Here is a 70,937-nt window from a genome sequence, read left to right as displayed (position 1 = left end):
GTAAACATGGACAAATATCAATATGCAGGCTTTAGGTGGGTGAGCCATTAGTACATTTTTGCCCATAAAGAACCTGCGTTACATTACATTACATTAAAGGTTTCAATAAGTTCATTAAACAAATTTACAAATGAAAGATTGTAAATTTAGTGAAGAATGCATTTGTTTCGATCTTGGTTTAAAGTTTTTATGACATAGGATTGCATGCAGTGCTGATATTTTCCTTTGGAGCAAATTGAGTTCTTTTTGGCTTTCTACAATAAATAGACTATGTTTCTAGCATTACTGTTTTATTTTTCAAAGAGTTGTATATTGCCTTTGGGTCCATGATTTGATTCCTTTTTTTATGTGTTCTTACTAATATAAATTTTCTATTTCTGTTTGTAATTTTCTGGGGGGTTTGTGGTTTGAAGTTCATGAGCATGTTTTGTATAAACATGAACAGCTGTTGCAATGTATGGAGGTTGTTCTTGTCTTTTTTAAATGATGATCCTGAGGAATCATGTTTGTAAACATATTATCTTGTCAAGGTTATAAATAGTTATTTCAAATTCCCAATAGATTTGGTTAATTTTGCTTTTTAATTTGATGTGCCCGTTTTTAGAACATTGCTTTGTTATCTGATATATCTTTTATGGAAGGTATCTTGATTCTTACACATTGCTTCCTTTGGAGTGAAGGAGCTGTCATTCTAATAATCGTCAAATACTAATACAGATTATTGTAGTTCTTCTATAAGAATGATTATGGTTGGAAAAATTTCTGAGACTGTCATGTTTAGACTTTTGTCAACTCCTAATTCAGTTTCGTTTTGTTAGTTCATTGGTAGTTGGTTAGATAGTAATGGTTGGGTTATTCGCTCGAAGTTGCTTGTTCACTTCTTGGTATCATTTCACCCTTTGGGTTGTTTCTTGTATTGTGGTTGGTTGCAGCAGTTGATTCACTCCTTCCTCTGAATTTCTCGATTAGTGGTATGGAAGGGGACATTTGATCATGGGGAAAGATGTTGATACTCTGTTATGCAAGTTATGGAAAATACTATTATATGATGCTTAACCCAAAATCGATCGGGTTTTGGGTGTCTCCTTCCTTCAAAAGGTCCATTCAAGTGCCTTAACCTTTTATCTTTACATGAATTACCCCTTGTGTACTGAAACTATTCTATGCTCAACTTGTGCCAAAAAGGGGTGATTTTCAGACATGGGGATTGAAACTTGTTTGTTACCTATCTCCCTCATTGCCTTGTGTTTTTTGAGTGAAATCAGTGTTTTCTTGAATGTGAGTAATATATGTGTTTTTAGTTGTCCTAATTCTTGGCAGAGCACTCAAGTTTGTGTAGCTGCTGTAAACATGGACAAATATCGATATGCAGGCTTTAGGTGGGTGAGCCATTAGTACAGTGACACCCATAAAGAACCTGCATCACATTACATTACAGGTTTCAATTAGTTCATAAAACAATGACTTGCCATATATGGTCCATTCCCCAAACACTTTTTTCACAGTATTTTGCTCATTTGCCTTGTAATTCATATCACATATTCTCATATCTAAGTCTTTTGGAATGAAGGATACCTTATCTAGAATAGTATCTCATTTCATGTGCTATGTTCAGGATTTCATCGTACATCACGACTGTTGTTGTTTTCCATTGTACGGTATATTGAACAAAATGCCGTAAAGGCTTCAATTTTGGAATTTATTTGATCACGTTGTTTATCTCAATGGAATGGCAGGCGACATGTGCACTAATGAAGCCGATCTTGCTGCCTGAAAAATATGTCCCGTCCACATCATGCAAGCTGTGTCGTTGAAGCAAGTACAGTTATATGTTTGTGGTGAATTTGGTTCATTGCGTTGTTTGTTATCCCATGTTTGTATGTGGTGGAGGAGCTTTTGGGGCCATATGTTGGTGTTCAATCACTTTGGAAATTCGTAGGGTCGTAGTTTATCTCATTTGTATCTATGGAAAAGTCCAATTGATATAGTTTTTAAATCTTAGGGAGATTAACAATTCAAAGATAAGTTGAATTTATTATGGTGTACTTACTACCAGAGGTTTTATTATTAAAATATGCTTAATTTGGTGTTGAGTTAGGAACACCATAAGCCTGAGGAGGCTGAAACACCTTTGATGAAGGCAGCCGGCAAAGGTCCTAATTTGTAAACGGTCAAACCGGCCGGAATACAAACTTATGTTTATTAAGCAGAAAACGAAAACACATTTTTATTTTTATTGATAAAGCAGAATTATTCCAACAGATGCAAGACTTTCCGGAAAATATTGTGGTATTTGTTCCATCTACTTGTACATTCTATTCATAATACAATTCGTATGCAAGGTACTGACCGTAATAACTTTGCACCTATGCTGGCATATTTTACATTGATGACAAAAACCAGTATGTTTTAGTAAAAGATGAAAACAATTATTCTTAGAACCTTTTTAGATGAACAATACGTTTATTTTACATTTAGTGTGAAAATAATAATAATAAAATTAAATATTATAATATAAAATAAAAAAAAATTAAACACATCGCACTCGATCTCGATTCCCCCCATTCCGAAGAAAGGAGACTATGTTTGTTGCCCTTTACTTGGACAATCAATTAGACTGATTCCTGACTTGCACACTCATCAACTTGTTCACCAAAAACCAAAATTTGTGGGCTCCACTTCTAATTCAATATCGAACAACCACTTTCAACCTTTATATAATTTCATATAAATTAATTAAATATCTATTTTATTTTATTTTTGAAACCGAACTAATAAAAATTTAAATTACTTTAAATATACCAAAAATCTTGATAGTTATAAAAAAAAGGTAAAATAATTTGCTTAACCCTCGACGATTATAATTTTTATAAATTTAATCACTACTCTTTAAAATATTAATAGAATAAGAAAAATTGAAATGTTTTCATATTTTCAATAAAAACCCATAAAATTTGCAAAAATTATGGGAAAAAATTAAAATCTCTTTAAAATTCGTAGAAAAAGGGGATTAGGAGGGGTTACTATCAAGAAAACTGCAGAAGCAGGGCCAATAGTCGACCAACCAGACTTCCATATTCAATGCCTTAATTTACATTCATTTTCTTTTTATGTTTTGGATTCCAAGCAATTTGCGTCTTCTTCCACTGAAAACTATACAGGGTTCATAAGATTGTTTGATTCGGAAAAAAAAACATTTTAATAAATTTTAAAAACTATTAAAATATGAAAAGTTACAAAAATTTAAAAAATGTGTTATTTACTATTTGAATAATAATAAAATTTCAAAAGTTTGAATTATTATTGAAAGTATTTTTATTTAAATTTAATTATAAAATATATCAAAAAAATTAAATTTAAATTATAAATTTAAAAATGTGTAAATTATGACTTTTCTAATTACTTATTATTTGATTGCCTATGAGATATTTTTCTCTAATAATTTTTAAAAAACTGTGTATAATTATTACATAAACAGAAATATGATCACAATTTATTATGTTGGGAGAGCCATCATCACATCAACACTAAAAGACATTTACATCATAAATTTGGAATAATTCTTACTATGTTCAATCTATAATTATTTGAAAATAATTGGCAATAAAAACAACATTCATAATAATATATAATAATGCATATTTTTCTTCACATCAACAATAATAATATATTTAATATAAAATTATTAAATGGGATAAATTTTAAAATTATACATAAATAGGCATGGTTATATATGAATTTTGAATTTATGTTAATATATACTTTTCAAGTTTCTATAATTTTCATACAATTTAAAATTTAATCATTTTAATTTTATTTTTAAAAATTTATTCTCTTTACTTTTTGAAATTTTAAAATTCAATTTTAAAATTCAACTTTAAAATTAATTTTTTTTGTATTATATTTTGAAATTTAAAAAAAATTCACATATCTAACAAAAAAAACATTATTATTAATGATATTAAAAAATACTTATTAAGGAATAAATAATAATAAATTTCTTAAAATAAAAATCAATTTACTAATTTAAAGTATAAAAATTAGGAAAATATATTTTAACCTACAATTTGTTATAACGTTATAATGTTTTGAATAAATTATTCAACTCTTTATAATATAAATTGTTTTAAGTTCATTTTAAGGATTTTTTAAAAAAGAATTCTCCATTCATTATAAGATAAAAACATATTTAGAGATTCAATTTATAAAATAATTAATTTAATATATCATATAATTATTTTTTAAAAATTAATATTTTTTAACGAGTGGTAACGATACTCTTCAATAATATAAAGAGATATTATATAATCTTGTATCTCTTATCAATTATTTAATGTCATTTCAACATCATTTTTTATGTTATTGCCACATCATATTGGTAATTTTTGTAACTTAAATCCTAAACTATGGACATTAGATCTTGGACTGTGGACTCATAATCTTGTGTTCAGGTTCAGTATCTAATATTTAAAGTTCAGGATTTAAAATTTAAATTAAAAAATATCAAAATAATATATCAATTACATAAAAAAATTAAAATGACATTAAATAATTAATAAAAGATACATAAATTTCATCCCATCCTCGAGTATATATATATATAATATCTATTCTAATAAAATTAGATAAAAATCTAATATTTAGATTTCAATTTAATACAGCTAACAGTAACATTCTTACATATTTGAAGTACATATGTTTTTCCAACAATAGTCGCTGCCACGCCATTGCTTGCTTTCCTAACAAATAAAATTAATCATTTTTATTCAATCCAAAGTAAGAAAATTTAATAAAGCTCTTTGATTTTCTTCTTTTTTTCATCCTCTTCATCTTCCTTCGCTTGTTTATTTATTTGTCCTCTTTCTTTGAATGTTTCAGTTCCTGTCTGTTTCACCTCATAATCCCTCGTTTTTCCTTTCAGTTTCCATGAAATTTCTGTAGGGTTTTCCTTAGCTGGGCATGTAAGGATATTACTAACAACTCTTTAACAAAGCATCACTTTTTTTTTCTGTAAATTTTTATTCTTTTTCTCGCTTGAATCTTGCGTTATTTCATCTTTTGCATCAAATTAGCATCTGGGTTTCTCTTGTTTTGTTATGTAAGACCTTAATTTGATCTTACCAAAGTTAGTGACTATTTAGTTTGTTGCCTAGCTTTCCAAGTGTAACTTTTATGGTTTTTTTTTTGTCTTAGCATTTAATCTAGCTTCATGTTCTTGCCTGCTCTTACTTTTTTCTTTTCTTTCAACATTCATTTTTTTATTACTATTCAAGATTAAGTTTTGATTTAGCTTAAGAATTTCTGTTGTGTAGTTATTAATTTCACTCTAAATTTTCTTTAGCTACAAAAAATGGGGATCTAGTACGCCAATTGAATTTAAAAGCTGTTAAATTTTAACATGATTCATTCAACTGCAGAAAAAAGATGGGTATATATCTCAGCACCCCCAAAACTGAAAAATTCTCTGAAGATGGCGAGAATGACAGGGTTAGATATGGTTTATCATCTATGCAAGGATGGCGTGCTACTATGGAAGATGCTGTGAGTGACAAATTAAACCTTTAGACCCAATAAGAACAAAAAAAAACTCTAGCTTTCAAATGTTTTGATAATTTGGATCCTTGTTGCTACATTCTATTACCTGGTTGAAAATTTTTCTTTTTGGGAGGAAAAATTTTGGTAAATATGTTTAGTCTGTTATAAAAGGTCTTCCAAAACATTGAATTGAAGTTCTTTGTCATTTACTATTTGTAATGTGGGTCAATTTGTCATCTGTATTCCATATGTTATATATATTGGACCTTACATTTTATATATTTCTTTCAAATTACCAAATTCTGTTTATATGGATATGTTAGTTACCTTTTATTATTTGTTTTCATAGCATGCTGCATATCCTGATCTTGATGCTTCTACTTCGTTCTTTGGTGTTTATGATGGTCATGGAGGTAAGACTTGGATGGTTCAGGTACTTATGATTGTTTTCAGTTACATATACAGGTTATGAAGGAGCTTGAACCTATTCTCTTTTCAAATGAACTTTGATTCTTAGCTACTTTTCAACTTTTTGTCTACAAAGGGTCCTCATCAGGGTTGAACCTATGAATTATGTGAATTTTTTTTTTTTGGGGGGGGGGCAAGATACTTTTTTTTTTTACTTTGGGGCCAAAGCTAGAAATTTTGTATTAAAATGGCTTCAATTGAATTTTTAACTTTTGAGAGGGGCCAAAAATGCAATTTTTCTGTTTAACAAAGAGGCTAAAAGGGATTAGATTGAATTATTAACATTTCGGAGGGACTAAAGTTGAATTGTACCATTTAACCAGGGGGACCGAGGCCCCTGCCTGCCCCCTGGCCTGGTTGTCACAGTTGCTGGGGCTTAACTTTGATGCTGAGGTGAATACTTTTATAGACCGCTTTGAGAATAACATCCTGATTTTTACAAATACGGTCACAAGTCTTAGTAGTTGCCAACGTTCATGGTAAACTTATCCAAATTCATAACTTGCAGGCAAGGTGGTTGCAAAGTTCTGTGCCAAATATGTTCATCAGCAGGTTCTCAAGCATGAAGCATATGCAGCTGGGGACATAGGAACATCACTTCAGGAAGCATTTTTCAGGTTATGTAATTTGATTATGTTTGTTCTTCACTATGTTCTCATTGTTAGGGAGGTCAACAAAGCAGCTCTGGTGCCTCGATAATTTGAGGGATTTCAGTGTTTAGTACCTGCTACTAACAATGTGTGTTGATCAATTCTTTGATACTTGAAGTGTGAGAGTGAATTTTTCTTTTTGTTCCACTTTTTACTCCTGCTAACATCTCATCGTGAATTTCACAAGGCTTAAGTCCTTCTAGCAGAAACATACGCATGCATGTTCCATGCATATTGAAATAGCAATAACAAGGTTTATTGAAATGCCTTTCCATATATTTTTTGTTTTATATGTTTCTAACTTGAGTTACATTTAATGCAGAATGGATGAGATGATGCGTGGACAAAGAGGATGGAGAGAATTAGCCATTTTGGGCGATAAGTTAAATAAGTTTACTGGCATGATAGAAGGATTGATATGGTCTCCAAGGGGTGGGGATAGTAATGACCAAGTTGATAATTGGGCCTTTGAGGAGGTACTTACGTAAACAAAAAGAATATACCCGGGTTGTTGTCCTTAACTATTATGCTAAATAGAAAGTTGACGATAGCCACTAACTATGATGGAAACTTAGATCAAAGAAGAAAAATCGAACATCATTACTACTTGTTTACTTTTAGTTTGAGCTGATTTGGTGTGTCTATGCAGATTATATTATGGAGAGTTTATTTCCATCTTGAACATTAATATCTTACTATGCATTTTACCTTTTCAGTTGAGGCAGGTATCATAAATGTACAATCAGGGTTTGTCTGTGATTGCATGATAATATGGTTCATCCATGATTTTCATGAATTAATTTGTTTGTACAATTAAGGCACAAGAACTTGTGTGTTTAGTTTATATTTCTTTTTTATAATTGTAATCAGGGCCCTCATTCTGACTTTCCTGGACCTACTTCCGGTAGCACAGCCTGTGTTGCAGTTATTAGAAATAACCAACTTATCGTTGCTAATGCCGGCGACTCACGTTGTGTGATATCTAGAAAGGGTCAGGTAATATTCTATTAATATAATTTCTTCTCAGCCAGATTCTAAAAATCGAGATTATCCTTGTTAATCAATTTAATTGTTAGTGGATCGATAGGCTTTTGTACTTTTAATTACGAGACATCGAACATGAGTGTTGTTGTAGGGAATGCACTTTTCTGTCTGAATTAATGGTCTATTTTATTTGTGTTCTTAAATGGCTTCCTTTTGTCTAGGCATACAATCTCTCTAAAGATCACAAACCTGATCTTGAGGTCGAGAAAGAAAGGATCTTAAAAGCTGGGGGGTTTATACATGCAGGACGTGTCAATGGCAGTTTGAATCTTGCAAGAGCGATAGGTAATTACTTTACCTCTTCCTATGCAAATGAATGCTTCCATGCATCAATAAGGGAAGTAAAGAGAGAAAAGAGATTTAGATATGTAGTTTTAATCCATCAATTCTTTTTTGCTGCAGGTGACATGGAATTCAAGCAGAATAAATTTTTGTCTGCTGAAAAGCAAATTGTAACTGCAAATCCAGATATAAACACCGTAAGTATATCTCTTTAAGCATGGTGGCCAGATCACTATACTATAAATTTTTTTTCCTACTTTTGCTATATATGTTCATATCAGTCCTAAAAATATTTGGAGCTTGTAGTCGCTAACTTCTACATCTTACTAATTTTCTATTAGGTTGAGCTTTGTGATGATGATGAGTTCATGGTTCTGGCATGTGACGGAATCTGGTATCCAGTGCATTTTCCTTATATTTTATAGAAATAGAATTAATATGTCTCATTTAGTTGATTACTCGTACTCTTCATGGCTCATTACCTAAGGCCTTTTGAATTATGGATTTTACGTTTCAGGGACTGCATGTCAAGTCAGACACTAGTTGATTTCATTCATGAACAACTAAAATCGGTATGTATATAAGCATCTCCAACTTTCGTCAAACTGTAATGTTTGAATACTCTGGTTTGAATACTTAGTATAAACTATTGAATGCAACGCAGGAAAGCAAGCTTTCTGTTGTTTGTGAGAGGGTACTTGACAAGTGCTTAGCACCATCAACAGCCACCGGTGAGGGTTGTGATAATATGACCATGATCTTGGTGCAGTTCAAGAAACCAATCAAATCCACCTCATCCGCTGAGGAGCAATCCTCGAATTCTGAATCCACTGAAACTGAACCAAAGCTAGAGGGAAATGCAGAAAAGTAGTTGCTGCAACTGTTGGGGGAGCCTTGGAGGTGTCAGATCCTCTGGTTTAAGATTTGACGACCCTTTGGTTCCTCAGATATTGTGGTATGCATTTGTAGATGGGTTAGAGAAGGAATGAATTGACACATATATTATATGCACCACCACATTATGACAAAATAGCATGTACAGAATGTTTTCTGGGTCATGGATCTTGTGTTAAAAGAATCTTTATGTTAACCTTTTAGATGAAGGACCACTTTAAAAGACTTCCAAAAGCATCTTAAATTACCTTGAAATGAGACCCTTGTTAGTTTAAATTATGACAAATTCATGAATGAATGGTATTTATGGACTTGATTATGCATTTTTTTTATGTGGATAAAATGTATTTTTTTTGAGCAAACATCATTAGAACCCGATGTGGATGGAAATACTATTAGGTCAAATAAAAGATTGAAAATGCAAAAACTCCGGTTTAAATTTTGGTTTTTTGGTATCTTCTTTGATTGAGTAACTGGTAACATTATTGACAGAAAATTTTAGTTTTTTATCTCACATGTTTCCTCCTGGTTTTATGGTATATCTACCATAACCATAACTTGTTAAGAGGATTGAGGATTGATTAACCCCAGCTTGGTCGTAGATGTGTAAAGAAACATATGCAAAAAAATATAGAATAATCAAACTAATACATAAAACTGAATTTGCTATTTCTATAGCAACTCAACTACATATAAAATAATCTAATGGATATCAAACTCAAAACAACCCCAAAACCAAAACCCCCCCTGTCACCAACAAACCAGCCTTTAACCCTGAAACACCGCTTGTTGGAGCAACGGCCGGACCTTCAAAATCAACCGGCGAAGGTGCTGGAGAGATTCCAATGTACCTATGCTTTTGAGACATCACAACCACAATCATCTTCTGGCCTTGCTCGCAGTGACCCTTTGCTCCACTCACGAAGAAATATGGTCCTGACTTGTCAAGCTTGACCTTGGTGTTCCCATCTTTGTACTCTGCAATCGGGTTCGACGTATTGCAACTTGTATAATCCTCCTTACTCACTTGAAGCACCGAGTCTTTACCACCATCATATTTCCACACTGTAACAATACACCAAACAGGAATTGTTAAACAATGCCCACAAAAGTGAAACAGCAGACATAAGTAGCTTTACATACCGAGAGAGTCGCCGATTTGGAAACGAGCTTTTTCAGCCCATTTGTTGAGAGATTCTGATTCAGAAGAAGGTATCTTCCAAGCGCCTGTTTTGCCACCAACCATGATTTCTTTACCTTGTGCAAAGCTTAAAAATATGAACAAAAGCACCAAAGAAGGAGTTATACTTCTTGAAAAAGCTTTAGCAGCCATGGGGAAAGAAAAAGCTTGAAAAAGCTGAGCTCAAAAAGAGAAAGCAGAGGACTGAGTGCTTAGATAAAAGAAGAGAGGTGAGTTGGGTTGGTGAGTGAGTGAGTGTATTTATATATATAGGTGAGAATGCGTGGAAAGTAGCCGTTACAGGGATGGGTTTTAATGGCGGGGCACATGGCATTTTCTGGAGCACTGAGTCTCTGACTCGTTGTCCCTTCGCCGTTGTAACGGTTAATAAATAGCATGAAAAAGAGAGAAATGGATCTAACAGTCAAATATAGATAATCCAAGGGGGAGTAGACGATGGTCTTTTCAACGTTAGCCGTTCTTTCGTGCGTGTCATGACTGGGGGTATTGTTCATTTTATTTCCCAGAGGTTTTTTTTAAAAATCTCTTATCAGTTACTTTTCACATAATTTTTAAAATTATTCCTAGATTTTCTTAAATTCTGATTATTAATAATATTAATACTAATCAAATTAATACTTCATTTACATGAATTTGTCAAAGGATTTTATGTTTGTATAAATTAATATATGGAAAATAAATAATCACTTGTATTTATTTTTAAATTGAGTCAATTTTTTTTATAAAATTTGTTGCTAATGTAAATTTGATGAGCTTTTACTTGTTCTTTTTCCTCTTCTGGGATAATTAGTGAGGGTTTTGCTTAAGTTAAATTTTATTATTAGTCCTTGTATTTTATAAAAATTTTAATTTAGTCCCTATACTTTAATTTAGTCAATTGTAGTCCTTGTGCTTTTCAAAATTTGCAATTTTCGTTCAGACCTAAACCGTAGTGATTAAATTTATTTGGTTAAATTTAATTACTAATCTCATATTATGCGTGTAATTGTAGATTTAGTCCATATTCTTCAATTGAATCATTTTAGTCCCTATACTTTTTAAAATTTGAAAAATATATATTTTAATATGTGAAAATAACAAGTTGACATGACATTGCATATATAATAATATGTTTACTGCATCAAATTTTTTGAAATAACATAACTTAATTTTAACAATTATCGTTTGATTAAGATTAAAATTTTTAAAATTTAAAAAGTATAAAAACTAAACTATAGAAACTTAGAACATAATTTAACCTAAATGAATAAGTGTGTGAGCCTTTTAGTTTTTCTTTTCTTTTTTCTTTTTGAGATAACAAATGAGCGTTTTGCTTATCTTTGTTGCATTGCACTAGTTTGTAGTGTGAATATGTATAATATATAAAATTTATAATTACGATAAATATATTCATATAATTATGATAATTAAATTGATAATCAAAATATATTTAAATTTAAATTATAATACATTTGATCAAATCTCGCACATGATAAATTAATTCAAATCAAAATAAAATCTCAACATTAAATTCATACAGACGTAAATACATGAAAAGACTCCTACTTCAATATTTGGAGTTCTTTTAGCCTTTTTATCAACACTGTTAGTGCTTCGTTGAGAATCTAAACTTAATTTATAAAATAAATAAATTTAGATTGTATCAGCCTTATTCACGTTGGATTCCAAACCCCTCCTCCTTCTTGCGTTACAAACCAAAAAAGAAAAAAAAGAAAAAACACCCTAAAATTCTTCTTCAACTACACTGCTAAGTCTTGACCTTTTTTAGCATATATTTTTGTGCGTTATGGTGGAGTAATTAAAGTATATACTGTACAATTAAAATTTTTAAAATGAAAAATATTTAACTCTTAATCAAAAATAAATTGTAATGAAAAGTATTTATTATAGCTTGTTGGTTTAATGCGCACAAATACTTTTGCATGCTAAATTCTTATGTTGTAATAAATAATTTTGTTCTCATAAGCAATGACCTAGCTATTAATTGGAGACGTTTGATAAATGATTTAACTAAATAATTTTGTGTATGAATATGAGTTACATGATGTTCAACTTTTATCTTAATTGACATACAATAATCATTTAAAACTTGGGATGTAAACTCATTAGAATTATCAAGACGAGCTTGATTGCATAATCTGGAATTTGTGCTCTTAATCGAATTATTTGAGCAAGTAGTCTCAAAAAAGTTAAGTTGCGAGTCGATAATAAACACACGTGTGACCACCTAGTAGATGTATCTATCAAAACTAGACATGTTTATGGTCGGGCAAGGTTACACGCCCAAAAAAGTGGGAGGATTTGGGTAAAAATATACGCCCGAAAAATGAACTTGGGCAAAAAAAATAAGGCCTAGAAAACGTGACAGCCCTTGGGTAAAGCTTTTTTGGATCAAGCCTGGCCCGACCAAAATTTGCAAAAAAAAAAGAAGCTATTTTTTTGCTATTTCTTACTATTTTGTTGCTATTTTCTTGTTGTTTTCACTATTATGTTGCTACTATTTTGTTATTATTATTTGGATATTTACAACTCTTGTTTTATTGTTAATTTTGTTACTATTTTAGAGACATTTGCTTGTTAAGTTGTACCTATTTTAGTGTTATTCAAGTATACATATTTTTTTAAAATTTATTTTCAATTTGTTTGAAAACATTTATTTTAATATTTTTAGTATTTTTGATGTATTATATTTGTAACAGCCCGATTTTGGGGCTAGTCGGAATAGTGATTTTAGAACCACTAAACCAAGGTCAAGAAAATTATTTTAAATATCATTTTATGTATTGTAGCATGGTTAGATAAGTACATGAAAATTTGGTGAATTAATTTTAGCGATTGCTTGCTTAATTGTGAAAAAGGACTAAATCGCATAAAGTGCAAAAGTCCTATTTTGTTAGATAAGAGTCTCAATTAGCTAAAGAACCTAAATTGGGGGCCCTAAAGAGCAATTAGACCTTTAAAAAATAGGGTGGCGCCATAGGGGACAAATTGATGGGAAAGTCAAGATTAGGTGGTGTTTTGGTCACTAATTTTGACTAGTTTTAAATAAAATAAAACAAAAAGGCTTCATCTTTTTATTTCTTCTTCTTCAGCTTATTTTCATCTTCTAAAGGGGGATTTTGAGAGCTCAAAATATCATCCATTAACATCTCTTACAAATCAAGAGAAACGTGATTCGGGTCTTGATCAGGGTAAGAACAAAGTTTACGAGGATTAAGCTCGTCTTCATCATTTTGTATCGAGGTAATTACAAATGTAAATAATGTGTTATTGAAGCTTACTTTGGTATATTTTAATAATATATATGTGTAATTAGCTTATTGTTGTTATGTATCTAAATTTTAATTGTTGCCATGAATGTATAAGTGACATGTTATGCGAGTAAATTACAATGTGAACAAATGCGATGCTATTCGATCAGATATGAAGTCCTGTTGAACCTTAGACATAGCATAGGATACAAAGGAGCATGTTATGAAAGAAAAATTATGGTCTGAACTCATGAGTTGAGTCTGAGTTCATGAGATAAATGCTATAGGTAACGTGGGTCCGGGTACTGACTTTGTGTATAGACCCATGAGTGGCTCAATGAACAAATCTTACATGATAGCTATGGGGTCCGAGTCTTGACTTGATAAAAAGGCCCGTGAGTAGCTCAGATGTGAGTGTTTCATAGCACGAGGTAGCCTTGATTTCTTATATGGTATTAGATGCAAATTCCCCACGTATCCATATGTATTTCGAGAGTTCAACGGGTAACCCGAAGATTTAGTTGGTGAATACTTTGATGAGGTATGCATACTGAACTCATGGTTAGGACCTGAGTAAGGAATAAGATGTATTAAGTATACATGAATGAAAGGGAGAGTAAGATAGAGACGTTAAGTGATTTATATCTTTTAAGCATGACAAGCTACCGTTGGATGAATATGATTTTCTTATAATTACACTTTATTTGCATATATGTACGTACTAAGCTCCCACACTTACCCTCCTTTCTTTTCTTTCCTGATAGTGTCGCCAAGCTAGCATCGAGGATCCAGTGACATCAAAAGCTTCGATCACACTATCACTCAAGACCTTGGTATAGCTAGTTTCGTTGTTTTGCTTTTTGGCATGTATAGGGACTCGAGTCTTTGTTTAGTGTTTTGTTAGTTAGCCATAATGTGTTGACTCATATGATGAATATGATACTCATTTTGTATAAGGTCATGGATGATGGTCGGGCCGGGTGACACGCTCGAAAAGTGAGAGGATTTGGGTAAAAATATAGGCCCGAAAAATAGACTTGGGCAATAAAATAAGGCCTATTTAGAAAACGTGACAACCCTTGGGTAAAGCTTTTTTGGATCAAGCTTGGCCCAACCTAAATTTGTAAAAAAAAAAGCTATTTTTTTCCTATTTTCTTACTATTTTTTACTGTTTTGTTGCTATTTTCTTGTTGTTTTCTCGCTACTTTCTTGTTGTTTTCACTATTATGTTGCTACTATTTTGTTGTTATTATTTGGATATTTATAACTCTTATTTTATTATTAATTTTGTTACTATTTTAGAGATATTTGCTTGTTAAGTTGCACCTATTTTAGTGTTATTCAAGTATACATATTTTTTAAATTTATTTTCAATTTGTTGATAAACATTTATTTTAATATTTTTAGTATTTTTGATGTATTATATTTTTTAATATATATATAAAAGATTTAATACAAGTGGGCCGGACCATGCCCGAGTTTTAGCATTTTTATCCCGATCGGGCTTGGGTAAAATTTTAGTCTCATTTTCAAGCTAGGCCAAGCCCGGGCTTAAGATTTTGGTTGGGCCCGACCCGATCCATGGACACCTCTAATCAAAACCATAAAATATCTGAATGATCCACATGGTGGATGAATGAGTCCACATATATCACCTTGAATATGCTTCAAAATTGTGAGTGATTCAATCCTTTTTTTTTGTGGTGGTCTAATAATAAACTTTCCTTGAGAACATGCATCACATGAGAATTCTTTAAATTCAAGAATCTTTTGATTCTTAGTGGGTGTCCAATTGAATTCTCGATTTCTCTTTGCATCATAATAGATCCAAGATGGCCTAATCGATCATGTCAAAGACTAAAACTATGTGATTCTATAAACTTCTGGTTGGTAATAACATATGCTTCAATTGTAGTAATGTGCATAGTATAAACCAGATGAAAAAGCAAGTAGTCTTTCCAAAACACATTTTTTTTCACATTTAACAATTATGATATATAAATATTTAGTATTTTTCTTATTTATAATCTCAACATGATATCTATTTATCAATGAAATTTACAACATTTAATATATAATTTTTATATATTAACTTAAAATAATATTAATTATATACATTCAATAATATAATAATAAATGTATTAATTGCTAACTTTATACATACAAATACTTGGATATTAAATATGACACAAGTAGTTGAGATAAATATTTTAGAGCGATGAAAGCATGCTTATAGCACATCATATTTCTTCACCAATTATTTTTTTTAAAAAATTTATAATTTAAAACGCTATATTTAAAATAATTTGGACAAAAAAAGCATACTTAAATCTAGATTCATTTAAACTTAAATTTTTTATTTTTTTATTTTTGTTGATTTTGCAGTGCCACGTTATTAATGTCACCAAAATTTTTAAAATTTTTAAAATTATATTTAAAATGAATTTGGATAAATATATGAGGTTACATGAACTTATTTATTACGTACTTAAATTTTTAATTAATTTTTTTTTAAATTTTTTTATTTTTACTGATGTGAATCACTATGTCAACGTCACAAGGTAGATTTAATGTCCATTAATATTACATCAATGATTTCATTAGTTTTTAACATCAACTTCAATCAAATTAGGAGGTACTTAATTTAATCTTGATCGAGTTATGTGCATGTAAGTTTTATTCTAAACGAAGGATTTAACCATACAACAAAATTACTTTTATTCTTACCAACAATATGCTCAAAGCATCCTAAGAGTGTTTAGAGAATATTCGGCCATTAAGAGCTTGGAAGCTTCACTGTCTTTAGAAATTTCAGTTTGAATGTAAGAAAAAAAAATCACAAATTTCCTACTTTTCAACCCAACATGAATTTATATCAACGTATATAAAATGAAAAAAAGATGAAGTCACGTGAACTAAAAGCGTGAAAGCAGCAACACCATGTTTGGTTGCTTTCTTGATGGAGGCTACTCAGGAATGCCTGAAAATGGAATAAACCATTTGCATTTAACAATTAACAGTATGTTCATTTTTAGCTATGCTTCTTTTACATTTATGATACGACAAACTTTCAGCATTTGACAACACAAAACTCGAGTACTACGCCCAATTTCATCCATGCTTATTAGGGTTTTACCCGTAAGTTCATCTATATGATAATACACTGTGTGCATCTATGGATGTGAGAGTTTGAACTGGTATTGTATAAAAAAAAGGTATTTGACAACACAACAATCATGTACAAAAAAGGTAAGTTACCTTTAAGCCGAGTCGAATCATGTAATTTGTGTTTTATTTCAGATTGATTTATACGTATTTACTTAGTCAACAAATGTAAAATAAGTACGTCTCAACGATAAATAATGATAGTTTAAGTTATGTTTTTAGTCACTATATCATATATAAATGATGGATTTAGTCTTCATATTTTAATTTGGTAAATTTTAATCTTCATATTTTTTTAAATTGGTCAATTGTAATCCTTATACTTTCTGACTTTTTAAATTTTTGTCTTAACTAAAATAGTAGCGGTTTAATCTGTTTGGTCGAATCTATTAATCATGCACTATGCATAAGTTGAGAATTTAGTCTATGTTTTTCAATTTAATAATTTTTCGTTTCTCTTTATATTTTTAAAATTTAAAATTTCAGTACTGACAAAAATGATAGCCATTAAATTCATTAGCTAAAATGACATGTTTTTTTAGTATTATATGAAGTAGAAAGTTGACATGACATTTCACATATAATAATATATTTGTTACATAAGATTTTTAAAAATAACATAATTTAACTTGACAAATTTAATAATTATTGTGTGGTTATGACAAAAATATAAAAACTTAAAATAACCAAATTAGAATATATGAACTCAATCCGCGCAGTATTAAACCAAAGCCTCTATAAAAAAAACTATTCCTACGTGGATGGCCTAGAATGTTGACATTTAAACAACTTAAAATTCCAGTGATGTGTAATGTAATTAATTTTATTTAAAATTTATATTATTTAATATAATATGTTATATTTAGTTCCTTTAATTTATTCGAATTAACTTATTTATATTTGACTGAAGCTTTTGCTATTAGGGAGGTTTTGTCGTGGCTATAATTGATTTGTTGTTGAGTTAACTATATAAGAGCGATTAATTCTTTGAATACTCAAGATACTGATGTTTTTTAAGTTTGGATTATTGATTTGGGATTGTCAAAATATTTCATTTCAATTTTAATCCATTTTTTGGTTGGACATGTCAGAAAGCTAATAAAGTCGTTCATTCTCTTCTAAAGGTAGTTTTATTCTATACTAAACACATCGAGTTGAATAGGTCTTTTGTGGGTCTTTCTAATATCTTAGATTCTAATGTTATATAGAGGTGGCAATTGGGTAGGTTTGGGTCATGTTATTTCAAGTTTAAGATTTTTTAAGATTAAGTTTTTTTTAGTTCAATCTTATTATTTCGATTTCAAGTTCGGACATGTAATTTATAAAAGTAAATATGTAATTATAACTCAATAAAAATTATTATTTTAAAATCTTAATATATGATACTTTTTTAATTTTATAAAAGTAAAACATTATAATCAAACATTTAGTAACTATGTAATATAACTATTACGGAATTACCTAAGTCAATATTGAAGAGAAAATAAATATTTGATCAATAAACCAAAGTTTAGAGTTTTATTTCAATTCCTTTTACTTACTAAATTTCATATTGGCATTTTTTAATGCTTTAACAATTTTAACATTAATGTGTGATGCCTTCGTCTTTAGACTTTGCACTTGCTTTTTATTTATATATTTATTTTATAGTGTCAATTATTTATTTCACAATTTAATTATTTATATTTTTCAACTGGATCTCAATAGTCATCAAGAATCTATGAATGCAAATGCAACAGTTTCTACTACTTAAAAAAAAATCCGTCTCAAGTTTAGAAAGAGTTTGTTATGCTTGAACCTATGAACAAAGGAGATATCAGGAGGAACATCGCGATTCAAAAGATAGAGCTCAGTGGGTACATTGTCGGAAGGTTTTAATTGGGGATTCCCATTAAAATTCTAGTTCTTTAAAATGTCATTTGAACATGTGTTGTAAATGTTTGCGTGAATCTGAAGTAGGTGGGGAGACATCAAGTATGATCGAATTAGATATTTATCTAATAATTAGTGACTTGTATAGATTTAATAATAAGTAATACCCAATTAATTTTTTTTAAATTATATATATTACATATAAAGGAGTGGATAGTGGCACAATAGAGCTGGAAGCATGATTTAGATAAATACTCATTTTTATATTATTAAAATATTCATATTATTATTTAAAATTAAAATTATTATTAATGCTAAATTTTATTATTAAAATCAAATTTTAATATTAAAAAATTTCATTAACATAAAAATAATTATATTAATTATATTAATAATTTATTTTATTATTAAATATGATTATGCATGTTTGATATATTAAAAATTATAATATTAATGATATTGAAAATTATAAAATTGATATTAATATTTTTAAATATTTTAAAAAATTAAAAAAATTATTAATATGATAATATTATGCTTGATATAAGTTAATTTTTATCTAAAAATCAAGTTATTTATAAGAGACTAATTTCTAGAAAATGATTTCTACTTTTGAAAAGCGAAAGTCAATTTTTATAAATAATGACTTATTTTATGTTGAACAGTAAATTATGTTATGTTATTCAAACTATTTCCATGAAACAAACACTAAATAATAATAATAATAATAATAAAACATCTTTTGATTATTATTTTCCGTGAAATAAATACATCCTAAATAAATTGTTTAAGTTCAATTTTAATCTTTAAAGCCAAACATATGATTTTGATTAAATTTTATTAAGTGAAATATCTCACATCTAAATAAAATTGATAGAGAAATTTATGTTTATATTGTTATTAAACTTAAAATTGATTAAAATTTAATAGAATCCCGCTGTTTTAAAACTAATATATAAATATAAATATAAATGTAAAAGTTTAAATTAAGTAATGTAGGCATGGATGATGGTTTAAAACCGAAACCATATGATGATTTTGGGCCATGCTAGAAACTCACATATTAATGCAACAAAAGGTTTAGTATTTTTTTTATTATATTGTTTTACAGTTTATGATGATTTAATTTTCTTTCTAAAAATGTAACATGTGTTACCACTGGATCCATTTTTCAATTATCATCTATATATTAACATGTAAATCTTACCGTATATGGTGGCAAAGTGCCCCAACATCCATTTACTTTCCCATTGGATGGCATCCATGTGATGTGCTTCCCCCATTCACAATAATCTTTCACTTCAGTGTATTCCACGTTTTCAAATACAATTGTTTGGACAGAGAGAGAGAGAGAGAAGGAAAAAGATATAGGGAGTGAAAGGGGCAATGTATGGGTAAGTAGTTAGTACAATCATGTCGAGCTTTAACAGCATAAAACCTGGAGAGAATATATCACAAAGAGCACCAATCACTTAAAAAAAATTAGTAGGCAACTTTTACATGGAAAAAGAGGCTGGCCACAAAGGGGGCTGCATGGTCCTGGTCCCCCACATGTCTCGCTTCATTGCCAATGAAAAGCTCATCCACACCGCTCCCATTATTAACCATCATTTGTTTATGATGGCTTATGCTCACGCCTCCATTTGCCTCTACTATTATTTATAGTATTATTATAATATTGTCTTCGAGCTACGTTTGGCTAATCTTTTGACTAATTTGTGGCTTTTTTTTGCCCCCCATGTGCTAATCGCTAAAAGTTAGTGTGAATAGTCCTCATTTTTCTAAAGGTGGCTGATGGTTTCGATGGTAATCCCAATCACCACAAACAACGAAACTTCAAAACTATGTTCATCTCTCAAGTAGGGTCCATTGATAGAAAGATGATAATCTCAATTATTATGAACTAAGTTACACGTCTCTTATTCTTTAACCACCAACTTTTTCTTTCACCTAAATATCTTTCTTTTACCATATTGGTTTGGTAGTTCGAATATATTCAATTAGCTTCTTATTATTGTTCATCATATGTGAGTTTGGTAACTTTATTCATCTTGTCTAATCATATACTGCTTTGTTAGTTTGCTCTATTTTTATTTTTTCAGAAGCTACGATGATAATAAACATTTAGATTTTGATGCCAAAGAGTTGTTAGTGGATTAGTAATTAGGGGAAATTTATAAAGCGGTGGTGCTGTCAGTCACTAATAAGGGTTCTTATGAGTTTGAGGAGCTCTGAGAGAGATTGACAAAGTTTTGATATATGTCTTGGAGCGTCCCTCTTCAATGATGACAATGGCCTTATATAGAGGAGTGATGCATTTACATGAGTCCAAGACAAGAGTTCAAGTCTTCCTTTTTTGGAAAGACCCATTACAAGATTAAAATCCAAACAACTTAAAGCAAAGATGAACATCTATGGGCATGATTTTGTCTTTAAGAATGTTTAAAATTAACATCAAAATTTGAAGGCTTGGAAGTCCCTCGCACAAGTGCAAGGTTCAAATAATTGAGTTTGGAGAGTTCGTGTTTATTTATTTTCTTGAATTTAGGTTGACTTTGTGTTTCTTGCATTTAGGTAATGAATTACTTAATTGAATTATGTCTTTTTATTACAACTAGAAAGATGTTTTAAAACTCCTTTGTTGTTTTAATTGGACATTATAATTAAATTAGTTAATTCTTCACTACTATGTCAAGTAGGACTCTTATTTAATAAATTGTAAAAGGTTTCGACCTTGGATAATGTATTCGGTCGGTTCTTAGGAGTTATTTTAGAGGTTCCTTGCTATTCAAGAAATCTGAGAGAATTTTGTAACAAGTTTGAACACCACCCCTAATAAAAGGCATAGTCATGGCTGAAACTTGCATTCCAAGTAAGCTTATTTATTTTTATTATTTATTTCTTAAGGATCAAGTTATTTGATTTCTTTGTAAGTAAGTGCTGAAGTATGCCTAAAGACCAATCATATGATAATTGTAATAACATACTTTTACCTAATTTATTAAAAAATGCATTGTCATTATTGTTTTCAGTCTTTATCTCTATGTTAAATAAGTTGTATAATGATGAAGTCCTATCATTCTTAAATGTATTTAGTCAAGTATTATTGTGGGCTTGGACAACAATAATGTATTGAGACTAATAAGTGCGTGATTGATGGCAAGTGTTGTTATGGATATGTAATATTAGGTCAACACATAAGTATATGTTAGAGAACAATATATTGGACTGACCCACAATGAGAATGCTCCTTAAATTATTTTATAATAATCACATCATTTCTCATAGTAGTAATTGTATGCATGATCCTTAGACTTGATATCATCATTGTTTCAACATCTTGAATCACATGCTTTGACACAGTCAAACGTCTTTCATAAATGGTTGTACTATAAAGAAAGATGTTGGGTATGCCCCAATCTGTGCAATGAATGTGAGTGATTTAGGATTTGTCCATCCTAAATAATGAGAGCAATATCTCAAGCCTCTTGATTCAGTGAGATTAAAAATGTATGGCCATGCTCAAATGAGTTGACATAAGATATCACATTGATTTGTTTATTTTAGTCTACTTGGGAATCAAGAAACAAGTGATTGGATTATACAAGTGTGACTATTTCATGACTTGTGTTTAATCTAGATATTAAGGATAAAGGGATATACTATATAATAATATAATAGAAGGTTATGTCGAACCACAACTTCCTACAACTTGGGTAGTAGTGATGTATTGCTAGATGTCACTCACTATTTCTGACATTATAATTGTTTTAATGTTATTGCCAACGTTATAGGATCCTATAGGGCCACAGCCTTTAGTTTGGATGATCAGAATGCAATTAAAGTTAGGATTATATTTAACATGTTACAAAATTTAAATTGATTATAGAAACAATATCTAATAATTAATTTAATTTGACAATGTTAAAATTAAACATGATATATATACATACTTGATGCACATATATAGAGAGTTTGATTGAAATAATGTGAATATGATAAATATGTCTTATTGGATTTATTAAATATAGTATTTAATGAAATTCAGTAAATAAGGATTGGGTTTGAATTTGAAATAAACTGATATTTCTTTATAAAAAGGAGCTTATCACAATTTGGCAAAACTCATAACTTTCCTCTTAATGTTTAATTACCATTCAAAAGAGTTTTGAATAAAAGGAAGGTCGAATCCCAATTTTTAATTTACTTGAAATAACACTTTGACTAATTTTTCTATGAAAAAGTTTTGGAATTTAGCTGATTGTTCTTTTCTGGGTGAATCATGTAGAGGTCAAGAATTTTTTCCGTTGTGACTAAGGTTTGTAACATCGATAGAGGCTTCAACCCTATACTAGTGATGATTTTATAGATCGTACTAGGTATATTTTCAACCTTTTGACCCAAATTTATTCCTTGTATATGGATCCATGGGTTGTGATCACCGATTTTTTTTTCATTATGGCACAAGGCGTACCGATGTTCCAACAATGAGTGGTTGGTACAATTAGTAAAATTGTTGCCCATATTTGCCTACCTTAAAGAGGTTTAGAGTTTCTTGACTTTCAAGTTATTTAACTGGGTCTTAAAAGGTTTAGACTTTCTTTCCTTGCAAGGTTATTAATACATGCCTATAAATACAAGGCATGACTAGCCATTAAGATGTATGATTATTTTTATTTTCAATAAATCCAAAGGGAACTTTTTTATTATAAATTTTCTTGATAACAATTTCAACTCAATTCTTTTCTACAATTATTTGGTGGAATTCTTCATAACTTTAACTTGCCTAGTACTTAATTAGAAGGGTTTATTAAATATTGCTTGAAGTTTTTTGTTGATGTTTTAACTCAAACATCAAAAGGGAATTAAATCATCTATTCATTCACCTATCACCATTCATCCGTCTTCAACAAATTTATTTTACTCCTCCTTGAAGTCCCTAGTGCCATAAGCTTCCTTATGCTCCAATAAAGACCTATTTTGCTCTCAAGATTTAAGGATTCTTTCTTCCATCTTTTAATCTTTGTTCTTAGATTATTTTTCATACGAGTATCTTCATCTAATTCAAGTTATTTTTTGTAGGAATTTCAAATTTTATTTAAAGTTTGCACATCAAATCATTAGAGAGCCACTCATCTGAATCACTTTGAGTTCATTATTCGGACTTCAATCTTGATCCAAGGTTTCTGCATGAAGAAGGATATTAAGGTGGGTCCCTTTGAAATTATGCCTTGATACATAAGGTAGTAATAGATGTATGGAGGGTTTCACTATGACGTGATAGATGAGACCTCCGAGTGGGTTTTAGTGGGACTCGTAATGGCATTAAGTATGGAGAGATTTATTAGGATGTGATAGATGAGACCTACAAGTGGGTCTTGTTGGGACTTATGGTAGCATAAAGGTATGAAGGATTCATTAGAATGTGATAAATAGAACTTTCGAGTGGGTCCTATTGGGAATTAGGGTGCTAGTGAAGGTATAACAATTCCTTTATCCTCTAGTCGAGGGAAATGTGATACCTCAAATAAGACTTTAAATTACAAACAAAGGTGAACCACTAAAAATAAATTTTTTTGAAGTAATGAATGCCTCAAAAGGTGATTCAAGACAAGCCTAATAGGCTGAATCTTAGCAAGCTTGTAGAGGCAAAATATACACTGGTAGAAGCAAATTTTGCGAAGTGGGCCTGAATAGTCAAAACTAGATGCCTTGAAAGTGAATTTGGCAAAACAGGCTTAAAGAGTTAAAATAAAATGCCTTGAAGGCGAATTTGGAGAAGCGAGCCTTGATAGGAAAAAAAAAAGACACTTAAGGTGAATTTGGCGAAACAAACCTAAAGAGGCAAAATAATATGTATGTAGTTGCAAGCCTGAAGGAACAGAGGTTAATGCTAAGCAATAGTTAATATCTTTTAAGTTTTTCAATGGCTTACCTTTGAATCATAATATCATATTTCCCTATTATTTGTAGGTTGTTTTCACATGATTTCCAGTTAATCTTTCATTTCTTTGAGCAAATTCTAGTTAGCTTTTAGGACATCATCTTTTCATTGAGGATAGCTTTTCTCACATATAATAGAGATGCTAGCCAACTTTTTCTCTAGCCAATAGGCTTAATAGTGGATAAACATTAATATAATAGATAATAAATAGAGGTTCAATACCCAGTAGTTGATACAAGATTAGGTAAGTGTGAGTCTCTTGGTAGAAGGCGCTTGGTGTTTGTAAGGTGTCTTTATTTTTTAGGACCTAATTTACAGGGGTGCCTCTAATGACGAGCACCTGGTTTTTGAGGGGCTCCTTTAATGGTGAACACCTAATGTGCGAGAATAGGCCCATTGATTGGGAAAAAATCGTTTTGGTGAGTGAGAGTGGCGTATTGGTTGGCGAAAATGGCATTTGGTAGAAGAGAGTGATCTCTTGGTAAGAGAGGGTGGCCCTCTTTATTTTGGGTGCTTGAGAAGGCGATATCTATAGGTATAAGGAATATTTCTTTACATAAAATCAAGTGAGATTTTTCAATTTTTCATTTTGATATAATTGAGAGGAACATCTTTATTGCCTCCATGTTGGGACACATTTAATGATGTTCTTTGTATTTTCTCTTATCTCTACCTTGTGGTATGGCTTCCTTTTCTAATTTTTACAAACAGCACTAATTGTTAATTCAAGATTTGGAGGTTAGTGGTTAAAGGTAGTTCACACTTTGGTGGTGTCAAAAATTACTAGTGGTTTGGTGATTAAGGGCAATTCATGCCATGGTGGTAATGAGAGACGCTAGTTGAATTCTTACGAGCTTAAGGAGCTCTAGGAGATATTGGACAGAGTCTTGGTATATGTCATGGAATCTCATTTTTTAGGATAAGGCCATATAAATAGAGGAAGAGAAGTTTAGTGTGTATTTCTCTATTATATATATACCCTATTACATAAGGTGGCTTCATTAGGGTGTGATGAATGTTATCTCCGAATGAATATCATTAGAAATTAGGGTGGTATAGGGTATCAAAGTCTTAAATAGGATGGAATAGATGAAACTTTTAACTGAGTCTCATTGGAACTTAAGGTTGGGATAGAGGTATAATAGAAATCTTACTTAATCTTTATAAAAACTAAATAATTCTTAATGAGTAATTATGACGTAAGCCATCTTCGACTAAAAAATATATAAGGTAAACTACCCAAATGGTTAACCAACTTTCATAAGTTTTTATTTTTGGGAACCAAAATTAAAAAAAATTGCAAATTGAGCACTTCCGTTAACAAATATTTTCATTTTAGTCTTCCAACTTTAATAAGTTTTCATTTTGGTCATCCTCGCTAATTTAATGTTATTGTACACTCATTTTAGTCACCCAACTTTCATAAGTTTTCATTTTGGTTACTCATTTACTTTTTAGAAACTTGAATTTTTACATGAAATTGATTTATTCATCTATTGAGAAGAAACCCAAGTTTTTCTTTGTAACTCAATTCTCTATAAAAACCTGGGTATTTCCCTGAGGAAACTTGGATTTTTTTCTTTTTAAGGAAAAAAAAGCTAAAAATCAACTTTTAAATAGGGAAAATAAAGGAAATTAAAAAAAATGGTTTTTCCTCGTAAAAACTTAAGTAATTTTCTATAACCCTAAGTTTTTCCCTAGAAAAAAATTTAATTCTTAAAAAATAAATATAAATAAAAAGATAATTTGGTTTTTCCTTATAAAAACTTAGATAATTCCATGTAAAATTTCATGTTTTTCTCTTTCGTTGAAAAAACTAAAATTAATTCTAAAAAGGAAAGAATAAAGGAAATTAAAAAGATAAAATGATTTTTCCTGTAAAAATGAAATTAATTTTTAAAAAGATAAGATTAGTGACCAAAATAAAAACTTATTAAAATTGGGTGACTAAAATGAGTGTACAATAATATTAAATTAACGACAGGTGACCAAAATGAAAATTTATTAAAGTCAGGTGATTAGAATAAAAACGTTTGTTAACGGTAATTCCTAATTATATATATATTTTTTATTTTCAATACCCAAAATGAAAAGACATGAGAACTTGATTAAATATGTCATAAAGCACCAATAATAAATTGTTTTCAATTAAGTAAAACAATACATTAAAGTTATTTTTTTAAATAGTGCCTAATGAATGATATATTATTTATAATAATGAATATTGTTAAAGAGATCGAAGGAAAAGTTTTCTAAGTATCGTCCATTGGGCAGTCGATACAGACCCAATAATTGTTGGTACTGTCTCAGGACCTCAGGTTTTATCTCCCAGCTTCGTAGAGAGCCATGCAGGTTCACGAGGTGGGAGTGCTGACCGCGCCCCAATGTGCGTGCACTAAAGCTATGACTCAACACTATTATACTTAAATATCTAGTGGCTTTAGTGTAAGTGTGATAGGTCAATTGTAATATTTGTAACGTTACAATAGAACACTAAGTATTCTAAGGATCGAATCCAACGGATTGTCAAATTAGTAAATTTGTTTATCAAGTTAATCACAAGTTAAGCAATTACTAATTTAATCAAGCCCGAAATTATTAGTGCAAATTCCAAAATAAATTGTTTATAAACTAAATTTAAATTATCAATTAAACAAAAAAAAATCTAATTTTTTTACCTATTATTTTAGATAATAGAAATGGTAAAACGATGGTCGATTGTTTCGTTGCTTGTTAAGTAAGTTAATAAACCTATATTGATTATATTGTTTGTCACTCTTAATTAAGAATCTCCTCTTGGTCTCATCCTAGACTAAAAGATATTACTTAAGTTCTCCTCTCGGTTTCACCTAGGCATATAGATCTCCTCTCGGTCTCACTATTCGACACAGTTATATTGAACTATCTAATGATAAACTCTCCTCTTGGTCTCATTTATCTAGATTTTCCACTAGGAGCGTCAATTCTAGCGTGTTAAGGATTTCAATATAATCAAACAATCAATTAATTAAGAATAAACATTAACTTAAACTAATAAATAACCAATCAACCAACCATCAACCAATTTATCATATAATCAAACTTAAATTTCAAACAAGCATTTTATCAAACACATGGTAAGTATAAAATAAAGGTAAAAGATTTAAGAAAATGTTCATTTAATTAATGGAAATCGATTGAAACCCAAGAATTTGATAATCTTTCTTTTGCAGTCTTCAACAATAAAAGAAAAAATATAGAAAACAACAAAAAATAAAATTTATTCTAAATCTAATTTAAAAATGAAAAGAAAAAAAAACTTAACTTAAAAACGATGAAAAATTAAGGAGAAATGTTCAACCAATAAAATTTAAAATCAAAAGCTTATAATGTAGTATTTATAGTTTATTAAAATTTTAATCTAACATTGGCCATTATGTCCTTAAATGAAAAAAAGATTTAAGCTTATTTGGACGCAAAATTGCCCCTGTAATTTTTCACTCGGCAGGTAGTGGTTCGCGACACCTAAGCTTTAGTGTCGTGATACCTAAAACAATAACTAAATTGGGGTCTTAGGGGTGTTCCTTGGTGTCACGATACCATTGGAAAAAGACTCAATTTCTTCACTTCATCACTTTTAGGGATATCACGACTTCCATGGTATTGGTGTCACGATACTCATTCTGAATGATGTCTCCTCGAGTTTGAGCCCTTATTGTCTCTCTACACTAACTCAATTACATTGTTAGGTCCCTCATAGCACATTTGGCCAATTTGGGTCTTAAAAGAGTGTAAAACAAAACAAAAATGTTCGTTAATGCTTAGAACTAAAAATCAACAAAAATATATAAAAGTCACTTAAATTATTTCAGAATAATCTCCTCAAATGTATTGGATAACCTAATTTGACAACAGATCAAACGCCTTAATTAGTGGAAAGGGTATATATCTAAAAGATATATAAATAATTAATCGATAAAAATACGCACAATATAAATTCAACCACCAATCAAAATATATGTAACTTAGAGGTGATACCACTACCAGTAAAACTTTGCTTTAAGATTAGAGTATTTGGGATAAATAGTCAAATGAATAATAATATTTTGAGAATAATGGGGACATACATTTATGTAAAGTTAAGATTAGTCTTTAGGGGGGAAAAGTCAAGTGAAGAGTAATATTTGAGAATAATGGGTAGATGCATTTATGTAACATTTAATCAGGCCTTGGGGGTGAATGTACTTGAAGTAGTTGAATGAGTAGCATAACAAATAAAGAGGAGGCAGGTGTAAGGCTGTAATGTAATAATAATGTGAAGGATGATGAAGAAGTGAAAGGGGCACTGGTCCATGTTATTTAATACCCTAATTAAGATTCAGCCATTACACTTTCAAATATTCGTACAAAAGCTAGGTAGGTCCCCTCCTCTACCCCTAATAGCCTAAAACTCAAGTCCTACCACATTTATTTTTAACGTTTCATATAACAAAAATGCTTCTTAATATATTTGTCCTCTCAAAATTTTTTAAGAAAAAAACAAAATAATCTTCAAATCTTCATAATTTTTATAAATATTTTAAATACATAAAATTAAAAGGTAAATAGACCTGTATAGTCCCGCTCTATTTCGAAATTGAGTAAATTGATCCCTTTAAAAAAATTGGAATAATGTAATTTTTATCAATTTTAAAAATGAGCAACTAAAGATAATTAATCATGATGTTAATGTATTATGTCAATTGTACTTAATTTTGATTGGTATAATAACAAATTTAGTATTTGATGTTTATTTATTTTTTTCATTTTGGCCTTAGTTGCAAAAGGTTTAACAAATTTAGCATCAACTTTTACACAAATATTACGGGATAAATTTGTTAAATTACGACCAAAATGATAGAATATGTAATCTTTGAGGGCTAAACTTGTTATTATACAAACCAAAATCATGTACAATTGATGAAAAACATTGACGCCACGATTAATTATCCTTAGTTGCTTAGTTTTGAAAATGATAAAAATTAACTTGTTTTGATTTTTTTAGAGGGATCAATTTGCTCAATTTCAAATTTGAGAGGGACTGAAAATGTCTTATTACTAAAAATGATTACAAATATTTAAAAAACATAATCCAATCGAATTAGGATAATAAAATAGGACTTACCAACTTGATTAACTTCAAATTTTTTTCATTCGATTCAATCGAATGCTCATCTCTAAACATAAAAATATTTATGGTAGTAAGCACAAACAATAACATTTTTTGTTAATTTTTTTAAAGAGATTATAAAACTAAATAAAAAGAAAATTAGGCTTGAATATTAGATAATTATTTAGGGTTTAGGGTTTATATTTTTAATTTTACATGTGAGGTTAAGAAACAAACCCATATTCTTATTTTTTTTAAATAATCAGAAGAAAATAATTTACGAGATAATGTCACATTTGGTATTGGTACTTTCACAAAATGTTAAGGTGATACTTATAATTTGAAAATGTCCAATATGGTGTTTGAACTATCAATAATTTATATCGATGTTAAATTACACATTCATTATAATTTAAATCATTCAATTTTTTGGTATAGTAATTTATTAATTTTAAATTATACTTTTACCGGTATTTATAATATAAAAGTAATATTTTATGGTTATAATTTTAAATTATTAATATATTTTATTTATATTTAATTATTTAAATAATATTACTTTAATTAATTACTTTATAATTATTTATTAAATTAAAAATTAAACACATAAAATTACATAAAATTACATAAAATCACATGCATTACATGGATATTAAAAATTAGTTATTGTTATAACACATTCTTTCAAGGGAAGGAATTCAGTTACACCGATGTAAAATTTATATATTTTTATACAATTAATATTTTAATGACCTAACTGTCATATTTAACGTAAATCATACATGTCAAATTCGAAATAAATTAAAATTTTCAAACTATTGTTTTATGTATAAAACTTTCAATAATTTAATAAATATTAGAATATAATATTTTAAATTAATCTGATATCATATCTGACAAATATAATTATATAGATAAAGTTAATAATTGAATCATATGAAAAACTTATGTTAAAATATAGTCTTCGTTAATTATTAAATTATATAAAATCACAAAAATAAAGTAAACTATTTAATATTAGAGAAGTCAACTCGAATTGTTTGTTAAATTTGTATTAAGTCAAGTTGAAATAATAATTTTTAAATTAATTTATCTAAATTAGTAGTATTTAGATAAGTTTGATTATAAATTTATATATAAGAATTAAATAAAAGCTTCTTCTGAGTCACTGTGAAACTGTCCCCTACTCCCTATACAAAGCCAGTACGCACGCTTTACATATTACAGAAGGTAAAATCCTATGAAAGGTCCCTGTATTTTATATTTTTGGCAGATTTAGTTTCTCAACTATAATTTTATCATTTATAATCCTCAATTTTTCAAAATATTTATTTTTTTAATCTCAAGGTTAATTTCATTAAATAATTCAATGTAACTTAGGAATTTTTTGATAATCAATTGAAATTAAATTCATTAAAAATTAACACTGAATAATTTATAGATTTGTCAATAAAAAACCCATTGAAAATATTAAGTAGATAAAAGGGTAATTTACCATGGAAAATATATTCAGACTTCCCATTTTACTTTTAAATTGCCTAATTTAAATAATTTTTATTATTATTTTGGATATTGTTAAAAATATTTATTTTAAAATTTTATGATAATTTCATACTAACACTTCAACTTTTACTACATATATTTATATTAAATTAAAATTAATGATGAAAATATAAGATGAAAATTTTCAGAATTTAAGATTTATATTTATCAAATAATATATTTATATCCAAGGTTTAATTTTTAATAACAGACTAAGCAGTTTTTAAATTCAAGTTTAATATTTATTAAGTTCAGCATTTAATTTTCAATATATTTTTTCCAGTTTATTAAATGGCACATTGATTTTTTTTTTTAAATATGCAGTGATATGGTATATAGATATTAGCTCTTTTATTCATATATATAAATTTCGAAAAATAGAGGACTAAAAAAAAGATTAAATTATAGTAGAGGGACTAAATTCATTAAAAACAAAAAACACAAGGACTTTGTATAGCATTTGACCTATATTACAAAATCCCAATATATATTTTCTGTCAAATTTTGCTATTAGTCCATGTGCTTTTCAAATTTTAAAAATTTAATATTGACCTAAATGATAGCTATTAAATTTGTTAAATCAAATTTCAAATTAGTCCCATACTATGCATTTGACATCAAATTAGCCTCTAATTTGATTTTTAATCCATATACTTTTTGAACTTTGAAATTTCAAGTCTAACTCAAAAGGGTAGCAGTTAAATTGATTAACTAAAACGATTTTTTTTTTGTGAATATTATGTGGAAATGCAAACTAATATGATATCAAGAATATGATAATATGTTTGTCACATAAAAAATTTTGAAACAATAAAATTTAACTTAATAAATTTTATCAAGACTGAATGTTCAAATTTAAGAAAAAACAAAGAAAGAGTGATCAAAATAAAATTTATAAATTAAATGTATAATTTACACATATTACAAGGATTAATATCAACATTTGACCCATATATTTTTAACAAAAATCCCGATATTAGTCCACTTATCTCATTTTATAAATCATTATTCCCCTGTTTTCAAATGAAAGAGAAAACAATGGGAAAATCTGAAAATGCTAGGAGAGGAAGGATTGAAGGATAGGATTGAGAACATAATTCATATTTGGCGTATATCAGAGTACAGATATATATATATATATGGTTACTAAATACTTACCATAGTATAGTCCATAGAGAGAGTGTGATTCAATTCATGGAGATTTGCGCCTTTGAGCAAAGGAGAGAGGAAGATCTTTCATTATATCAGCAAAATCAGGTTGATTTAAAAGCAAAGGCGGCGAGAATTTATTGATATGATGTATCTGATATAAACAGCAACCCCATATCATTCATACACATTACCCCTCTCACTCTCCCTTTTATTTCTTATTTTATTTCATCTTCCTTCTTGCTTTCTTCTACAAACAAAACACTCTTTTCTCTCTCTGACGACACCTCTTTGCTTTGCTTCTTTTCAGACTTTGGTCCCTTTTACCATTTATTTTTCTGGGTTTTGTTTATTTTTCAGAGTGATAATTTGTTTGGTGATTAAATATTAAATGCCATGAATGTCATCATAAAGTTAGGAACATAGCTCAGTTTCTTGAGATTGTTTAAAGGGTTGTGTTTTTTTTTCCCTCTATTGTTTCTTCTCATTTTTAAGTTATTTTCGGCAAAAGAACAACAAAAATGAAGTTTATGAAGCTTGGCTCGAAGCCTGACGCCTTCCAAGTTGATGGCAAATGTATCAGGTAAATGCATGGCTTTCACTTACATTCCTTTTCTTCTACAACAAACCACTTCAAAAATTTCTTCCATGCTTGTTTCTTCTTCAACAAAACAATGCTACTCTTCCCCATGCTTGTTTCTTAACATGCTATTCATCTTTGTTTGATTAAATTTGGTTATGTTTTAGTTCATTATATTTTACTTTTAACTTAATAATTTTGCATGCTGTTTATGGAAATTTATCTTTGTTATAAGAACTGATTCTTACACTCCTTGAAGGGTTTATGATATCGTATATTCCTTAAGAATAAAGGAAACTTTTAGTTTATACCCCATAAGGAACTTTATTAACAAGTAATTTTCTTGATTTCCTTTTGGCTTGGTGACAGATTAAAGCACATGGGTGTTTTTCATTACAAGTATAGTTCTTTCTTTTTGGTTTGGTTTTTGTTGGGGGAATATTGAAGTGTGAAAAAAGAGATGGGTTTATGTGGGAAGTGGTCCAGCTGTTGTAACCTGTCCTCTTTTTCATCAGTTAGTGGTCCGAACTCCAAATGTGGGAGAAAAGGCATGTTGTGAGCAGGCCTTTAATCGTTGCAAGAATTCTTTACCTGTAAATAATTGCATGTTCCAGGCATTTCCCATCTCCCAACGAGGAGCAAGCTCGGATTTTACCCCATTACATGTCCTAAAGTATCTTCCCCATGACAGCAACTTCTCATAACTATACAATAATATGTATAGGAGGGTTAGTTTAGTGCCTTGGACTTTACACTTTGATTTGGGATTGCACACATTCTTTGTGCAAAAAGTAAAATACTTGAATAATAATGCTAATACTATACTTCCGGGCTTTTGGTTTGTTATACATGTTTTTTCTTGTGAAAGGGGTTATAAGCAAACCTAAAAACTTGTTTGAGAACATATCATATAATGTCTCAAGATCCAGTCCTTGATTAATAGCTAACTTGGGTTTATGTGGATGGCCAAAGACTTTTGACATATCATCTATTACCTTGGTTCTTTGGCTAGAGCCACTAGGCAAAATTAGCTCTCTCATTTTTATTTATTTATTTATTTTTTAAGTTTTATCTTCATCTTGCTATTATCTTCCTTATGAATGCAATTTCTGGTGTAAGTAAGCCGTAACTGAAAATGTCTATTGATGCAGGCATGTCACATCTGATTTGGCAACTGATATCATCATTAAGGTTGGCGACCTGAAATTTTACCTTCACAAGGTTTGCTCACCAATCCCTTTTTAATCTTCATGCTTCTTTTCTATAGATTCTGTATTTCTAGCTTGGTATTGGTATTTGGTTGATGTTTACATAGCTTTCTTTCTAAATTCCACTTGACATTCATGAAAAATCTAAATGTACTTTTTTTCTGCAAAATAACTAAAATATTGCTATTGTTACCATTTCATGGGTCTAAGCATGCCGAATTCTGTCAATGAAGCTTTAGTTGATTCCATGGAATCTTGTAGAATGGTCAATTGTTTTTGCAGACGTTGCCTCAGATGACTCTACAGCAATGTAGTGGGAGAGCTGACAAATCTTTTTTTCTCTATATTTTGATCTCCTCTTGTCTAAACCGAAGTTTTACATTTATGAATAAGTTCTAGAATGCTCTGTCTGTGGAAAGCAGCCGGTTAACTTTTATTTACTAATTACAGTTTTATGTGCCTTGCAGTTCCCTTTATTGTCTAAGAGCAACCACATGCAAAAACTAGTGCAGAAAGCCAGTGAAGAGAACTGTGATGAAATTAATATGGTTGATTTTCCTGGTGGGCCAAATGCATTTGAAATTTGTGCAAAATTCTGTTATGGGATGGCTGTTACTTTAAATGCTTACAATGTTGTTGCTGCACGTTGTGCTGCCGAATACCTAGAGATGACTGAGGATGTTGATCGAGGTAATCTGATTTTTAAAATCGAAGTCTTTCTTAATTCTAGTATATTCCACAGTTGGAAAGATTCCATTATTGTTCTAAGAACCGCGAAGTCTCTCCTACCATGGTCTGAAAACCTGAAGATTGTTGGAAGATGCATTGATTCCATTGCATCTAAGACCTCTGTGGATCCGGCGAACATCACATGGTCCTACACCTATAACCGGAAATTATCAGTACAGGACAAGATAGTTGGTGACAGTATGAAACTTCGAGAGAAGATTGAATCTGTCCCGAAGGATTGGTGGGTTGAAGATATATGTGAGTTAGAGATTGATCTGTACAAGCGAGTCATGACTGCTGTGAAATCAAAGGGAAGAATGGATGGTGCAGTCATTGGTGAGGCACTGAAAACTTATGCTGTCAGATGGTTGCCGGATTCTGTCGATGCGTTGGTTTCTGGTGTACATTCATGGAGAAACAAATTACTAGTGGAAACAATTGCGTGCTTGTTGCCTTCGGATAATGGTGTGGGTTGTTCATGTAGTTTCTTGCTGAAGTTGTTGAAAGTTGCTGTTTTGGCCGGGATGGATGATTCATCCAAGGAAGATTTAGTGAAGAGGATAAGTTTAAAGTTGCATGAAGCTTCGGTTAAAGATTTATTAATCCCGGCACGGTCTCCCCAAACTACCTTATATGATGTTGGAATGGTGCAGTCTATAGTTAACCAGTATATGATGCATGAACAACGTAGTCAAGATGTAGAACCTGGAAAGAGTGCTGGTTTTGTACTAGGGCATGGATCCTTGTTGAGTGTTGGTAAACTGATTGACGGGTATCTTGGAGAAATTGCACACGACCCAAATCTTTCTCTTACCAGTTTCATTGACTTGTCTTGTTCTGTCTCCGAGCTTGCTAGACCAGTTCATGATGGACTCTATAAAGCCATTGACATCTACCTGAAGGTAAGCTTTTACACTATTGAGCCAATTTCATTGATCTTCTCAAATTCTAGAATTAGATAACACTTTCTGATGCTCAATTAAGTTTGTGTTGTGAAAGCTTTAAAGTTATATATCTAGGTGACTTCCTTGTACCCATTGGATAGGTTTGACCACCTTTTATGAGCCTGTGACAACCTTGATTTCGGAGATCTTTGTGAGATGTGTAACTTTACAAATATGTAATCCCAATTGCTTTACTAGTGTGCAGGTTTAGTTATTGGTAGAGCACCAAATTGTTGTTAGTTCAACTAAGACCTTGCAATCAAGTTAAACCATGTTTGGATCTTGGTTTTTACGGTCTTTAATGTGACACAGTGTCAAGTGCGAAATACATCACTCTTAGATGGTGCAAAGTAGTGGTTTATTGGTTTTTTCATCATGCCTGCTTATATTATGTAATGAAATCAGGAAACCTTTTCTCGGACCTGTAAAGATGGGTTATTTTTGTTTGCAGGAGCATCCAAACTTGACTAAGGCTGAAAGAAAGAAAATTTGTGGGCTGATGGATGTGAAGAAATTGACAATGGAAGCATCTATGCATGCTGCACAGAACGATAGACTTCCGCTACGAGTTGTAGTTCAAGTTCTCTTCTTCGAACAGGTTAAGGCTGCAACTAGAGCTCAATCACGTAACTCCGATGCCCGCACTACTTGCGTTTCCAAGATGAGCCCCGATGAAGAATGGGACAAGACCATGGGCGAAGATTGTCGGTCCCTCAAAAAAAAGATGAGTGAAGTCGAGACAAATGAGGATGGAGGCGAGAAAAACAGTAAAATGGGCAAGAAGAAGAGCAGAAACAGTAAGAATGGGGTGCAGCTGCTGCCATCACGGTCTAGAAGAATATTTGACAAGCTGTGGGTAGTGGGAGTGGGAAAGGGGCATGTGGAGAACAGAAGTTCAGAGACGTCAGGAAGTTCTCAAAGCTCGGCGGTTGGGGTTCGAGATAACACTAACAAGTCTTCGGGGATTCCTTCAAGACACAGGAGACATTCAGTTTCATAGAGAAGGCAGGTGAGGAATGGAATGTGTTAAATGAAGTAGCTTACAACAGGTAAAAGAAGATGCTTAACTGTTGTGTAAGTGTAAAAAAGAAGTGGTAGGAATAGGAATATTGTTGTAGTTGATGATTGTAATCAGTTTTATGAGTGCTTCTCTTGGTTATTGTAGTTGTTAGTTGGAGGATTACATTTTCTTCAAACTTTCTATTCCTTTTACCTGTAATAATTCATGGATTACATGACCTCCCTGTTTTTTTTTTTTTTTTTTAATTTACTTTCTCACCTGCCTGGTCTAGGAATAATAATAAAAGGAAAAGAATACTCGGTTTAATGAAAATGACACAATTTATTGAATGAATTTTTAATAAAAATCGAATTTGCCATTTTTAGAATCTTTTATGCAATAATTTAAAATTTTAAATAGTTATAATTTATTTTAATTATTATTTTAATTAATATGTGAGTTTATTTAAAAAAAATGACAGGAGTAAAATTAATATTTTGTTTGCAAATACATATTAAATATTTTAATTTATTTTAATTCCATTATATATTTTAACTTTGAGATAAATTTATTTTTTACATTTAATCATTTTTTATTAAAATGTGTTAAAAATGATAATTAATTAATTTTAAATAAAAATAATTAATAAGTTCATTTCGGAGATTAACCTAGTTGAATTAAATATTTTTAAATACTTAATTTTATTTAAAAGTCGAATAGAATTTAATTAAAATTTAATTTTACAGTGCTTCAATGATTTTTATTATTATTTTGTAATAAAAATAGAGAGAGTGAATAAATAATAACAATGGTATAATTATATTCTTATTTAAAAGATGTTTATGGGATTTATCTCTTCCTCAAAGAGATAAACAAGTATTTTTCAAAAGTAAATGTGTTTTACACTTGCCGATAAGCCTCGTCAGCTCGTACATGGTGATGTCGATCTAGCTGCTTCAGTCCCTAATAGGCTGGCTATCGATGCCGCTCCAAAGGCTTCGAATCTCCTTAAGTAGATGATTTCTAACAATGTCCACGATGGTGGCAATGATCTTTCTCCAACCCTTTGCTGTGGCTTTGGCTTCCCCTTAGTGGTGGATCTGCTGGTTGTGATTATGGCAACCCTTCTTGTTCGAGCCTTCCCAGCCACGCTCCCTCTTTCCCTTGTTGCGTGCGGTCGGTGGTTAGGGTTAGGCCTGGTGCCCTTGTACTTACTGTCTTCTCTGGGCTTTTAGGCCCTAAAGCTCGTACTATTGATAGTTAAAGAAATTGAACTTTGTAAAAAAAAAAATCCAATATCCAATTGAGTTATGTTCAATCAACTCTAAAAAAATATTCTATCTATTTAATCTTATTATGTTAAGCCTTTAATTAAATTAATGGTACGAGTTAATCAAATATCAAAATAATTAAATAATATTAAAATACCATTACTTTACAATATAAGTTATGCTATTTTAAAGGTATTTTTCTATAAAAAAAAAATACATACATAATGATAGGATAGATAAAGTCATTCACTTTTCAACTCTTAAATAAAAAAATAATATGCTTCAACGCATTTAAACTCATGACTTTCTACACTGATAATAATGTCAATACAATTGAACTAAGACTTGTAATGTTAATGTTGATTATAATTAAAAAAATTAAAAAAATTATTTAAAAAATGATATTATAAGGACCGTTTTCATTTCTAAAGTAAAGATTACTTAGAATGAATATGGTTAGGCAACCTATGCATGAACACTAACTATTGGTCTCTCTTGTTAAAAGAAGCAAAAACCCATGGCCACGAAATTCTTGTTCATCACAATATGCTGGAAATGGTGACTACATATTCCATTGGAAATTTCCCTCCTCTTACATCCCATCATATACATGTATACATGGAATATAACTATCACCACACAATATGCAACAATTTTAATTCCATGTATATCACCCCTCCATGGAGCTTCCTGAAATTTCTCAAAAAATTGACATATATATACACACATATGTATACGCGTATTTCTTTCGTCTTGTTGAATAGTTCCATTAACAATGGATATGGTTCTACAATTTCGCATGCAATTTGGAACTATCCCTTCTGTGACATCGGTTTAGTTTTGTCTTTCAACTTTGTTTAACATACTCGTGTTCTTCAAGCTGACTATCTAAAAGAGTTCACTTCACTCCTTCGCGTTGGAAAACCAGTACGATGCCCATGTGAAAAATCTGATAAATGAATTCCTTAAAGAAAGGATCAAGCCACCTGTATTATTATTATATATTTTTTCTTCTTGGGGTTCTGTTTGGTTAGATGGAAAGAATCTATTAAAACGGATATTAAGGCAACATGATTCCTTTCATATTTTGTTTGACTTTTCTATAATTGCCGCTGGACGGCTAGACTGGAGCCTTTCACTTTCCATTCTGGATAATTCAATCACCCAAAAAATCAAAAGCCCAGAAAGTAACCCAGAAAGTGAGGAAACGATCCAATCAAGAGAAAAGAAAGTGGGGGAACATCAACATGGTGCTCAGGTACAGTATCATCGTATCATTCTTGTTGTTTTTGGTGGTCAACTTGACTCACCCACGTTTCACTGAGTCACTGCCACGATGCAAAGCTTGGTTGGTCCAATCCATCCCAACTGACATGCCCCATCTCCCTCCAGTTCCTGGTGTTCTTTCCACTGGTAAACCTAATCTTCTACAAGAAACTCTGCCCCAAAGTGAAGACGAAAACTGATTTCTTTTCTCTGGGTTTATTAATAGGTGATGTTTTTAAGTGGCTGGCTTACAATTCAACCGATAAGCTTGATATAATAGCTCAATATTGGCAATTGAAAGCTCATCCAGAGGATTCTCGTTCGGGGGATTATGGATACTCAAAGGCTGATATGCATCGTTTTGGTGCCCATCAAGGTTTTTCTGTTTATACTGCCCTGGAAAATGCTGCTGATCGTGATGTTGATATCAGGTTTTACACATATATACATATGTTATAATTGTTTCTAATACGAAACCCATTGTGAAATTAACTGTTCCATTGATCAATGTCTATAATTTGAAGCTGGTTTGTATCTGCAAAATCCATAGATATACAGAGAAATAATTGTTTTTAATACGAAACCCATTGTGAAATTAACTGTTCCATTGATCAATGTCTATAATTTGAAGCTGGTTTGTATCTGCAAAATCCATAGATATACAGAGAAATAAGTTACCTTTTTCACAGGCTAGTACAGCACTCTGGAGTATATCCTGACTATACCAAAGAACCATCCAGCCTAGCTGCAAGAAGACCAAATGTCAAGAGTGTGACTTTATTACTTGATAAATGGTGGGGTTCAGGCATTGTTCATGCCAAAGTTTGGATATCAGATAATAGAGATGTATATATAGGATCTGCAAACAATGACTGGAAATCTCTTACTCAGGTACTATATATATGCAAAGATTATATCATGTTCCTGTTTGAATAACATGTTGTGTTGATGGTTACAGGTGAAGGAAGTTGGAATTTATCTTGTTGGTTGTCCTAAAGTAGCAAGGAAAGTTGGGGTCTATTTTCACAACCTATGGAGACTTGCACATCTTGATGATTCAGCTTACACAACAACAATCTTAGACCAACAATGGCAGATTCAAAGAAAAGTTCCATGTTGGTCACATTTCATTGAATCTGACATGAGATGCACGTATGTTAGCAGTCTTGTTTTTTTAAACTTTGTTCTTGTTTTAAGAAGTTGTATGGTGCTGGAGTCACAATTGTACTTCCGGGCTAACGACCTTGCTTATTAATCTCAGGCCACAACTTCCTCGTTTCGAGGAGATTCCTTACGTTGCCGGCTATCCTACATTATCGGACCCTAAAATATTGAAGTTGATTATTGATGCTCCTGGATATGGTTATACCAGTTCAGTTCCTCAATCAGGCTATCTATCTTTCTCTCCGCCAGAGGTAAATGGCCAACTCTCATACCAGATCGCATCGCTCGATCGAGCCAGCATTAGAGACTTCGGATTGCATACAACTATTGAATGATTGATCCCATATGCTAATCAGCTTTCATGTTTCATGTTGACACCATTTTTTGGATGAAAAACGGGGTCGACTTGGGTTTTGACGAAAACGAAAAAAACAGGAGTCGCCACCAATCCCTTTTTAATAGGTGTGATTGGATCACCTCGAAAGTGGTTGTTTTTAATAAACAATTTGATTTTATTAAAACAACAAGTTTGGTCCACGAAATTCAGAAAAATGGGTTCGGGAGTCGGTTACGCACGAGGAAGGATTAGCACCCTCGATACGCCCAAAATTGGTACCTAGTTGATTACTTAATGTCTTAATGTTGAAAATTGAGAACTTTGAAGAATTTTAAAAAATACGATCCTTGTATTAAAACGTTGAAAATTTTCAAGAAAAGGAGGGTATTTCACGTTATTCGAGAAAGAGAATCATTTCCAGTAAGGAGGACACAATGTCTCGAATTCCCGATACGCGAATGAAAAGTGCTTATTTAGAAAATATTTAATTATCTTGGATTAAAAAGGGATCACAACCAGTAAGTTAGGACACGATCCTTTTTTAATTCCCGATATTTAAAAAAATTCGTGTAATAAAGTTTAAAAGAATATTCAATTGTTTAAATCAAATGAAGAAATCGCAACCCAATACGTTAGGGCACAATTTATCAAAATATTAAACACTGAATATTACATTTATTTCGAAAAATTCTCGTTTCGAATGCGTTAGGACACAACGTATTGAATTCTTCATAACGAGCTTGTTATCATTTTTGAAGAGTAGTCTCGATTATTTAAGTTCAACGAAGAAAGTCGGAACCCAATACGTTAGGGCTCGATTCTCTCGAAGATCCAAAATACCGAATATTACTTATATTTTTTAAAATTTCTTTTTTTGAAATCTAAATAGAAATGGGCGTAATGGAATGATGATGATGTAAGCAAAATAATCTCGAGGAAAACAAAATATAAGTAAATAAGAAATTATATATATAAATAAAATCAATCACGTATATACAATAATAAACCAATATAAAGCATAATAAATAATAATAATAATGGACATACAAATAAATAAATAAATGAAGAAAATAAATAAACGATATGTATATGGATTATAAAAAATAAAAGCATAAACATTTACATATATAGGTATATAGATTATAAAATAATATGTATATATATAATATAAGTATATACGTTATATAAAAAGGTGTGTATGCACATAAATTTATAAAAATATGAAAAATATATGTATGTATGTATTTCAAAATTATTAAATATAAAAGTTTATGTAAGTATGTATATGCACGTATATGTATATAAAAATATATATAAAAATTATAAAATATAAAATATATATAAGTATGTATATATATAAATGAGGAAATAATAATAATAATATAATATTAAGAAAATAAACAAAATAACAAAAGGACTAAGTTAAAAATTTAACAAAATTCGGGTAAAATCACAAATAAATAAAAAGGGAGGGATAATTCTAAACACGCGCGAGACATGGAGGGACTAAAGATGAAATTTGTCCTTCGCCTTTAAAACGACGTAGTTTCAGAAGGGACTACATTGAAAACGCAATAAAGTTCCGGGTAAAATTCAAAAGATTAAAAAAACCTAATTTTAAAAGCATTAAAAAGCGGAAGGGCTAAACGCGCAATTAGCCCTTCCGTTAAAACACGCGGATCCCCCAAGGCAGACGGGTCGGGTCTCGGGTCAGGAGCCCAAAACGACGTCGTTTTGGGGCTGTCCTGACCCTATCAAAACGGTGCCGTTTTGAAAACCTTATTTAAGACAAATTTTTTTTTAAAACTCATTCTTTCATTGTTTAGAAAAAAACTTCAGAGAAAAAAAAAAGAAACCATCAGCCCGCCTTTTCCTTTGGCTAAACGGGCCACCCATGACCCCGCCACATGCGGTGGTCGGGGGTTCTAAACGGTCGGTTTTTAACCCCGTTTCAGGGACCAACTAAGGATCGGGCTTTAGACTCGTAGGGTCGAGGAGCGAAACCCCCAAACGTCGCCCTCGGGGTCCGATCTCGGAGACCCGAAGACGGACTCCGGCGACAACGCAAGCGGAGTGACTCAGGTACCGTTTCGTTTTCTTTTTCTGTTTCTTTATTTGTAGATGTAAAGAGAAGAAAAAGGAAAAGAAAAATAAATAAATCCGAAACAGGAGAATCGCAAATCACCTTAAAATTTTTTTGTTTCCTTTTGATTTCTGAAAGTGTTTTTTAAAGAGGGGAAAACCGCCCCTTTTACAATGGTTTTGAATGGCTTTTTATAGTCATTTTACAATGTTTTTATATTATTTCTTGTCCTTTCTTGCAGGCCGTTTGAAGGCGGTGGAGCAGGTGGGTAGAGACGTGATGGAGGCATGGAAGGGACGGTGGCAGGTGCGCCATTTGCGCTGACGGCGGCCGAAGTCAGAAGACCCTAGGTGCGGCGCACCTAGGGTTTGTTTTTGCTGTTCATTTTTCTGATTTTGTTGGGCTAGGGTTGTTAGGTTATTTGGGTGTTGGGTCTGTTGGGTTTTAGGTTTGTTGTAATGGGTAAATTTGGGTAGATTGGGCTGAAATGGGTTAGGTCAAAATGGGCCTGTACAGCTGCCCCTCTTTGCTCGTTGTCGTGTAACGATAATAGAGCAAAGACTAAGAAAGGCCCATTTTGCCCGATCTCGCCATATCTTGACTTCTCTTGACGCTTCTTTTCAAGTAACTTTATTCTAGTCCACTGTGTCTTGTTGCGTCGACCCACTCCACTGTAACTTCCAAAAAACAAAACTTGTAGCTTCAATCCACTCTATTGTAGCTTCAGGGAGTAAGGTCCATCATTTTGACCCGCTCCACTGCAACTTCAGGGGGATAAGATTCATGACTTCAACCTGCTTTACTGCAACTTCAGAGAGACAATGTTTGTGACTTCGCTTCCATCTATTCTACTACAACTTTAGGGGAATAAGATTAGACATGATAAGAATCACTATCTTCTGTCCGCTCCGCTACAACTTTAGGGAGACACGCCTTATTGTTTTCAGTCTGTTCCACTGCATCTTCAGGGAAATAAGACTTGATGCGATCTACTCTGCTGTAACCTCAGAGAGATAAGATCCTTTAATCCGCTCCACTGTAACTTCAGGGAGATAGGATAGTGTCTTCGATCTGCTCCGCTGTAATCTCAGGGAGATAAGATCTCTTATTTTAATCCGCTCCACTGTAACTTCAGGGAGATAGGATAGTGTCTTCGATCTGCTCCGCTGTAATCTCAGGGAGATAAGATCTCTGGCTTCAATCTGCTCCACTGTAACCTCAGGGAGATAAGATCTGAAATTCTTTGGTCTGTTCCACTGTAATCTCAGGGAGATAAGACCTGATGTGATCTTCTCTACTGTAACTTCAGAGAGATAAGATCCTTTAATCCGCTCCATTGTAATCTCAAGGAGATAGGATTACTATCCTTGATCTGCTCCGCTGTAATCTCAGGGAGATAAGATCTGAAATTCTTTGGTCTGTTCCACTGTAATCTCAGGGAGATAAGACCTGTATAATAAACCTAATTATGCCTAATGATTAGGATGACATGATCAAAATGAAACAAATGCTCCTAACTTGACATATGTGAATGGTGTTTGCATGAATGCAGAATTTTATTTTTCCGAGAATGATCTCGCTTAGGTTATCACTACTCGAAGTTTATCAAGGTTTTGTGACTGATGTGCTGCACCGCCTTCTTGCTCCGCTAGCATATCCAAAGAAACACTTAATCTGATTGCCCCCCACTGTGCACGTCAAAGTTTAATCCACTGGGACATAAAATTTGTACCATCAATCTTCCATTGTAACCCAATGGTAGAATGGTATGGCTTTTCTCAATCTTCTCCTATCGCAATTCAATGATATTGAATGTGAAACTCTTTGGTCATTTACCTCATTCCCAAGGTGTCATACCAAATGCTCATGCACAATTGCAAAATTTTCTTCTCCCAGAAGACCTTTTCCTTTTGCCTGGTAAACATCGCTTGTTGGCTCATTGAAGCTTTGCCACCAACACGACATCTTGTCATTTTGCTCAATCAATATTTGGACAACAAAATCTGAAAAGATAGCCTTTAACTTAAACTATTCCCTCTTAGATATTTCACCCTTTAAACTTGGTGCGTTCTAAACGATAGTCCTGTTTCAGGTTCCTATATTATTTAGAAACTTCTAGAGTAATATGCAAAACTTTCATTGTGAAAGTATCATCATTCCAATGCAACATACTTGCAAAAAGAATATAACAATGGATGAAATAGAATTGATTTGAGAGCAAGCTCGAAATGAATGAATTATCAAGGGTAATAAAAGAGGAATTGATTGGAACACGTATCTTGAAAAAGAATGAAGTATTCCAAGAACAACAACAAATTCAATATATAAATAGTATAAAGGTTAGGTGCCCCAGATATCGCAGCTTGAACTTCTCTGTACAAACTTTCTGAAGACTTTCCTGAGTTTGACATGTGTTTAGGAGATCTACAGGACTTTGTCGATGCCCCAAGATGTCGCCCTACTCTTTCAGGTATAGCAGGATCACCACATGCCCCAATCTGATCACTTCATGCCCCATTCTGATCAATATTTGAGCCGCCCCTTTCGGGTTTTCAACTCAAATCCCCTTTGGCCTAAGGTGCCCTTTGCGGGTTTTCCCCTTAGCCTCTCCATTTTTACTTTTTCATTTTTCATTTTTTTCATCTTCTTCTTCTTCTCTTTTTTTTTTTGAATCAAAGTGCCCTTTTGCAGGTTTTCACCTTGGTCCTTCCTTCTTCTTTAAACGAAGTGTTTCTAGACTGGATCCGAGTTTATAGGATTAGCAATCTCACTCAGGATCAGTGCTCTTCTAAAAATGGTCTTCTTTACAACATAGGGACTTTCCTAGTTTGGCATTCATTTCCCTTTAGAATCCTTTCGTTAAGGAAGAATCTTTTTCAACATCCAGCCCTCTTGTGGAATTCTCTGAGACGAGCATGTTTATTATGGGCTCATATTATTTATTTATGGTACATCTGACCCTGATGAATAGCTTTTAACCTTTTTCCTAGGGCCAACTGATCACATTGCGATTGGATCCCTTCAACAAGCAATGAGGGGATTTTAATAGGTAGAACTACCTCAATCCTGTAAACCAAAAAGAGAAGTGTTGCCCCAGTACCGATGTTCGACAAACAATGAGGGTAAATGGTAATTTCTCACGTCAATCCTCGTAAGTCTCAGTCATTTTCCTTCAATTTTTGATGTTCAACTCTAGGAACTTCAGTGACGAATCGTGGTGTCCACTTCTGAGCTAATTTGAGACTTCAGCTATCGTGCTATTGTTTAACCTCAATGCATTCTCCAATACTCTCTTCTCTGAAATTCTGTATCGGTATACGATGACTTTAGCTCATGAAGTAGCCTCTCAAAATGAAACAATGCCCATTAGAAGTCTTCGATAATGGTGATGTCCATGCCCCATTGTGCTCAAAATTTGAGTCGTCCTTTTTCGGGTTTTCAACTCAGATCCACCTTTGGTCAAAGCGCCCTTTGCGGGTTTTCGCCTTGGCCTCTCCTTTTTCTTTTTCCTATTTTGACTTTGATTTTTTTTTGATTTTTTGATTTTTTGAATTCATGAGATTAGGCAAGTTCTGGTCATGCTTTTCGACCAGAATCAATGTTATTCTAAAGTCTTCCACATAAGATCTTCCACTTTCATCTTGTATGTGAGAAACCTTCTTTGGTACCAGATTTCTTTCATAGAGCCCTTTTGGGACGCAACTACGACAGAAAAATTTGGATCTTCCTCTTTAATCAGGATAAAATCTAACAACATCTTGAAGGGATGGAAACTCAACTTCAAATGGGTAAAGCTATGCTGACTCAACGAGAGAGGCATTGCCCCGGCGAAGAATTGCATCGTTCGCACTGTAAATTTCTGACATCGTGCTGTTGTGCAGGTTTTATTATAAGAATCGAGGCATACCCTGGTATGATCATACAAAGACATCTTTGAATTTTCCGTCTCTATAGGCAGGTCAATTCTAGTCTTCATCAAGCTCACAATTTCTAATGATTCACTGAGAGGTAGGATCTGTTTATCCTTTTGTTCTACCATCCTCAACAAGTTTGGAGATAAGCTACGATCTGTGTCATCTTCAAAGTCGTGAGATCCCTCTAAACACATGTCTCGCTCAAAAGGAGATTCTAAGTCTGTAGCAGTGTCATTCATGTCGTTGATATCCAGGGACCTATTGTAGGTACAAAATAATATATAAAGAATGTATGAATTTAAGAATAATTATCTGCACAGTATGATTATGAATGAATGAAAGAATGATTTGGATGGAAGAATAAAAGAATAATCAATGAAAAAATATTAGTTCAAAAGATCGCAAAGATGCATTCCATTAAAATAATGACGTTCAGACATAAGCCTTTTTCACAAAAGACTTCTTGTTGCTCTAGGCTGAAAGCAACAAATGTGTTTTGAATATTACTCTGAGTAAGCTCTAAATACTACAAAGGTTTCTTTAGAACACTCCCAGGTTTATAAGGGCCAACATCTAATAAGATCCCTTCTTCAGTTGCTTGTGCATTGCATTCACTCCACTCGTCAATTATGATTGGGTAATGGATTTTCCGCAGTGGAGGAATCATCAAATTTAACGATGCCCATACTGATAAGCCTTTCAACCAGTTTCTTAAAGGCAATGCAGTTTTCTATGGAATGCCCCGTATTTCTCGCATGATACTCGCATTGTGCATTCGCATCGTGCCATTTGGGGTACGGAGGCTGTGGAGGTTTCGTGTAGAGAGGGGCGACAATACGTGCGTTGAATAAGCTTTGATACAACTCCTTATATGACATCGGAATTGGCGTGAATTGAAGGTTCTCAGTGCCTACCTTGCTGACTAGTAATCACCTTTCTTGGCTATGTAATCGATTTGTTGTAGGTGTTCACATTGCTCACCTCATTTTCCTTCTTCTTTAAGTCTGACCTCCTATTATTTTCTCCAGCATCAATCTTTCCACTTCTCACGGCACTTTCAATCATTTCACCGCTCATGACTATGTCTGAAAAACTCTTCGAAGCACTTCCTAACATGTGGGTGATGAACGGGGCCTTCAATGTGTTGATGAAGAGCATCGTCATTTCTTTCTCTAGAAGTGGCAGTTGAACTTGGATAGCGACCTCCCTCCACCTTTGTGCGTATTGCCTAAAACTTTCATTAGGCTTTTTCTCCATATTTTGAAGGGTAATTCTGTCGAGGACCATATCAGCTACATGAATGTATTGTTTCATAAAGGCTTGTGCTAAATCCCTCCAAGAACTAATCTGGATACGCGTCAATTGATTGTACCACTTAGACGCTGCCCCTGTGAGGCTATCTTGAAAGCAGTGTATGAGCAGTTGGTCGTTGTTGACGTATCCGGCCATACGCCTACAGAACATAGTAATATGAGCTTCTGGGCAGCTGGTCCCATTATATTTCTCGAATTTCGGCATCTTAAATTTGTAAGGAAGCACCAAATCCGGAACTAAACTCAGATCTTTCGCATCTATTCCACTATAGCCGTCGATACTTTCTATCACCCTAAACTTCTCTTCAATCCATTTCCATTTCTCCTCAAACTGCTTTGGTAACTCCTCCTTCATCTTGTCTTTCTCCGCTACTTCATCGAAGTCCGGGACAACCAGATTATCGTCAGGACTAGAACCAGATCTGACCTGAAGGTTCTTCGGTATTGAAGCGTCACCTTGAAAGTGTTGAGGCCTAATTGAAACAGAAGATCTTCGTGGATGTGGTTCAATCTGAATTTGCGCTTGCAGTGGCGTGTATCCTGGAGAAAAAAGTGGCTCATCATTGTTTCCTTCTTCATCGCAAACCACAGGATTTTTCCCTTTATCCACTCCCTTGGTTATTAATTGCGTCAATTTAGTCATTAGTTCGTCCTGAGACTCCTTCATCTTTTGTGCCATGTCTTTCTGGATCTTTTCCATATGTTCTTTCATTTGCACCTGTAACTGGTCTTGCATCTCTTTTTGCGTTTGCTCCAGTTTCTCTAATCTTTGATCCATTTCTTTGGCTTTGCGACGAGTACCGTAAGGATGTTTGGTTGATTGGTTTTCCAGATTAGCTGAAATAATTTTACATAATTAGGGTCACTTCGTGAAAATCTAATGCATATGATGCAATGTAATGCAAATGCATGAAATGAATGCCTAAAGAGACGTTGATTCTGATTCAATTACATTTAGGAAACTTTTCTAGAAAGCAAATTCCCTTACATAAAATGGATACATGTACGGCTTCACCTTCATATTCCAAGAAACAACATCGGTCTTTTTCTTCATCCGCATGTTTGAGGTAATCTTGCTAATAGATGCCATTGCTAGCTCCACTCTTGATCTTGGTTGCAATCCATCACCTGCCCGTCCTCATAAGGCTCGTCCGGCTCTTTAAGGGGTGGAATGTTGAACGCTCTTAGACAATTGCCTTGAATCCTCAGGCCACGAAGCAGGGTCACGAACTCTTCCATCGCCATTCTTGTGTTTCTCAGAATATATTCAGGCAGTCGTATTGTTTTCCACTTTATCAAGGAATTCGTATTCCACGACAAACTTTCTAAGTTAGTAATCAAACTTGAATCAATATCTCTTTCTTAAAATGCAGATGCAATGCAATCATAACCAAAACACAACAAGAGGGGTTAGCACAAAACAGAAGTAAGCAAGGAAAACAAAAGTACCTAGTCGGGTAGTCACTAGGGATTTAGAGTGGCTCCACTTAGGATGTGTTCTGAAGTCCATTATATGAGGTTTGGCTCTAAAGTACGGGTACCCGAACCAGCAGATTCCTCAATCCTCACCCATTATAGGCTCATATGGACTGAGTTCAGTTCAGGGGAATACATTTCCCTATGGCCATGCGGAGATGAAAATCTCACGAAAACATAGGTACGGATGTATCCCGGAAGCGATTCACTATCCCATGCGGAGGTGAAAACCTCACGAAGGCGTAGTTTCTCACTCCCACTTAAAAAGGTGTGACCAACGGTCATGCAATGCAATGTGCAGAAATATACATCTAAACGCAGTAATTACAAACAAGATGATAAAAACTGAAATAAAGACAAATGAAATGCAATACAAGGATTGTGTCAAGTTTTCAATCTTTGACAACAGACAAAAAGCAATCAACACATGGCTTGACTCTCGTATTTTTCCCCAGTGGAGTCGCCAAGCTGTTGACACCATTTTTTGGATGAAAAACGGGGTCGACTTGGGTTTTGACGAAAACGAAAAAAACAGGAGTCGCCACCAATCCCTTTTTAATAGGTGTGATTGGATCACCTCGAAAGTGGTTGTTTTTAATAAACAATTTGATTTTATTAAAACAACAAGTTTGGTCCACGCAATTCAGAAAAATGGGTTCGGGAGTCGGTTACGCACGAGGAAGGATTAGCACCCTCGATACGCCCAAAATTGGTACCTAGTTGATTACTTAATGTCTTAATGTTGAAAATTGAGAACTTTGAAGAATTTTAAAAAATACGATCCTTGTATTAAAACGTTGAAAATTTTCAAGAAAAGGAGGGTATTTCACGTTATTCGAGAAAGAGAATCATTTCCAGTAAGGAGGACACAATGTCTCGAATTCCCGATACGCGAATGAAAAGTGCTTATTTAGAAAATATTTAATTATCTTGGATTAAAAAGGGATCACAACCAGTAAGTTAGGACACGATCCTTTTTTAATTCCCGATATTTAAAAAAATTCGTGTAATAAAGTTTAAAAGAATATTCAATTGTTTAAATCAAATGAAGAAATCGCAACCCAATACGTTAGGGCACAATTTATCAAAATATTAAACACTGAATATTACATTTATTTCGAAAAATTCTCGTTTCGAATGCGTTAGGACACAACGTATTGAATTCTTCATAACGAGCTTGTTATCATTTTTGAAGAGTAGTCTCGATTATTTAAGTTCAACGAAGAAAGTCGGAACCCAATACGTTAGGGCTCGATTCTCTCGAAGATCCAAAATACCGAATATTACTTATATTTTTTAAAATTTCTTTTTTTGAAATCTAAATAGAAATGAGCGTAATGGAATGATGATGATGTAAGCAAAATAATCTCGAGGAAAACAAAATATAAGTAAATAAGAAATTATATATATAAATAAAATCAATCACGTATATACAATAATAAACCAATATAAAGCATAATAAATAATAATAATAATGGACATACAAATAAATAAATAAATGAAGAAAATAAATAAACGATATGTATATGGATTATAAAAAATAAAAGCATAAACATTTACATATATAGGTATATAGATTATAAAATAATATGTATATATATAATATAAGTATATACGTTATATAAAAAAGGTGTGTATGCACATAAATTTATAAAAATATGAAAAATATATGTATGTATGTATTTCAAAATTATTAAATATAAAAGTTTATGTAAGTATGTATATGCACGTATATGTATATAAAAATATATATAAAAATTATAAAATATAAAATATATATAAGTATGTATATATATAAATGAGGAAATAATAATAATAATATAATATTAAGAAAATAAACAAAATAACAAAAGGACTAAGTTAAAAATTTAACAAAATTCGGGTAAAATCACAAATAAATAAAAAGGGAGGGATAATTCTAAACACGCGCGAGACATGGAGGGACTAAAGATGAAATTTGTCCTTCGCCTTTAAAACGACGTAGTTTCAGAAGGGACTACATTGAAAACGCAATAAAGTTCCGGGTAAAATTCAAAAGATTAAAAAAACCTAATTTTAAAAGCATTAAAAAGCGGAAGGGCTAAACGCGCAATTAGCCCTTCCGTTAAAACACGCGGATCCCCCAAGGCAGACGGGTCGGGTCTCGGGTCAGGAGCCCAAAACGACGTCGTTTTGGGGCTGTCCTGACCCTATCAAAACGGTGCCGTTTTGAAAACCTTATTTAAGACAAATTTTTTTTTAAAACTCATTCTTTCATTGTTTAGAAAAAAACTTCAGAGAAAAAAAAAGAAACCCTCAGCCCGCCTTTTCCTTTGGCTAAACGGGCCACCCATGACCCCACCACATGCGGTGGTCGGGGGTTCTAAACGGTCGGTTTTTAACCCCGTTTCAGGGACCAACTAAGGATCGGGCTTTAGACTCGTAGGGCCGAGGAGCGAAACCCCCAAACGTCGCCCTCGGGGTCCGATCTCGGAGACCCGAAGACGGACTCCGGCGACAACGCAAGCGGAGTAACTCAGGTACCGTTTCGTTTCCTTTTTCTGTTTCTTTATTTGTAGATGTAGAGAGAAGAAAAAGGAAAAGAAAAATAAATAAATCCGAAACAGGAGAATCGCAAATCACCTTAAAATTTTTTTGTTTCCTTTTGATTTCTGAAAGTGTTTTTTAAAGAGGGGAAAACCGCCCCTTTTACAATGGTTTTGAATGGCTTTTTATAGCCATTTTACAATGTTTTTATATTATTTCTTGTCCTTTCTTGCAGGCCATTTGAAGGCGGTGGAGCAGGTGGGTAGAGACGTGATGGAGGCATGGAAGGGACGGTGGCAGGTGCGCCATTTGCGCTGACGGCGGCCGAAGTCAGAAGACCCTAGGTGCGGCGCACCTAGGGTTTGTTTTTGCTGTTCATTTTTCTGATTTTGTTGGGCTAGGGTTGTTAGGTTATTTGGGTGTTGGGTCTGTTGGGTTTTAGGTTTGTTGTAATGGGTAAATTTGGGTAGATTGGGCTGAAATGGGTTAGGTCAAAATGGGCCTGTACATTTCATTTTAGCCTTGTGGTGTTGAGTGATTAGTTTTGTATGCATCATCCAATTTGATACCAATTGTTGTCTGCAGCTATCATTTGGCAGGTTCCAACCTGATGAACAAGGATGGCTGGATACGATTAAATCCGTCTCTGACGGAGGGACCGTTAGGATTAGTACAATGGACTGGCTGGTCAATCCAATACATGGACCGAACGGTTTATTGGTCATCTCTTTCAACTGCTATCAGAGGTACATCCAGAACCATGCTTAAATTCTTGTAACTTCATAAACACTACAAGTCTTCTAATGATGTTATAACAATGGCAGGTTGTGTTCTCCAAGCATGCAAAAGTGAATATACTTGTAGCATACTGGGCACATTTTATAAACAACACTGATCTCTACTTGAAATCACTTCTCTACTCCAATGTCCTTTGCACTTCTTCAAAGAACAACGAATGTTCCGGCAAAGTTGAGATCAAGTATTACAAGGTGCCAGGTTACAACATGACCGGACCGGCTATCGTGAATGGAAAGAAAACTGGAAATCTCTATCCGGCTTTCACCAGAGTCAACCATGGTAAATATGCGGTGAGTGACATACGTGGTCACATTAGCACCAGCAATCTTATATGGGATTATTTCTACACAACAGCCGGTGTTAGCTTCGGGACGTATAATCCGGCCATTGTTGCTCAGCTTCAAGAAATCTTCGATGCAGATTGGAATTCTCCATATGCTGTTCCAGTTGAGGGGTTGAGTGATGGTCATGCTTGTTCTAGTTGATCTAGTTCCCTCAAAACACTGAAATCAATGGCTTTGTAATACCAAGTTTTTATCAGTCATAATCCGTTTGCTTCCAAGTTGATAATCTCTAACCTTGGAAACATTTTTACCCCATAATTTTGTATGAAAAATGGAATCCATTTTCCAATGATCTTCATTTCTTTCTTCGTTTCCCTTTCAAGGTCAACAATGAAAGCAATTTGTTTCCATAAAAGAAAAACTGATTAATGGTGGTATTAGCCGATTTTATGTTTTAAGATTTGAATAACAAATCGATGTAAATATCCTTTGAAATTCTGATAGTTTTGAAAATGTGTAAATTGGTTCCTTTAAAAAATTGATATAATGATATATTTGTATGGAGTATGATTAAGGATTTTGTCAGACACTCATTTAACACAGGTTCAAATTATATGAATCCTATCCCCTAATCCTATATTGTATAAAAAATACATTTATAATAATTAATATATTATATAGTCTACCATATTATATAGTATTACATAATATAATATATTTTATAACTATTAAAACACACACATATGACTATTAATCAATTCAAAATCAAAATCAACTTAATCGGTTCGATTTGATTGAATTGACTCAATTTGATGGATTAACTTGATTTTATCGATATTTTTATTTTAACATATATATGCATATATTTATTGTCTAATTTTTAGATTCTTCATAAATTATATATAATATATATGCAAACATATTTCAATTATTATTATTTTAATTTTTTAATGAATTACATTAATGTAAATACATTTATATGCAAATATAAAATATAAAATTATTAATTAAGTTCGATAGCTTTAAAATATTTAAGATAAAAAAAAGTTTAAAATATCAAAATTTTCTAACAATCGATTTGGGCGAGAATGTACAGATACAAGCTAGTATTGATTAAAACAAGCCTAAACACATTGGAACGGTCGAAACACACTAAAATCTTGACCATAACGGAACCTAAATTACTTGGTACCGGTTGTGGAAAGACTTTGTACATTTCGACCGGTACCATTCCAACTACAATGATCTCTATTAAATATATATAGATTATGTCTTTTATAAGACAAATTTAAATTATATTATTAAATTCAAAATATAAAATGAATTATTATATTCAAAATTAAAATATTTATAACTTGAAAATTTTCAAATTATTTGAAGCCGCCAAGACTTGCCTAACCCAAATGGATCTGAATCCAAAAGGGCCCAAGTCTAGAAAACCTAAAATCACCGGTAATATTAAAAATATTGAAAAACACAACGAAAAAGGGAAGAAGAAATAAGTCCATCTTTTATTAATATTTTCTCTTTTTATATATATATGTTATTTTTAAAAAATGCAATTACTTCATTTCGTTTGGTTTTGTCTAAGTTCAATGTTTTACAGTTTTATTTATTTTGTAATTTAGTTATAGCCGAATGGTTTAGTGGAAAACCTTTTTTGTTTAAGTTTAATCAATTAAATAAACCTGCGAACCATTTCTCAAATCCATTGTAGTCTAGGTGGTAAGGATACTCGGCTCTTACCCGAGAGACCCGGGTTCAAGTACCGGCAACGGAAACCCAATTTTTTTCGCTTTGGGGCCGGGCTTTTGTATGGCCTAATTCCTCAACGCATTCAACTTTTTTTAGTCCTTTACAATTTCAATGGTTAATACGCCTATGGTTGGGATTTTCATAAATTTGAAATTCCAATTGTTAGCGATGTTAAATAATTTTATTATAATGCTAATTATTTAGTAATATTGTTATCGAGTAAATATTTCTTTTATTTCAAAATATCATATTACAAAAATTAATAATGTTAACAATTAGACTTGAGTTTTGAATTTTGAAAAATAGGATTAGGTTATTGGTAATAAAAGTATAAGGATCAAATTCCAAATTTGTGAATATTAAAGGGACCTATGGCATATGTTAACCTTTTCTAAGGAAAGCTCGATTTGAAAAAGTCAATTTTTATTTTTAAATTTCAAGTTAATTAAATTGAATTGTTGATTTTTTCAAATAAACTCAAATAAGTAATTTGGTTTTCCAAATCCGAGCATAATTCAATTTTACAATTCAAATAATTTTAATAATAAATAATAAATTAATGTAAATACTTATTTGATGGTTTAAAAATATGTAAACACTCGAAAAAATTTAGAAAAGAAAAAACAAAATAATATTTTAAAATTCAAAATATTTATACAACACTTTTTTTCTCAAAATTTTATAAATATATATAAATTCAAAAAATTAAGAATTATTATAAAAATCTTGAAAAATATATAAAAATGTTGAATTATAATTTAAAAAATGTATATAAATATGTGCATTAAATAAGTTAATTATGAAATCAAATTTATGATAATAATTATCTTTATTTTTTAAGTGTTCAAATATATATTGTATTTATATTATTTTATTCGAAATTTACTTATACTGTTAATGAAATTAGTGGTTTAATTTTTAATTCAAGTTAACAAAATACTCGAATTTAGTCCGTGGTTCACCCCTACCTCTCCTACATAGGAGAGAGAAACGCTCTGAACCCAACCGAGCCGAGATTTTGTATAGACTAAAGGAGTCAACATATTGAACGGCTAGGATCAATCCCTAATACATAAACTGCAAAAACTCACAGTGAAGGGGGTAACACTGACTGAGAGGAAGGCAAAGCTAAAGTAGCAGAGTCCACAAAGCCCAAAGGCAGAGTAACATTGAAAGAGACAAGCAGAGGAAATCAAAGATGCAGAGAGTGAAAGCTTTAATAGTAAGGCATTCCTTTCAAACACTTAGGTTCCTCTCCCATCAGAGATGCTTCTCTGCTCAGCCTAACTATGCCCCATATCATGATTTCCAGGACCAGGTATTTTTAAAATTATTATTATATCTCTTCTGGGTTTCTATTTATCTTTTTATAGTATTAACTTTTTATTCATTTTTTCTTTTGAGAGAGAGAGGGAATTTCAAATATTCAGTGTCAAGTATGGTTTTTGTGCTTAAATTTGTTCATTTTCTGAGAGAAATGGAAGACCCAAGTGCATATTTTTGTCACAGATTGCTTATTTGTGCTTGAAACATTTCAGGTTTTAGTGGAAGGGAGAGCAAAATCAAGAGCCGCCATTCTCAATAGACCTTTTGCTCTCAATTCACTTACCACTTCAATGGTAAAACTTTTTACTTTTAATTTTGAAGTCGATGCTTTTGAACTTCTAATCTTGACCCCATGTGGTAACCTTGAATAAATTGAAGGTGTTTTTACAATTTATAGGCATCTCGGTTGAAGAAATTGTATGAATCATGGGAAGAGAACCCTGACATTGGATTTGTCATACTGAAGGTATAACATTTTATTGCATATTGAAGTTGCAACACACCATACTTACACAAACATTTTATATTTGAAATGAATTGTGTACCAATAGGAAAATCTCTGAATATTCTTTTTTGTCAAGACTTTTTGATAAAGGAGCTTCACCCCATTGACATTTCGGATTTGATATTCATTTGTGTCTTAAGCTTTTGTTTTGAACTTTATTGAAGGGTAATGGCAGGGCTTTCTGTTCTGGTGTTGATGCTGTTGCTCTTTATCACTTACATAATGAAGGTTAGTCTCCTATCAATGTTATTTTTCATTTGATTTGTCAGTTTAGAGCTCTTTAGTTTCAGAAAGCAATTCAAGAATGATATGTTAACGATGTGCCCATTATGACCAAATTCAAATAAGAGCAACTTGGTTGCGCTAGACTTTCCATAAACACGTGTGTTTAGTGTTCCAAGTTATGTTTTGTTAATACCTTAAACTATCACATCGAACTTCTCAATGGAATTTTCTTCTAGTTAAGTTACTTTATAGTTTTTTTTATAATCATGATTCCATACTAGCTTTCTAATTCATGGTTCAACTACTTAAATTTTTGCAGGGAAAGTTGAAGATTGTAAAAGATTTCTCGAGACACTATATAAGTTTGTATACTTACAAGGAACGTATTTGAAGCCGCATGTAAGTATTGAACCTTTGAGTGATTGATACCCATGTGAATTACTTCTGAGTTTCTTTTGGTTCAAATGAACCTGTGACTATAATGCACTGGCCATACGTGCAGGTTGCAATCTTGGACGGTATAACAATGGGATGTGGAGGTGGAATATCTCTCCCTGGGATGTTTCATTTAGTAACCGATAAAACTGTATGTGTGCCATACCTTCACCAATTTTTCTTGTATTAGGATTTGTGAAATAATCCGCATTTGAGTTAATGAATCCACCTTGTTTCTTGTGAATGGCATACACTTTAATTTAGTTCATTTTTGTCATGCGAGGATTGAACTTTTATGCCCAAATATAAGAAAAAGGTTTTGTTTTTCTTTGTTCTTGTATGAAGATTGAACTTTATCTGTTAAAGGCAAGGCAGTATACTCTCTATGCATTATAAATTCCACTTCATGCTCCCGAATGAGTTGCCTGAAGAAGGAAGGGTGATATCATTTGCACGAAACTTTGTTGTGTGTTCAATTAGAATTTTATGAAACCATTCTTTTCTTCATGTATTTGTTCTTTGAGATATTTACTATGATATTACTGTTGTCTTTGATAAAGAGAATTGAAGTTCATTTCGATGAATCAGAGCTCAAAATCAGGAATATTAATTCAACAACTAATCTTCCCCTATCGCACCGCCCCCATCTTTTTTCCTTTCTAGTGTCTGGACTTAAATAACTCTAACTTACTGTTGTAACATTTTTAGGTTTTTGCTCATCCAGAGGCTCAATTGGGGTTCCATCCTGATTCAGGGGCTTCATTTTATCTTTCTCGCCTACCTGGTTACTTAGGTAATAACCATTCTAACAACTTTTCCAATGCATAGCTAAATTCCTTGATTATTTGCTCGCGTCTGGATTTGCACTGTCCATTTTTCTTAACAAGATGTGTGTTGTTTTCATTAGGGGAATGCTTAGCTCTAACGGGAGAAAAGTTGAATGGTGTCGAAATGATTGCCTGTGGCCTGGCTACCCATTATTGCTTAAATGCTGTTTGTTATTTCTGCTCCTTCATATGTATTTTGTGCATTTTCTCCAGCACCTCTTTTATATTCTTATTTGAATGAACTGTCCATGACAGCGACTTTCTTGGGTCAAAGAATGCCTTGGTAACATGATGAATGATGATCCCACTGTCATAGAATCTTCTCTTGCACAATATGGTGACCTTGTTTATCCAGATAGGAGCAGCATTCTTCACAGGTAACTTTTGGTTCATGGACTGTGGCACTTAGAAACAGTTTCTATGTGGTTTTTTGTCTGATTGATTTGTTTTTCCTTATCTTGTTTCAGGATTGAGACAATTGATAAATGTTTCTGCCATGACACTATTGAGGAAATTATTGATTCTCTGGTACGCTTAATTCTGCATAGATGTGATGTAATTTGTTTGTACACCGTGCACGGCTATGTGTGCCATTATATGTGGTGTATCTGCTCTGTCAGTTAAGATTCTGATACCTCATTAAATTTAGCATTAGGGGCTTCTAGCTCAATGGTAATCTCTTAGCCCAGCAGATGCATGAGGCTAGAAGTTCAGTCTTTAGCCATGAACAGTTGATGTAGAGATGCTAAGAGTAGAGTTTGTGTTATGGTTCCAATACCCTAATTTCCTCAGCCCATCTTGGCAGTGACCCTTTATGTAGCATTAGGAGATGTATTTCTGTAGTCTTACTTTACTGAATTACCCTGTCACTCTGATGTTCAATTGAGCTTCCGATTCACTTGGTTTCGAAATTGATTCACTCAGGAAAATGAGGCCGCTGGTGCTTATGATGATTGGTGCAGGACAGTGCTCAGAAAAATGAAAGAAGCCTCACCATTGAGCTTGAATGTTACTCTACGATCTGTGAGTGACTAATGTTTACAATTGCTTTAAATTCCATTTTTGACCGCTTGTCGCTTACTTCAGTTTCTTTGTTGCATTAGATACGAGAAGGTAGATTTCAATCTCTTGATCAGTGTCTGGCACGTGAATATCGTATGTCTCTTGCTGCAATCTCCAAACATGTCTCTAATGATTTCTCCGAGGTATGGTCTTTTCTTTTACATAGAAAGCATTTCCAGAATAACTCTTCCTGTGAATTTAAATCAAGCTATTTCAACAGGGTGTCCGGGCCCGGTTAGTGGACAAGGATTTTGCTCCCAAGGTATTCTGTTGTTACACATGTTTACTATACTATTTCATGGAAAAGCCTACGTAAGAGCAGTAGTGGGGTTGTAATCCCACAATCCATTCATTTACCTGCACGCGCGCATATATAATCTTACTCGTATGGTTGTGTTTCACCAAAATTGCAGTGGGATCCTCCAAGGGTGGAAGAGGTGAGCAAAGACATGGTAGAGTACTATTTCACCCCACTTGGGGAATTAGAGCCGGAATTGCTGCTGCCAACAGCATTGAGAGAACCTTATATATGACAAGGATCTCTTTTGTCACACAAAATTTTGGTGTAACATCCCATAAATTTTTGGTTCATCAGTTTCTTTGTACAAACTACACTCTGTTGTAAGGAACAGAGGTTATAGAGAGATGTTTTGTTGGTCATGTAAGGTCATCACACTGTATTTCTGTTTTGGTACTAATTATCTCATGCTATTTGAGTCTCCATAGCTTAATGTCTAGTTTGGTTGGGTAGTGTAATCACATAGGGAAAAGTTTATTTCCTAGTGTTTGTTTATGAATACAACTTGGAGACAAAAATGTTTGGGTGGACAAAATAATCAATGTTTATTAAATAAGTACTATTGTTTTGGCCAAAAAAGAAAAACAAGTAAAATTGAAATATTTTTTTTAAAATGTCATTTTTGTCTTTTGAGGAAGAGAAAGGGAAAAGAGAAAACTTGATTTTAAAAGGTTTATGTCAAAAAAAGTCCTTAAAAATTGCAAAAAAAAAAATCAATCTAAGTTTTTGTATTAAATTCACACTCAATTAAGTTCTTGCTGTTAATAAAAAAATCAATCGATTTTCGTCATTGACCATGTTAACCGTTAAAATAAATTGATGGACTAATCAAATGATGACACATAAAAATTTCTGGTTTAATAAAATATTTTCTCATAAGAGTCATAAAAAATTATTTAAAAATAAAAAAAATTATAAATGTATTAAAATTGAATAAACTTATAAAAATTATAAAAATAATAATAACTTATAAGTATTATAAAAAATTTAAAAATATATATTAAAAAATAATAAAATTAACTAAGCATATTTAAAATTTTATAAAAAAAAATCTTAAAAACTTATAAAAATTATAAAAAAATCTAATAAATTATTAAAAATTTATCAAATCAATAAAATATATTTAAAATTTTTATAAAAATATATAAATAATATATAAATTCTAATAATTTTTAAAAATTTATAAAAAATTTAAAAAATCAAATATATAAAAGTCATTTGAACTCCTAAAATCATGAACACAGCATCAAACCAACCGTTGAATAATGGGAATAGTCATAAGATGGTTAGGATCATTTTAATGTTGAATAAAATTCTCTCAATATTCTACGAATAAAACAATAATTGTAGGACCCTCTCCTTTTTTTTGATAAATTATTTTATTTTTAAAATTTTTATATCCAATATTTTAACTTCAGTATAGAATAATAGTTTAGACCTTAAAAAGTTGAAAATTAGTTACTAAACATTCTATGATATAAAATATTTTTAGTATAATTAGATACTATCAAACCAAAATTTTATTATCTAACTATTAACATATCTTAGAATAAAATATTCTGACTAAAGTTTTTAAAATCGAATCAATAGTCAAACAGATCATGCCATCAATTTGTCAGTTCGTCAAATGATATCTTTCGCCGATTTCGGTCTAACTGGTCCAATCTTATTTAAGTTAATTTATATTATATATAATGATATTAAACTATTTAAATATTATTAACACTTCCTCGCGAATCCTACGGTGTAATAAGAAATTAAATTGATTTTTAAAATCAGACCAAGGGATTGTGTTAAAGGGGCATAATATGTATTAAAGGCAAGGCAATTGACAAGTTAAATCCTGCAATAACTTCGATAGCTGATATTTACATCATCATTCAACCAAAAGAACCCAAGTATTTGCGATTAGAAGTTATAACAGTTGATAAAGAGTTTAGCAGCTAACTCAACAAAGCTGTGTCTCAAATTTCAGACTAATCCCCATGCTGAATAGTTCCTGGCACAGTAACTTGGCACCATACGGCACACTAACCTTCACAATCTCATCCCCTGACTGGCAAACCCGGCAATAGGGTCCCCTAATCTTCCGACCAGCTGCTACGGTCCGTTCAATAACATTTGCAACATTTTTGCAATTCTGACATACATGCATCTGTGAGCAATCGCTAAGCGTGAAGAGGCGCTCATGCAAGTTGGCTGATGCACCATGAGCAATAAGGCAGTCCCGCTCCATCTCACCAAATTTGATCCCGCCATAACGTTTCCGGTCTGCAACTGGCTGCCTTGTAAGTGGATGCACAGGTCCAGTGTTACGAAATTTCACTTTGTCTTCAGCCATGTGGACAAGACGCTGGTAAAATGTTGGACCCATAAATATGAGTGACCGAACCATCTCACCAGTCCGACCATTGTAAACTCTCTCATTTCCCCATCTTGAAAACCCAACCCTGTGGGAGATAATTAAAGTAGCCATCATTATAAATAACAGTAACTATAAGAAAAACCAATTATGGTATTAGACAACGAAATGGACAACTTAAATATATAACCACTACAAACAGTGAGTCAAGCTTCAAGAACATATCAAATAGCATAGAGACAAAAAACAAAGCTATAGCTTATGTGTGATCAAAGTCTGAAAACCAGCATGTATGCTCGCTAATCGTTCCAGGACAGTAAGCATGCAGATCAACAAAGCAACAAAGCGTGAAAATCCAATAGTATTCCTTAAAGGCATTGATACACCAAAACAACTCAGAAACAGCCCGCCTAAGATTTCTATAATGAAAAAATCCATGATGAATGCACAGTAAGCATGCAGGTCAACTTGTTCCAGGGCAATTCATTACCTGTGAAGCTGTTCTGTAATGGCATCTATGGAGAGAGTGGAGAAAGGGGTGGCATGTTTCTTTGACCCACCACAGGCAATCCCCTTTCCCAAGGCAGCCTCCAAGAGTTGACCAGGTGTTTGTCGTGAAGGAAATGCATGTGGGTTAATCACGATATCAGGAACTATTCCTTGAGTTGTGAAAGGAAAGTTCTCATGAGACTCCAGAAAACCAAGGACCCCCTTTTGCCCATGCATGCTTGAGAACTTGTCTCCAAGACAGGGAGAACGAACCTGAAAAATATATCAGAAAGACAACTGATGAACATCTAAAACTTAAAAGTAGTAGACGCTATTTTGCAGAACAAAACATGCTAACACTACCTGTCTCAGAGATACCACAGCAAAATTTTTCCCATCATCATTTGAAGATAACACAACTTTCTGAACCATGCCTCTTTCGGTGTGCTTCAGTTTTACACCATGATCAGCTCCAGATTCTGCAAACCTCCCAATGACAATGTCACCAGACTGCAGGGAAGCACCAATATAAGGAAAACCATCATCATCAAGACTGTCCACCCGTCCAATCTTACTTTCCGTTTTTCCAAAGTTTACAATATCTTCAGCCTTCCGCCTCTTCTCCTGGATTTCCTTGTTATCTACTTCAGCTTTGTAACTTCTTACATGTTCGGTGCGGAACATCCCACGCTCTATCGAGGCCCGGTTCATTACCAAGGAATCCTCTTGGTTGTAACCAAGATGAACATTTACAGCCACAATAGCATTCTGGCCATTGTAGAGTTCTGGCTTCGGATCCAATCTATTCTGACCAAGAGGAAATCCAGATTTACCAAGACAATCAGCAGTCATCGTATGGAAGAGTGGCCTTTGGGGATAATACATCTGGTGCGACAAAGTGTCCACCCTGATGTTTGGGTTCGTTGTAGAGAACCCAATTGCCTGCTGAGAATGTTTCTGGGCTTGGTAGAGAACCCTCCGCGCATGATCATGATTGGCAAATGGAATGATTCCACAGCTTAAACCCAAAAGAAATGACATGTCCAGCTCACAATGCGTGTACTTGACAGGTTGCTTCCCCTCAACTTCTGTTAAGAGGTACCTGATACCCCATGCCGTGCGACAATCTTCTTCCTCTTCAGCTCCAATGAGTTCAACAATCCCCTTGTCTAAAAGGGGCTGGAAAGCATAATTTTCCTTGCCCTTGAATGCTTTTAGTTTGAACAGATTTTCAACAACTAAAAGCGGGCGTAGAATCCTCCCAGCATCAGTAAAGATCCGCACCTCTCCTTTATGCTCATCTCTTTTAATTTCCACCTACAAGATGAAAATCATTTAGAGAAAAGATGAAGAGACCAATAATAATGAACAACAGAATAAAAGCAATTTAAATTTCACAAAACTATATTGTACAAGAATCGAAGCTGGGGGACTTCTAAGCAATTTTACTCTCTGTCTTACATTTTAAGTAAAAGGAAAAGATGCTCAGCCTAGGGCTTCACTTCTCATTTCTAATTGCTGAAGTTTACAAACATGCCAACTACCAATAAGAAAAAGATGAAAACATCAAGAAAAGCTGAGTTTTCGAGTACAGCTGATCAAAATTGTCCAAAGCCCTCCTGACACATACAACCTTAACAGACACAATTTTTGTTTCATGGTTCAAGCCCATTACCTTGATCAGTGAACAAGGTATGCATATAAAAATTTCGAAGTGGAGAAATTCAAAAGCTATAAGGTCTATGAAATGGGATGGCGATCACCTGATACGGCAATTCTCTCCTGCGTCGTTTTCTTCTAAGTTCAGCAGCAAAGAAAAGAGAATCTTCACAAACACCAACCCATTCCCCATTCAGAAAGACCTTATCTTTCCCATCAAGTGAGCTTGACGTATCATTAACCACTTTCTCCATTCCAGAATCAAACAACGTGTCAACTATTGATTCCACTACAGATTTCACTATGTTCGTACTCACAAGAGCTGTGGTAGCCAGATTCTTAACAAGCCCACAATTTTCACCATCAGGAGTAGAGAGGAAGCAAACTTTTCCCCAATGAGAAGGATGTCTGCATTAGAAAATTATATCAGAACTGAACAACATTATTGCTGACAGACATCTCAACAGACCCAAATGCTCAAAAAATAAATCATCAACTCCATATTTCAAACCCTAAAATACAAACACTACTAATAACAGATTCTAGAGGAAAATTACCACAGGAAAGCAGAAAACTAAAGATAGAATCATAGAAACATTTAACTAACTTCTAATCCAACTGTTCTGATGTGAAAATAATGACTTTCAGATAAAGTATAAGAGATACACAGTTTGCAAAGATTCATGTCCATGCAATTGCATAATCAAACTATCAAAGTTACCAAACCAACAAAAGATATGAAACTCATATTGTTGATATCACAAAGTTCTGAATGTAAAAATAGATTGCTATGAAGTGAAACAAATATTGCATCTTTTGCAGCAATGGGTTACAATTTACAAGATACGAGTCTAACAAAACTTACGGGTATCTCGCATCTCCAACCTTTCCAGTGTACTGAACCTGCTGTCGTGTCTTTCTCAAATCAACCATTGTCTGCAATGGATTTGCTCGTCCGAGATTTGCCACTACACCTGATATCCTTTCCATCTTTTTGTAAGGATGCGACCAAGCTCCAGTAGAAAATGCTCTAGAGAGCCCATTTGTAACTATGGAAGCATCGAGATAATGCTCAATTGGACGAACAGTACGATCCGCATAAAGATCCCTCTGCAGAGTCTTTGCCATGCGTCTCCTTGCATGGGCAATATGAACTTTCATCTCACGCTCAAGCAGCTCACCCGCCAACTCCAACCTCTTGTTCCTAAAATCATCTCTATTGTCACATTTTCGATGACCAGTGAATGCTTGCAAAAGACACTTGACCATGTACCCCAAGAACCGAGCCTTCTGCTTGAATCCTTTGAGAGAGGGAAACAGATACTTTCCAAGGCACTCTTCAACACTTTCTTCAGGGGGAAATCTAGTTTCTTTGCGTAACCTATCCAAATGGTTGAGAGCAGCACTTTCTTCACGAAAATTGCGGCATTTCCAATCAGCATCACGAATTGAGGCGAACAGTATGTTTGATATACTTGAATCACTGCTTCCATAATCAATCAGACTTACAACTTCCTTGTCTGATCGTACACCAAGGGCAAAAAACAAAATCCAAACGGGGATCTCAATCGACAAGAAGAAAACAGTCAGGATTTTCTCCCCCCCTTTGATATATTCTACTTTGGAATTCTCCACTAGTCTGATAATTAGCCTATTTCTCTTCACCTCCGACCTGTAGGCAACAGTCCAGCCCTGTATGTTTGAAATCCAGAGCCTCTTCAGAGAGATTTGCTCTTGTGCAATGAATATCTACAATTAAATATGGCAAAAAATTATTAAATATGGTTAGCAAATTCAAGTCTGTTCAGCAATAATGGTGTATGGACACTGAATAACAAGTCAACTGACAGAATAAAAAAAATGCCAGACGGACCTTCTCTGCACCCTTGATGAGAAAATAACCTCCGTGGTCAAAATCACAATCAGACTTTTCAACCTCATTCATCCAGCACAGCTCAGACTTAACCATCACAGGGATCCTTCCAATTATAATCTCCCTGTTATCTTGATGCACGATCTCCTCTTCAACAATTTCTTCTCTTCCAGTTTTAAACTTGTCACTCTTTACACTTTTTGCTGTATATACCTGATAAATTACCAGGGCACAAAAATATCATACTTTAAGGAACTTATTTTTAGCCAAAACCATCAGTTAAGCAATGAAGATACTAAGATACAGCACATTTAGATTCCAGATTACTAAAATTACCAGAAAGCTAACACGTCAAACATCAACAAGAACACTTGACATTGAAATCACTAGAAGTTTAAACTATTGGTGATATTTACTCACCTGAAGCTCAACAGTAACCTTCATCCTGGATGAGTAAGTCATGTTCTGAAGGCGGGCATGTCTAGGAAGCATGTTGAGCTCATTGCCTCCGGTGACAGCCCAAAAGGTTGGCCTCTCAACGGTGACTTTCCCAAACTTCACTCTGGCATGACGCCAGTCACCTTCTCCCTTCTTCGATGGATCATAACCAGAATGAATAACAAACTCCCCAAAGGAGTCGAAGGTGTTCTGGAGACCGTATTTTATGAAATCATTGTAAGAGTTTATTTGATGACTTATTAGACCATACTGATTGAAGAAAGACACGGCAGCTTTCCTACAGAAATTCCTCAAAAACTCTTCTCCCAGCTCTTGCACACTGACCAACTCATCAAAAACATCATCATCTTCATCTATATCCATATTCAAATCAGTTCCATTTGCAAACTTTTCACCACTAGTACTGCCCATTCCCACGTTTCCCTTACCATCTGGCGAAGCCCCCATTGCACCAAAATCTAAAACAAGAATAAAAAAATAAAAAAAAAAGTAAAACCCCGTTAAAATAAGGTTTACACAAACATAAACAATCCCCCCCCCCAAAAAAAATCACAAAGAAAACAGGAAAACAGACTTTATAAGGCTTCATCAAAAAGAAAGATTAGAACAGCGACGATAAACAGTGGAATAATATATATTTATATATTAGCAACACGTACATAAGCAATGGATGAACTGAGAAAGACTTACATTGAAAGTTTGGGAGAGGAAGGAGAAATTAAGAACAAAACCCCCCTAAACCCTAATCTTCTCCGTGCTTAGACGTGAAAATTCAGTGATTTCTATGGGTTTTACAGCCTCTGCAAAGCAATGTGCATCAAATTTCAGTGGGTTTTCCCAGTATTTCAGTCTCAAAGGAGTGAAGTCTTGAGTTTTAGGGGGGAGTGAATAAAAATGATGGGTTTTTTAAAAAAAAAAATTTGAGCGGAGACGATCAGACGAAGAACAAACAGCAATGAAAATTGACATGTGGGTTTAGCTTTGGAGACGAACCGAAATGACGTAAATAGCCTTGACTTCTCTTTTTTTGTTCTATTTTGGTCAGACTCAGGGGTGTTATTGTAAAACTAGGAATTTTGTTACCATAAAAAAGTAATTCTGTACTGTTTGACGGGTGTAGTAAAAGACGCATGGGTCCTTCAGGCTTTGATTTGAGTGATAATGAATTTAAAAAATCATTTTGAAGTAAAATTTTGTAAATTTGAGTTTGTTGGGTAATGTTTAGAGTTTATTATAGGTCGGGTTATAGGTGAGGTTATATCGGGTTTCAATAGAGTTTTAGGCTTATTTTTTAGATCCAATTTAAAAAATAGATTTAAAATTTTGTTCAAGTTTGATTAAGATAAAAATGTTAAAATTTGAGCTCGGCTCAGCCTGCTTATATTAGTTTTTTTATATTCTTATTTTTATATAAAAAATTTTAAAAAATATAATACATCAATTAAACTAAAAACATTAAAATAAATGTTTAGCAATATAATAGGCAAAATTTTTTGCAAATTCAGGTTGAGCCATGCCCAGGCCAAAAAAAAGCTTATTCAATGCCTATCCCTTTTAATAAATAGGTCTTCGAGTTGAGCCAGGTAACTCGACTCATGATTAGATCTAATTAAGTTGCAGTAATTAGTTTTTAAATTTAAGTTTGTTTGTAAAAATTAAAAATAATTTTAAAAGACTTAACATCACAATGTCTAAGCATTTTCAAGCATTGTTTTTAGAATTTGACCAGATAGGTTGAGATATTTGTTTGAAATAAATAGTTAAACCAATTAACCCACAAACCTTGAATCAAGTTAAAAAAATCAATTCAATCAGTTTTCTCTATTTTCTTTTATTTTTTTAAATATTTATTTAATTGATTCGGATAAACCAATCAGACTGAAAATCGATGGTCTAATCATTTCGACCATTTGTCCAATTCTAAAAATCTTACTTGGTAAAAATTTGTTCGCCATCATTATGCCACAATAACCATTGCACTTGCAAAAATACCACTTTTTTAATAAGATTTCGATGTGATATCTTTAGATATAGATATTATGCAAATTATCAAATCTTTAATATTGTATAAATAATTATTTTAGGATCTTTAAAATAATAAGACTTTCACAAACTTAAGACATACCTTATGTGGAATTGAAGTTGGCCACAAGATTTGACGAAGAACACGAAGAAGAATGCCAGATAAATTTGATTTCCTTTCTTAATCTTTTTCCCTTAATCACACAAACCATAAGTGATTGTTGCCATAAAATTTTATGTGTGTAACCCTAATAAGTAGAGAGAGAATCAATTTATAATGATTAACTTTTAATCTAGTACGTCCATTAACCAGATGAATAGATAAAATTTAACTTCTCTTAAAACTAAAACTTTATCCCTTTAAATTGGGCTACATTATTTTAGAATTAATTGGGACACATTATTTGAAAGAGGAGAGGAATAAAGATTAGTTAAGAAATTAGGAAATTAGCTTGACATTATTTGTAATCTTTGTAATTATATTAGATTTCCATATTTCTCTTTCAATCTTTGATGAGTTCTTATCATATGATTATCTTGAATTATATTTTACTCACATTTACTTAGTTTCTTGATATTCTTATATTTTTAAATTCATTTTCGTTTATAAACATTATGCGTTTTTAATGTTTTTCACGCATTTAGTTTGAGTAAAATATTTTATGTGGAAGTTACAGATAAAACAAGTTTGGGAAGAAGATGTCAATACATGGAACTGTGAGATTAAATGCACTAATTAAGCCTAAAGTTGATCCAATATGATGAGTGAAAGTTCAATGCTCAAAGATTCAAAATTTATAACTTGTACACATTCAAAACTTCCAGTTGGAACACTTCTTAGTGTTTCAATCATGTCTCGAACTTCAAGACTCCATTTCGGTGTACTTTATATTGTCGGAAAGAGAATTTGAAAATCTTTTCAAATATTGGAACACCAACACCAAAATGCATCAGGAAGAAATCCAAAAATAAAGATAAAGTTACATGTTTCACATTGATGGACAATTTTGACACATTTTCATGTTTGAATCATATCTCCTATCATACATGGAGTTTGGAGTTAAAATTTCTGCAGTAAATAGATAAGATGAAGACCATCAATGAACTTTCTTAGACTTTTTCGATTGAGAGATGTTAAACTGGACAAATAAGTCATCATTTAACATGTGAAAAATTACTCAAAAAATGATAAAGAAATAGGCCTAGAAATTTATTATTAGCAAGTTATTTGCATTGTCATTTTTCTCTTCACAAACCTCTATAAGTAGCTTTTCATTTCCGAATAGGAGGCATCTTGAAGTTGAGATCAAGATCATTTTCTTGTTAGTATTTCTTTGTAGTTTTATCATTGTAAAATCTCAAATTTCTTATATCTAATATGTCCTTTTATATAAGTTTGAGTTGTTTAATTTTGTTAAGTTTTCAATGTTGAGGAGAAATGGTGAAACTCTTAGCAAATATTAAGGTAAATTTGATACTCATCATTTGAGCTAAATTTAATTATCAATCACTTATTATAATCATACTTGTAAAGTAAGATATTTTATTTGATATAAACTATATATGACACAATGAATGCTTGGATAAGATAACCTTTATTTGTTGTAGACATACAAAATTACAAATCTCCAGTGGAAGGGAGTAATTTCTTTTTCACCCCTTTCACTGCTACTTATTTTCTAATTTAATTTTTATTTTAATTATATTATTTTTTAAAATAAATATAATATTAATTATTAGTTTTATTTAATGTCAAATCATTTTAATATATATTTTATTAATAAATTATTTTTTATTTAATATATTTTTATTTCCAATTCACTTAATTTATTGCTAATTTATATATTAAAATACGAGTAAAAAATGTATGTATAAATATGTAGCCTTAACCAAATAAGAGAAGCTAGGCTATGGTTCTTCTCATTGTATATGCTTGGTATTATTGCTCCTTTGGACATTTAAGCAAGTTTTGTTTTCTTCAATTAAGTCCCTCCCTTTTATTTCTGGAGTTATTTTATATTTGCTCCCTCAATTGCTTCAAGAATATGAATGACAACAAAGACCAACTTGAATTAAGTACACATACACACCTTAACCTAATGCTTTAAAGAAATGTTATTTTAGTTTGTTGGTGGTTTAGGGTGCTCAGTAAAAGAGCGAGCAACAGCTGCGGCTAAAGCTAGAGTGAAGCTAGGATCTTTTGCTAAGGATGCTGCAATTGTAGTTGAATGATTAATATTTGGAGAATTAAAACAAAGAAAATGATAAAGAATATAATGGAGAAGAGAAATAAATTTTGTATTAAAAAGTTCTTTCAAATAATCTTTTATTTCAAGCACACAAAGTTAATAATTCTTCATCACATACAACTCTTTATATAGGAGTTGTAAGTGACTATTCATCTATATCACTATATGCTAGGAGTTGTGACTATTCATGCATGTGTGTATCTTTTCATATTCAAGCCTCTTAACTTTTCATCTTCAAGTCTCTTCACTATTCATATTCAAGTTTTTTTCACTTTTCATATTCAAGTCTCTTCACTCTTCTAACTTTTCATAATTTATTTGTGCAAGGTTAATTTAATTATGTGCCAACAATGCCTCCCTTAAATTAAACTTC

General features: G+C 32.4%; 6 protein-coding genes, 1 long non-coding RNA gene and 3 other non-coding genes across 26 annotated transcripts in view; 8 read left to right on the top strand and 2 right to left on the bottom strand.

Annotated features, from left to right (window-relative positions):
- The window catches only part of LOC121203922 (small nucleolar RNA snoR103), a 106-nt gene extending 20 nt beyond the window's left edge, over positions 1–86 (top strand). Inside the window, exon 1 of the small nucleolar RNA XR_005898855.1 lies at positions 1–86. This exon is cut by the window's left edge and continues 20 nt beyond it. This is a non-coding gene — a small nucleolar RNA (small nucleolar RNA snoR103).
- LOC121232001 (uncharacterized) overlaps positions 1–2,035 on the top strand; it is a 4,384-nt gene extending 2,349 nt beyond the window's left edge. For 5 of the 11 annotated variants that reach the window (XR_005930222.1, XR_005930221.1, XR_005930224.1 and 2 more), the window contains 2 exons: positions 1–1,098; positions 1,737–2,035. The exon at positions 1–1,098 is cut by the window's left edge. This is a non-coding gene — a long non-coding RNA (uncharacterized lncRNA). Of the gene's footprint in view, positions 1,380–1,736 lie in introns of all 11 variants that reach the window. The other 6 variants (XR_005930227.1, XR_005930226.1, XR_005930220.1 and 3 more) reach the window with 4 other exon arrangements.
- LOC121203923 (small nucleolar RNA snoR103) lies at positions 1,325–1,430 on the top strand. The gene has a single exon (XR_005898856.1). It is a non-coding gene; the product is annotated as a small nucleolar RNA snoR103 (small nucleolar RNA).
- Positions 2,036–4,623: 2,588 nt separating the features above from the next.
- Positions 4,624–9,196, top strand: LOC107953731 (probable protein phosphatase 2C 60). Of its 6 annotated transcripts, none has more exons than XM_016889122.2 (11): positions 4,624–4,776; positions 5,418–5,541; positions 5,885–5,948; positions 6,512–6,620; positions 6,976–7,129; positions 7,524–7,649; positions 7,859–7,982; positions 8,100–8,176; positions 8,321–8,373; positions 8,497–8,551; positions 8,644–9,196. In XM_016889122.2, the coding sequence occupies exons 2-11, from the start codon at positions 5,425–5,427 to the stop codon at positions 8,848–8,850; spliced, it is 1,086 nt and encodes a 361-aa protein (XP_016744611.2). In that variant the 5' UTR covers positions 4,624–4,776; positions 5,418–5,424; the 3' UTR covers positions 8,851–9,196. The 6 variants fall into 6 exon arrangements, with proteins under 6 accessions (XP_016744611.2, XP_016744615.2, XP_016744609.2 ...); XM_016889120.2 differs by having other exon boundaries at positions 4,660–4,961; XM_016889121.2 differs by having other exon boundaries at positions 4,660–5,098.
- Positions 9,197–9,504: 308 nt separating this feature from the next.
- Positions 9,505–10,540, bottom strand: LOC121231999 (early nodulin-like protein 1). Its single transcript, XM_041117249.1, has 2 exons — positions 10,017–10,540; positions 9,505–9,938 (listed from the first exon to the last, which is right to left on the bottom strand). Exons 1-2 carry the CDS (start codon positions 10,204–10,206, stop codon positions 9,592–9,594), a joined length of 537 nt encoding a protein of 178 aa, XP_040973183.1. The 5' UTR covers positions 10,207–10,540; the 3' UTR covers positions 9,505–9,591.
- A 21,466-nt stretch (positions 10,541–32,006) lies between these two features.
- Positions 32,007–36,824, top strand: LOC107953733 (BTB/POZ domain-containing protein NPY1). 2 transcript variants are annotated; one of them, XM_041117247.1, is made up of 4 exons: positions 32,007–32,708; positions 33,857–33,926; positions 34,381–35,544; positions 36,038–36,824. In XM_041117247.1, the coding sequence occupies exons 1-4, from the start codon at positions 32,647–32,649 to the stop codon at positions 36,584–36,586; spliced, it is 1,845 nt and encodes a 614-aa protein (XP_040973181.1). In that variant the 5' UTR covers positions 32,007–32,646; the 3' UTR covers positions 36,587–36,824. The 2 variants fall into 2 exon arrangements, with proteins under 2 accessions (XP_040973181.1, XP_040973182.1); XM_041117248.1 differs by lacking the exon at positions 32,007–32,708 and adding an exon at positions 33,491–33,726.
- A 2,015-nt stretch (positions 36,825–38,839) lies between these two features.
- On the top strand, positions 38,840–53,367 carry LOC121231998 (phospholipase D Y-like). The gene is given in 8 exon segments (XM_041117245.1): positions 38,840–39,270; positions 39,350–39,554; positions 39,813–40,014; positions 40,082–40,275; positions 40,385–40,538; positions 52,522–52,622; positions 52,624–52,682; positions 52,759–53,367. Coding segments are annotated over 8 exon segments (1,542 nt in total). The 5' UTR covers positions 38,840–39,104; the 3' UTR covers positions 53,220–53,367.
- Positions 53,368–54,725: 1,358 nt separating this feature from the next.
- TRNAK-CUU (transfer RNA lysine (anticodon CUU)) lies at positions 54,726–54,798 on the top strand. Its single transcript has one exon. It is a non-coding gene; the product is annotated as a tRNA-Lys (tRNA).
- A 928-nt stretch (positions 54,799–55,726) lies between these two features.
- Positions 55,727–59,872, top strand: LOC107953737 (3-hydroxyisobutyryl-CoA hydrolase-like protein 2, mitochondrial). The gene is made up of 14 exons (XM_016889129.2): positions 55,727–56,091; positions 56,312–56,392; positions 56,497–56,565; positions 56,769–56,832; positions 57,149–57,228; positions 57,332–57,415; positions 57,973–58,057; positions 58,172–58,257; positions 58,347–58,468; positions 58,559–58,619; positions 59,016–59,114; positions 59,195–59,296; positions 59,374–59,415; positions 59,567–59,872. The coding sequence occupies exons 1-14, from the start codon at positions 55,972–55,974 to the stop codon at positions 59,684–59,686; spliced, it is 1,215 nt and encodes a 404-aa protein (XP_016744618.2). The 5' UTR covers positions 55,727–55,971; the 3' UTR covers positions 59,687–59,872.
- A 1,407-nt stretch (positions 59,873–61,279) lies between these two features.
- Positions 61,280–67,294, bottom strand: LOC121231997 (DNA-directed RNA polymerase D subunit 2b). The gene is made up of 8 exons (XM_041117244.1): positions 66,984–67,294; positions 66,255–66,751; positions 65,835–66,047; positions 64,827–65,710; positions 64,066–64,369; positions 62,666–63,619; positions 62,304–62,575; positions 61,280–61,901 (listed from the first exon to the last, which is right to left on the bottom strand). The coding sequence occupies exons 2-8, from the start codon at positions 66,738–66,740 to the stop codon at positions 61,400–61,402; spliced, it is 3,615 nt and encodes a 1,204-aa protein (XP_040973178.1). The 5' UTR covers positions 66,741–66,751; positions 66,984–67,294; the 3' UTR covers positions 61,280–61,399.
- Between the last annotated feature and the right edge of the window lie 3,643 nt (positions 67,295–70,937).

This window comes from Gossypium hirsutum, chromosome A07 (genome assembly GCF_007990345.1).
Source record: "Gossypium hirsutum isolate 1008001.06 chromosome A07, Gossypium_hirsutum_v2.1, whole genome shotgun sequence".
Classification (NCBI taxonomy): domain Eukaryota; kingdom Viridiplantae; phylum Streptophyta; class Magnoliopsida; order Malvales; family Malvaceae; genus Gossypium; species Gossypium hirsutum.
Note: the sequence above shows the minus strand (reverse complement) of the source record. Positions and strands in the feature narration are given on the sequence as shown.

Bases quoted from the DNA above. Each gene is read 5' to 3' on its own strand.
- LOC107953737 (XM_016889129.2), top strand. From the start codon at position 55,972: ATGCAGAGAGTGAAAGCTTTAATAGTAAGGCATTCCTTTCAAACACTT. The intron at 56,092-56,311 runs GTATTTTTAAAA...GAAACATTTCAG, and splicing joins ATCATGATTTCCAGGACCAG to GTTTTAGTGGAAGGGAGAGC. The intron at 56,833-57,148 runs GTTAGTCTCCTA...AAATTTTTGCAG, and splicing joins TTATCACTTACATAATGAAG to GGAAAGTTGAAGATTGTAAA.
- LOC107953731 (XM_016889122.2), top strand. From the start codon at position 5,425: ATGGGTATATATCTCAGCACCCCCAAAACTGAAAAATTCTCTGAAGAT. The intron at 6,621-6,975 runs GTTATGTAATTT...CATTTAATGCAG, and splicing joins CTTCAGGAAGCATTTTTCAG to AATGGATGAGATGATGCGTG. The intron at 8,177-8,320 runs GTAAGTATATCT...ATTTTCTATTAG, and splicing joins CAAATCCAGATATAAACACC to GTTGAGCTTTGTGATGATGA.
- LOC121231999 (XM_041117249.1), bottom strand. From the start codon at position 10,206: ATGGCTGCTAAAGCTTTTTCAAGAAGTATAACTCCTTCTTTGGTGCTT. The intron at 9,939-10,016 runs GTATGTAAAGCT...GTATTGTTACAG, and splicing joins CCAAATCGGCGACTCTCTCG to TGTGGAAATATGATGGTGGT.
- LOC107953733 (XM_041117247.1), top strand. From the start codon at position 32,647: ATGAAGTTTATGAAGCTTGGCTCGAAGCCTGACGCCTTCCAAGTTGAT. The intron at 32,709-33,856 runs GTAAATGCATGG...CTATTGATGCAG, and splicing joins GTTGATGGCAAATGTATCAG to GCATGTCACATCTGATTTGG. The intron at 35,545-36,037 runs GTAAGCTTTTAC...TTTTGTTTGCAG, and splicing joins CCATTGACATCTACCTGAAG to GAGCATCCAAACTTGACTAA.
- LOC121231997 (XM_041117244.1), bottom strand. From the start codon at position 66,740: ATGGGGGCTTCGCCAGATGGTAAGGGAAACGTGGGAATGGGCAGTACT. The intron at 66,048-66,254 runs GTGAGTAAATAT...GTAATTTATCAG, and splicing joins AGGTTACTGTTGAGCTTCAG to GTATATACAGCAAAAAGTGT. The intron at 65,711-65,834 runs GTCCGTCTGGCA...ATTTAATTGTAG, and splicing joins TCATCAAGGGTGCAGAGAAG to ATATTCATTGCACAAGAGCA.